The sequence below is a fragment of the Rhopalosiphum maidis genome, chromosome 3 (genome assembly GCF_003676215.2).
Source record: "Rhopalosiphum maidis isolate BTI-1 chromosome 3, ASM367621v3, whole genome shotgun sequence".
NCBI classification, from domain to species: Eukaryota; Metazoa; Arthropoda; class Insecta; order Hemiptera; family Aphididae; genus Rhopalosiphum; species Rhopalosiphum maidis.
The window spans coordinates 76,657,034-76,717,981 of record NC_040879.1 but is presented as its reverse complement, the minus strand read 5'-3'; the positions used below and the strand labels follow the sequence as shown (position 1 = coordinate 76,717,981).

Here is a 60,948-nt window from a genome sequence, read left to right as displayed (position 1 = left end):
TAATATTCGTCGAAAATTAAAATATAAAATCATGTTTCAATATGTATATAAAACCCAAGCTTTAATGATATACTTGAAAGTAAGCAATGAGTAATTAGAATGATTACCTTAACCTAGTAGTCTAGGTTTCAAGAGATTAACTTGAGAATTGAATGTTCTATAAGCATTTAAAAATATGAACTTTTAATATTCGTCAAAAATTAAAATATAAAAACATGGTTCATAGTATATATAAAACCTAAGCTTTAATGAAATACTTGAAAGTTAACAATAAGTAATAAGAATGGTTACCTTAATCTAATAGTTTAAGTTTCAAGAGACTAACTTTAGAATTGAGTGTTGTATAAGCATTTAAAAATCGGAATTTTTATATGCGTTGAAAATTAAGATATAAAATCATGTTTTGTACTAATTTTGAAGTGTTGACATTAACGAAATACATGAAAGTTAACAATGGAATATTAGAATTGTTTTCTGAATCTAATGGTCAGGGTATCTTGACAGAAATATTGTTATACCATTGCTATTAATTGACTATAAAATAGATTTAATAAACATTACACTTACAGCACATATAACCATAATTAAAATCAGAATCTGCTTGTATAGTTTCAACGTAGGATTTTGATACTTTCTCAAGTAGTAAATATGTTAATTCCTGCTACATAATACTTTAAGTGATTCGCTTTTCTGCCATCTGAAAAAATATAGTCATTTTATATGTATAATGGTTAAATAATATCTTGAAAATTAAGTATTATATAAGCAGTTAAATGTTAAAAATTTTAATATTAACATAAAATGAACAAATAGTATTATGTTTCAATGTGTTTGTGAAGTGTTAGCTTCAATGAAATATTTGAAAGTATGCAATTAGTAATTAGAAAGACTACCTTAACCTAGTAGTCTTGGTTTCAAGAAATTAACTTGAGAATTGAGTGTTCTATAAGCATTTAAAAATATGAACTTTTAATATTCGTCAATAATTTACATATAAAAACATGGTTCATAGTATAAATAAAACCTAAGCTTTAATGAAATACTTGAAAGTTAACAATGAGTAATATGAATGATTACCTTAACCTAATAGTCTTGGTTTCAAGAGAATAACTTGATAATTGAGTGTTCTATAATTATTTAAAAATATGAATATTTAATATTCGTCGAAAATTAAAATATAAAATCATGTTTCAATATGTATATAAAACCCAAGCATTAATGATATACTTGAAAGTATGCAATTAGTAATTAGAATGATTACCTTAACCTAGTAGTCTTGGTTTCAAGAAATTAACTTGAGAATTGAGTGTTCTATAAGCATTTAAAAATATGAACTTTTAATATTTGTCGAAAATTAAAATATAAAATCATGTTTCAATATGTATAAAAAACCGAAGCTTTAATGATATACTTGAAAGTAAGCAATGAGTAATTAGAATGATTACCTTAACCTAGTAGTCTATGTTTCAAGAGACAAACTTGAGAATTGAGAATTATATAATCAGTTAAAAATATGAACTTTTAATATTCGTCAATAATTAAAATATAAAATCATGTTTCAATATGTATATAAAACCCAAGCTTTAATGATATACTTGAAAGTAAGCAATGAGTAATTAGAATGATTACCTTAACCTAGTAGTCTAGGTTTCAAGAGATTAACTTGAGAATTGAGTGTTGTATAAGCATATAAAAATCGGAATTTTTAATATGCGTTGAAAATTAAGATATAAAATCATGTTTTGTACTATTTTTGAAGTGTTGATTTTAATGAAATACATGAAAGTTAACAATGGAATATTAGAATTGTTTTCTGAATCTATTGGTCAGGGTATCTTGACAGAAACATTGTTATACCATTGGTATTAATTGACTATTAAATAGATTCAATAAACATTACACTTACAGCACATATAATAATAATAAAAATCAGAATCTGCTTGTATAGTTTTAACGTAGGATGTTGATACTTTCTCAAGTAGTAAATATGTTAATTCCTGTCACATCATACTTTAAGTGATTCGCTATTCTGCCATCTGAAAAAATATAGTAATTTTATATGTATAATGGTTAAATAATATCTTGAAAATTAAGTATTATATAAGCAGTTAAATGTTAAAAATTTTAATATTAACATAAAATGAACAAATAGTATTATGTTTCAATGTGTTTGTGAAGTGTTAGCTTCAATGAAATATTTGAAAGTATGCAATGAGTAATAAGAATGATTACCTTAAACTAGTAGTCTTGGTTTCAAGAGACTAACTTTAGAATTGAGTGTTATATAAGCATTGAAAAATATGAATTTTTAATATTCGTCAAAAATTAAGATATAAAAACATGGTTCATAGTATATATAAAACCAAAGCTTTAATGAAATACTTAAAAGTTAACAACGAGTAATAAGAATGATTACCTTAACCTAATAGTCTAGGTTTCAAGAGATTCACTTGAGAATTGAGTGTTGTATAAGCATTTAAAAATATGAACTTTTAATATTCATCAATAATTAACATATAAAAACATGGTTCATAGTATAAATAAAACCTAAGCTTTAATGATATAATTGAAAGTATGCAATTAGTAATTAGAATGACTACCTTAACCTAGTAGTCTTGGTTTCAAGAAATTAACTTGATAATTGAGTGTTCTATAAGCATTTAAAAATATGAACTTTTAATATTCGTCAATAATTTACATATAAAAACATGGTTCATAGTATAAATAAACCCTAAGCTTTAATGAAATACTTGAAAGTTAACAATGAGTAATATGAATGATTACCTTAACCTAATAGTCTTGGTTTCAAGAAACTAACTTGAGAATTGAGTGTTATATAATTATTTAAAAATATGAATATTTAATATTCGTCGAAAATTAAAATATAAAATCATGTTTCAATATGTATATAAAACCCAAGCATTAATGATATACTTGAAAGTATGCAATTAGTAATTAGAATGATTACCTTAACCTAATAGTCTTGGTTTCAAGAGATTCACTTGAGAATTGAGTGTTGTATAAGCATTTAAAAATATGAACTTTTAATATTCATCAATAATTAACATATAAAAACATGGTTCATAGTATAAATAAACCCTAAGCTTTAATGAAATACTTGAAAGTTAACAATGAGTAATATGAATGATTACCTTAACCTAATAGTCTTGGTTTCAAGAAACTAACTTGAGAATTGAGTGTTCTATAATTATTTAAAAATATGAATATTTAATATTCGTCGAAAATTAAAATATAAAATCATGTTTCAATATGTATATAAAACCCAAGCTTTAATGAAATACTTGAAAGTTAACAATGAGTAATATGAATGATTACCTTAACCTAATAGTCTTGGTTTCAAGAGAATAACTTGATAATTGAGTGTTCTATAATTATTTAAAAATATGAATTTTTAATATTCGTCGAAAATTAAAATATAAAATCATGTTTCAATATGTATATAAAACCCAAGCTTTAATGATATACTTGAAAGTAAGCAATGAGTAATTAGAATGATTACCTTAACCTAGTAGTCTAGGTTTCAAGAGATTAACTTGAGAATTGAATGTTCTATAAGCATTTAAAAATATGAACTTTTAATATTCGTCAAAAATTAAAATATAAAAACATGGTTCATAGTATATATAAAACCTAAGCTTTAATGAAATACTTGAAAGTTAACAATAAGTAATAAGAATGGTTACCTTAATCTAATAGTTTAAGTTTCAAGAGACTAACTTTAGAATTGAGTGTTGTATAAGCATTTAAAAATCGGAATTTTTATATGCGTTGAAAATTAAGATATAAAATCATGTTTTGTACTAATTTTGAAGTGTTGACATTAACGAAATACATGAAAGTTAACAATGGAATATTAGAATTGTTTTCTGAATCTAATGGTCAGGGTATCTTGACAGAAATATTGTTATACCATTGCTATTAATTGACTATAAAATAGATTTAATAAACATTACACTTACAGCACATATAACCATAATTAAAATCAGAATCTGCTTGTATAGTTTCAACGTAGGATTTTGATACTTTCTCAAGTAGTAAATATGTTAATTCCTGCTACATAATACTTTAAGTGATTCGCTTTTCTGCCATCTGAAAAAATATAGTCATTTTATATGTATAATGGTTAAATAATATCTTGAAAATTAAGTATTATATAAGCAGTTAAATGTTAAAAATTTTAATATTAACATAAAATGAACAAATAGTATTATGTTTCAATGTGTTTGTGAAGTGTTAGCTTCAATGAAATATTTGAAAGTATGCAATTAGTAATTAGAAAGACTACCTTAACCTAGTAGTCTTGGTTTCAAGAAATTAACTTGAGAATTGAGTGTTCTATAAGCATTTAAAAATATGAACTTTTAATATTCGTCAATAATTTACATATAAAAACATGGTTCATAGTATAAATAAAACCTAAGCTTTAATGAAATACTTGAAAGTTAACAATGAGTAATATGAATGATTACCTTAACCTAATAGTCTTGGTTTCAAGAGAATAACTTGATAATTGAGTGTTCTATAATTATTTAAAAATATGAATATTTAATATTCGTCGAAAATTAAAATATAAAATCATGTTTCAATATGTATATAAAACCCAAGCATTAATGATATACTTGAAAGTATGCAATTAGTAATTAGAATGATTACCTTAACCTAGTAGTCTTGGTTTCAAGAAATTAACTTGAGAATTGAGTGTTCTATAAGCATTTAAAAATATGAACTTTTAATATTTGTCGAAAATTAAAATATAAAATCATGTTTCAATATGTATAAAAAACCGAAGCTTTAATGATATACTTGAAAGTAAGCAATGAGTAATTAGAATGATTACCTTAACCTAGTAGTCTATGTTTCAAGAGACATAACTTGAGAATTGAGAATTATATAATCAGTTAAAAATATGAACTTTTAATATTCGTCAATAATTAAAATATAAAATCATGTTTCAATATGTATATAAAACCCAAGCTTTAATGATATACTTGAAAGTAAGCAATGAGTAATTAGAATGATTACCTTAACCTAGTAGTCTAGGTTTCAAGAGATTAACTTGAGAATTGAGTGTTGTATAAGCATATAAAAATCGGAATTTTTAATATGCGTTGAAAATTAAGATATAAAATCATGTTTTGTACTATTTTGAAGTGTTGATTTAATGAAATACATGAAAGTTAACAATGGAATATTAGAATTGTTTTCTGAATCTATTGGTCAGGGTATCTTGACAGAAACATTGTTATACCATTGGTATTAATTGACTATTAAATAGATTCAATAAACATTACACTTACAGCACATATAATAATAATAAAATCAGAATCTGCTTGTATAGTTTAACGTAGGATGTTGATACTTTCTCAAGTAGTAAATATGTTAATTCATGCTACCTAATACTTTAAGTGATTCGCATATTGCTGCCATCTGAAAAAATTAGTAATTTATATGTATCATGGTTAATCATATCTTGAAAATTAAGTATTATATACGCAGTTAAATGTTAAAATTTTAATCATTACATAAAATAGAACAAATAGTATTATGTTTTCAATGTGGTTTGTGAAGTGGTTTGCTTCATGAAATATTTGACGTAATGCATAGTAATTAGAAAACTAACCTTACCTATGCGTCTTGGTTCACGAAATTAACTTTAGAATTGATTGTTCGATAGCATTAAAAATCTGAACTTTTAATATTCGTCAATAATTTCATATAAAAACAGGTTCTAGTTAAATAAAACCTAATTTATGAAATACTTGAAGTTAAACAATGAGTATATGAATGTCCCTTAACCTAATAGTCTTGGTTTCAAGAGATTAACTTGAGAATTGAGTGTTCTATAAGCATTTAAAAATATGAACTTTTAATATTCGTCAAAATTAACATATAAAAACATGGTTCATAGTATAAATAAAACCTAAGCTTTAATGATATACTTGAAAGTATGCAATTAGTAATTAGAATGACTACCTTAACCTAGTAGTCTTGGTTTCAAGAAATTAACTTGAGAATTGAGTGTTCTATAAGCATTTAAAAATATGAACTTTTAATATTCGTCAATAATTTACATATAAAAACATGGTTCATAGTATAAATAACCCTAAGCTTTAATGAAATACTTGAAAGTTAACAATGAGTAATATGAATGATTACCTTAACCTAATAGTCTTGGTTTCAAGAAACTAACTTGAGAATTGAGTGTTATATAATTATTTAAAAATATGAATATTTAATATTCGTCGAAAATTAAAATATAAAATCATGTTTCAATATGTATATAAAACCCAAGCTTTAATGATATACTTGAAAGTATGCAATTAGTAATTAGAATGATTACCTTAACCTAATAGTCTTGGTTTCAAGAGATTCACTTGAGAATTGAGTGTTGTATAAGCATTTAAAAATATGAACTTTTAATATTCATCAATAATTAACATATAAAAACATGGTTCATAGTATAAATAAACCTAAGCTTTAATGAAATACTTGAAAGTTAACAATGAGTAATATGAATGATTACCTTAACCTAATAGTCTTGGTTTCAAGAAACTAACTTGAGAATTGAGTGTTCTATAATTATTTAAAAATATGAATTTTAATATTCGTCGAAAATTAAAATATAAAATCATGTTTCAATATGTATATAAAACCCAAGCTTTAATGAAATACTTGAAAGTTAACAATGAGTAATATGAATGATTACCTTAACCTAATAGTCTTGGTTTCAAGAGAATAACTTGATAATTGAGTGTTCTATAATTATTTAAAAATATGAATTTTAATATTCGTCGAAAATTAAAATATAAAATCATGTTTCAATATGTATATAAAACCCAAGCTTTAATCATATACTTGAAAGTAAGCAATGAGTAATTAGAATGATTACCTTAACCTAGTAGTCTAGGTTTCAAGAGATTAACTTGAGAATAGAGTATTGTATAAGCATATAAAAATCGGAATTTTAATATGCGTTGAAATTAAGATATAAAATCATGTTTTGTACTATTTTTGAAGTGTTGACTTTAATGATATACATGAAAGTAACAATGGAATATTAGAATTGTTTTCTGAATCTATTGGTCAGGGTATCTTGACAGAAACATTGTTATACCATTGCTATTAATTGACTATAAAATAGATTTAATAAACATTACACTTACAGCACATATAACCATAATTAAAATCAGAATCTGCTTGTATAGTTTCAACGTAGGATTTTGATACTTTCTCAAGTAGTAAATATGTTAATTCCTGCTACATAATACTTTAAGTGATTCGCTTTTCTGCCATCTGAAAAAATATAGTCATTTTATATGTATAATGGTTAAATAATATCTTGAAAATTAAGTATTATATAAGCAGTTAAATGTTAAAAATTTTAATATTAACATAAAATGAACAAATAGTATTATGTTTCAATGTGTTTGTGAAGTGTTAGCTTCAATGAAATATTTGAAAGTATGCAATTAGTAATAGAAATGACTACCTTAACCTAGTAGTCTTGGTTTCAAGAAATTAACTTGAGAATTGAGTGTTCTATAAGCATTTAAAAATATGAACTTTTAATATTCGTCAAAATTTAAATATAAAAACATGGTTCATAGTATAAATAAAACCTAAGCTTTAATGAAATACTTGAAAGTTAACAATGAGTAATATGAATGATTACCTTAACCTAATAGTCTTGGTTTCAAGAGAATAACTTGATAATTGAGTGTTCTATAATTATTTAAAAATATGAATTTTAATATTCGTCGAAAATTAAAATATAAAATCATGTTTCAATATGTATATAAAACCCAAGCTTTAATGATATACTTGAAAGTATGCAATGAGTAATTAGAATGATTACCTTAACCTAGTAGTCTTGGTTTCAAGAAATTAACTTGAGAATTGAGTGTTCTATAAGCATTTAAAAATATGAACTTTTAATATTCGTCGAAAATTAAAATATAAAATCATGTTTCAATATGTATATAAAACCCAAGCTTTAATGATATACTTGAAAGTAAGCAATGAGTAATTAGAATGATTACCTTAACCTAGTAGTCTTGGTTTCAAGAATTAACTTGAGAATTGAGTGTTCTATAAGCATTTAAAAATATGAACTTTTAATATTCGTCAAAATTAAAATATAAAATCATGTTTCAATATGTATATAAAACCCAAGCTTTAATGCATATACTTGAAAGTAAGCAATGAGTAATTAGAATGATTACCTTAACCTAGTAGTCTAGGTTTCAAGAGATTAACTTGAGAATAGAGTATTGTATAAGCATATAAAAATCGGAATTTTTATATGCGTTGAAAATTAAGATATAAAATCATGTTTTGTACTAATTTTGAAGTGTTGACATTAACGAAATACATGAAAGTTAACAATGGAATATTAGAATTGTTTTCTGAATCTAATGGTCAGGGTATCTTGACAGAAATATTGTTATACCATTGCTATTAATTGACTATAAAATAGATTTAATAAACATTACACTTACAGCACATATAACCATAATTAAAATCAGAATCTGCTTGTATAGTTTCAACGTAGGATTTTGATACTTTCTCAAGTAGTAAATATGTTAATTCCTGCTACATAATACTTTAAGTGATTCGCTTTTCTGCCATCTGAAAAAATATAGTCATTTTATATGTATAATGGTTAAATTATATCTTGAAAATTAAGTATTATATAAGCAGTTAAATGTTAAAAATTTTAATATTTACATAAAATGAACAAATAATATTATGTTTCAATGTGTTTGTGAAGTCTTAGCTTCGATGAAATATTTGAAAGTTAACAATGAGTAATAAGAATGATTACCTTAAACTAGTAGTCTTGGTTTCAAGAGACTAACTTTAGAATTGAGTGTTATATAAGCATTGAAAAATATGAATTTTTAATATTCGTCAAAAATTAAGATATAAAAACATGGTTCATAGTATAAATAAAACCTAAGCTTTAATGAAATACTTGAAAGTTAACAATGAGTAATATGAATGATTACCTTAACCTAATAGTCTTGGTTTCAAGAGAATAACTTGATAATTGAGTGTTCTATAATTATTTAAAAATATGAATTTTAATATTCGTCGAAAATTAAAATATAAAATCATGTTTCAATATGTATATAAAACCCAAGCTTTAATGATATACTTGAAAGTATGCAATTAGTAATTAGAATGACTACCTTAACCTAGTAGTCTTGGTTTCAAGAAATTAACTTGAGAATTGAATGTACTATAAGCATTTAAAAATATGAACTTTTAATATTCGTCAATAATTAAAATATAAAATCATGTTTCAATATGTATATAAAACCCAAGCATTAATGATATACTTGAAAGTATGCAATTAGTAATTAGAATGATTACCTTAACCTAGTAGTCTTGGTTTCAAGAAATTAACTTGAGAATTGAGTGTTCTATAAGCATTTAAAAATATGAACTTTTAATATTTGTCGAAAATTAAAATATAAAATCATGTTTCAATATGTATAAAAAACCGAAGCTTTAATGATATACTTGAAAGTAAGCAATGAGTAATTAGAATGATTACCTTAACCTAGTAGTCTATGTTTCAAGAGACAAACTTGAGAATTGAGAATTATATAATCAGTTAAAAATATGAACTTTTAATATTCGTCAATAATTAAAATATAAAATCATGTTTCAATATGTATATAAAACCCAAGCTTTAATGATATACTTGAAAGTAAGCAATGAGTAATTAGAATGATTACCTTAACCTAGTAGTCTAGGTTTCAAGAGATTAACTTGAGAATTGAGTGTTGTATAAGCATATAAAAATCGGAATTTTTAATATGCGTTGAAAATTAAGATATAAAATCATGTTTTGTACTATTTTTGAAGTGTTGATTTAATGAAATACATGAAAGTTAACAATGGAATATTAGAATTGTTTTCTGAATCTATTGGTCAGGGTATCTTGACAGAAACATTGTTATACCATTGGTATTAATTGACTATTAAATAGATTCAATAAACATTACACTTACAGCACATATAATAATAATAAAAATCAGAATCTGCTTGTATAGTTTTAACGTAGGATGTTGATACTTTCTCAAGTAGTAAATATGTTAATTCCTGTCACATCATACTTTAAGTGATTCGCTATTCTGCCATCTGAAAAAATATAGTAATTTTATATGTATAATGGTTAAATAATATCTTGAAAATTAAGTATTATATAAGCAGTTAAATGTTAAAAATTTTAATATTAACATAAAATGAACAAAAAGTATTATGTTTCAATGTGTTTGTGAAGTGTTAGCTTCAATGAAATATTTGAAAGTATGCAATGAGTAATAAGAATGATTACCTTAAACTAGTAGTCTTGGTTTCAAGAGACTAACTTTAGAATTGAGTGTTATATAAGCATTGAAAAATATGAATTTTTAATATTCGTCAAAAATTAAGATATAAAAACATGGTTCATAGTATATATAAAACCAAAGCTTTAATGAAATACTTGAAAGTTAACAACGAGTAATAAGAATGATTACCTTAACCTAATAGTCTAGGTTTCAAGAGATTCACTTGAGAATTGAGTGTTGTATAAGCATTTAAAAATATGAACTTTTAATATTCATCAATAATTAACATATAAAAACATGGTTCATAGTATAAATAAAACCTAAGCTTTAATGATATAATTGAAAGTATGCAATTAGTAATTAGAATGACTACCTTAACCTAGTAGTCTTGGTTTCAAGAAATTAACTTGATAATTGAGTGTTCTATAAGCATTTAAAAATATGAACTTTTAATATTCGTCAATAATTTACATATAAAAACATGGTTCATAGTATAAATAAACCCTAAGCTTTAATGAAATACTTGAAAGTTAACAATGAGTAATATGAATGATTACCTTAACCTAATAGTCTTGGTTTCAAGAAACTAACTTGAGAATTGAGTGTTATATAATTATTTAAAAATATGAATATTTAATATTCGTCGAAAATTAAAATATAAAATCATGTTTCAATATGTATATAAAACCCAAGCATTAATGATATACTTGAAAGTATGCAATTAGTAATTAGAATGATTACCTTAACCTAATAGTCTTGGTTTCAAGAGATTCACTTGAGAATTGAGTGTTGTATAAGCATTTAAAAATATGAACTTTTAATATTCATCAATAATTAACATATAAAAACATGGTTCATAGTATAAATAAACCCTAAGCTTTAATGAAATACTTGAAAGTTAACAATGAGTAATATGAATGATTACCTTAACCTAATAGTCTTGGTTTCAAGAAACTAACTTGAGAATTGAGTGTTCTATAATTATTTAAAAATATGAATATTTAATATTCGTCGAAAATTAAAATATAAAATCATGTTTCAATATGTATATAAAACCCAAGCTTTAATGAAATACTTGAAAGTTAACAATGAGTAATATGAATGATTACCTTAACCTAATAGTCTTGGTTTCAAGAGAATAACTTGATAATTGAGTGTTCTATAATTATTTAAAAATATGAATTTTTAATATTCGTCGAAAATTAAAATATAAAATCATGTTTCAATATGTATATAAAACCCAAGCTTTAATGATATACTTGAAAGTAAGCAATGAGTAATTAGAATGATTACCTTAACCTAGTAGTCTAGGTTTCAAGAGATTAACTTGAGAATTGAATGTTCTATAAGCATTTAAAAATATGAACTTTTAATATTCGTCAAAAATTAAAATATAAAAACATGGTTCATAGTATATATAAAACCTAAGCTTTAATGAAATACTTGAAAGTTAACAATAAGTAATAAGAATGGTTACCTTAATCTAATAGTTTAAGTTTCAAGAGACTAACTTTAGAATTGAGTGTTGTATAAGCATTTAAAAATCGGAATTTTTATATGCGTTGAAAATTAAGATATAAAATCATGTTTTGTACTAATTTTGAAGTGTTGACATTAACGAAATACATGAAAGTTAACAATGGAATATTAGAATTGTTTTCTGAATCTAATGGTCAGGGTATCTTGACAGAAATATTGATATACCATTGCTATTAATTGACTATAAAATAGATTTAATAAACATTACACTTACAGCACATATAACCATAATTAAAATCAGAATCTGCTTGTATAGTTTCAACGTAGGATTTTGATACTTTCTTAAGTAGTAAATATGTTAATTCCTGCTACATAATACTTTAAGTGATTCGCTTTTCTGCCATCTGAAAAAATATAGTCATTTTATATGTATAATGGTTAAATAATATCTTGAAAATTAAGTATTATATAAGCAGTTAAATGTTAAAAATTTTAATATTAACATAAAATGAACAAATAGTATTATGTTTCAATGTGTTTGTGAAGTGTTAGCTTCAATGAAATATTTGAAAGTATGCAATTAGTAATTAGAAAGACTACCTTAACCTAGTAGTCTTGGTTTCAAGAAATTAACTTGAGAATTGAGTGTTCTATAAGCATTTAAAAATATGAACTTTTAATATTCGTCAATAATTTACATATAAAAACATGGTTCATAGTATAAATAAAATCTAAGCTTTAATGAAATACTTGAAAGTTAACAATGAGTAATATGAATGATTACCTTAACCTAATAGTCTTGGTTTCAAGAGAATAACTTGATAATTGAGTGTTCTATAATTATTTAAAAATATGAATTTTTAATATTCGTCGAAAATTAAAATATAAAATCATGTTTCAATATGTATATAAAACCCAAGCTTTAATGATATACTTGAAAGTAAGCAATGAGTAATTAGAATGATTACCTTAACCTAGTAGTCTAGGTTTCAAGAGATTAACTTGAGAATTGAATGTACTATAAGCATTTAAAAATATGAACTTTTAATATTCGTCAATAATTAAAATATAAAATCATGTTTCAATATGTATATAAAACCCAAGCTTTAATCATATACTTCAAAGTAAGCAATGAGTAATTAGAATGATTACCTTAACCTAGTAGTCTAGGTTTCAAGAGATTAACTTGAGAATTGAGTGTTGTATAAGCATATAAAAATCGGAATTTTTAATATGCGTTGAAAATTAAGATATAAAATCATGTTTTGTACTATTTTTGAAGTGTTGACTTTAATGAAATACATGAAAGTTAACAATGGAATATTAGAATTGTTTTCTGAATCTATTGGTCAGGGTATCTTGACAGAAACATTGTTATACCATTGGTATTAATTGACTATTAAATAGATTCAATAAACATTACACTTACAGCACATATAATAATAATAAAAATAAGAATCTGCTTGTATAGTTTTAACGTAGGATGTTGATACTTTCTCAAGTAGTAAATATGTTAATTCCTGTCACATCATACTTTAAGTGATTCGCTATTCTGCCATCTGAAAAAATATAGTAATTTTATATGTATAATGGTTAAATAATATCTTGAAAATTAAGTATTATATAAGCAGTTAAATGTTAAAAATTTTAATATTTACATAAAATGAACAAATAATATCATGTTTCAATGTTTTTGTGAAGTCTTAGCTTCAATGAAATACTTGAAAGTTAACAACGAGTAATAATAATGATTACCTTAACCTAATAGTCTAGGTTTCAAGAGATTCACTTGAGAATTGAGTGTAGTATAAGCATTTAAAAATATGAACTTTTAATATTCATCAATAATTAACATATAAAAACATGGTTCATAGTATAAATAAACCCTAAGCTTTAATGAAATACTTGAAAGTTAACAATGAGTAATATGAATGATTACCTTAACCTAATAGTCTTGGTTTCAAGAAACTAACTTGAGAATTGAGTGTTCTATAATTATTTAAAAATATGAATATTTAATATTCATCAATAATTAACATATAAAATCATGTTTCAATATGTATATAAAACCCAAGCATTAATGATATACTTGAAAGTATGCAATTAGTAATTAGAATGACTACCTTAACCTAGTAGTCTTGGTTTCAAGAAATTAACTTGAGGATTGAGTGTTCTATAAGCATTTAAAAATATGAACTTTTAATATCCGTCGAAAATTAAAATATAAAATCATGTTTCAATATGTATATAAAACCCAAGCTTTAATCATGTACTTGAAAGTATGCAATTAGTAATTAGAATGACCACCTTAACCTAGTAGTCTTGGTTTCAAGAAATTAACTTGAGAATTGAGTGTTCTATAAGCATTTAAAAATATGAACTTTTAATATCCGTCGAAAATTAAAATATAAAATCATGTTTCAATATGTATATAAAACCCAAGCTTTAATCATATACTTGAAAGTAAGCAATGAGTAATTAGAATGATTACCTTAACCTAGTAGTCTAGGTTTCAAGAGATTAACTTGAGAATAGAGTATTGTATAAGCATATAAAAATCGGAATTTTTAATATGCGTTGAAAATTAAGATATAAAATCATGTTTTGTACTATTTTTGAAGTGTTGACTTTAATGATATACATGAAAGTTAACAATGGAATATTAGAATTGTTTTCTGAATCTATTGGTCAGGGTATCTTGACAGAAACATTGTTATACCATTGGTATTAATTGACTATTAAATAGATTCAATAAACATTACACTTACAGCACATATAATAATAATAAAAATCAGAATCTGCTTGTATAGTTTTAACGTAGGATGTTGATACTTTCTCAAGTAGTAAATATGTTAATTCCTGTCACATCATACTTTAAGTGATTCGCTATTCTGCCATCTGAAAAAATATAGTAATTTTATATGTATAATGGTTAAATAATATCTTGAAAATTAAGTATTATATAAGCAGTTAAATGTTAAAAATTTTAATATTTACATAAAATGAACAAATAATATTATGTTTCAATGTGTTTGTGAAGTCTTAGCTTCGATGAAATATTTGAAAGTTAACAATGAGTAATAAGAATGATTACCTTAAACTAGTAGTCTTGGTTTCAAGAGACTAACTTTAGAATTGAGTGTTATATAAGCATTGAAAAATATGAATTTTTAATATTCGTCAAAAATTAAGATATAAAAACATGGTTCATAGTATATATAAAACCAAAGCTTTAATGAAATACTTGAAAGTTAACAATGAGTAATATGAATGATTACCTTAACCTAATAGTCTTGGTTTCAAGAGAATAACTTGATAATTGAGTGTTCTATAATTATTTAAAAATATGAATTTTTAATATTCGTCGAAAATTAAAATATAAAATCATGTTTCAATATGTATATAAAACCCAAGCTTTAATGATATACTTGATAGTAAGCAATGAGTAATTAGAATGATTACCTTAACCTAGTAGTCTAGGTTTCAAGAGATTAACTTGAGAATTGAATGTTCTATAAGCATTTAAAAATATGAACTTTTAATATTCGTCAAAAATTAAAATATAAAAACATGGTTCATAGTATATATAAAACCTAAGCTTTAATGCAATACTTGAAAGTTAACAATAAGTAATAAGAATGGTTACCTTAATCTAATAGTTTAAGTTTCAAGAGACTAACTTTAGAATTGAGTGTTGTATAAGCATTTAAAAATCGGAATTTTTATATGCGTTGAAAATTAAGATATAAAATCATGTTTTGTACTAATTTTGAAGTGTTGACATTAACGAAATACATGAAAGTTAACAATGGAATATTAGAATTGTTTTCTGAATCTAATGGTCAGGGTATCTTGACAGAAATATTGTTATACCATTGCTATTAATTGACTATAAAATAGATTTAATAAACATTACACTTACAGCACATATAACCATAATTAAAATCAGAATCTGCTTGTATAGTTTCAACGTAGGATTTTGATACTTTCTCAAGTAGTAAATATGTTAATTCCTGCTACATAATACTTTAAGTGATTCGCTTTTCTGCCATCTGAAAAAATATAGTCATTTTATATGTATAATGGTTAAATTATATCTTGAAAATTAAGTATTATATAAGCAGTTAAATGTTAAAAATTTTAATATTTACATAAAATGAACAAATAATATTATGTTTCAATGTGTTTGTGAAGTCTTAGCTTCGATGAAATATTTGAAAGTTAACAATGAGTAATAAGAATGATTACCTTAAACTAGTAGTCTTGGTTTCAAGAGACTAACTTTAGAATTGAGTGTTATATAAGCATTGAAAAATATGAATTTTTAATATTCGTCAAAAATTAAGATATAAAAACATGGTTCATAATATAAATAAAACCTAAGCTTTAATGAAATACTTGAAAGTTAACAATGAGTAATATGAATGATTACCTTAACCTAATAGTCTTGGTTTCAAGAGAATAACTTGATAATTGAGTGTTCTATAATTATTTAAAAATATGAATATTTAATATTCGTCGAAAATTAAAATATAAAATCATGTTTCAATATGTATATAAAACCCAAGCATTAATGATATACTTGAAAGTATGCAATTAGTAATTAGAATGACTACCTTAACCTAGTAGTCTTGGTTTCAAGAAATTAACTTGAGGATTGAGTGTTCTATAAGCATTTAAAAATATGAACTTTTAATATTCGTCAATAATTTACATATAAAAACATGGTTCATAGTATAAATAAACCCTAAGCTTTAATGAAATATTTGAAAGTTAACAATGAGTAATATGAATGATTACCTTAACCTAATAGTCTTGGTTTCAAGAAACTAACTTGAGAATTGAGTGTTCTATAATTATTTAAAAATATGAATATTTAATATTCGTCGAAAATTAAAATATAAAATCATGTTTCAATATGTATATAAAACCCAAGCTTTAATGAAATACTTGAAAGTTAACAATAAGTAATAAGAATGGTTACCTTAATCTAATAGTTTAAGTTTCAAGAGACTAACTTTAGAATTGAGTGTTGTATAAGCATTTAAAAATCGGAATTTTTATATGCGTTGAAAATTAAGATATAAAATCATGTTTTGTACTAATTTTGAAGTGTTGACATTAACGAAATACATGAAAGTTAACAATGGAATATTAGAATTGTTTTCTGAATCTAATGGTCAGGGTATCTTGACAGAAATATTGTTATACCATTGCTATTAATTGACTATAAAATAGATTTAATAAACATTACACTTACAGCACATATAACCATAATTAAAATCAGAATCTGCTTGTATAGTTTCAACGTAGGATTTTGATACTTTCTCAAGTAGTAAATATGTTAATTCCTGCTACATAATACTTTAAGTGATTCGCTTTTCTGCCATCTGAAAAAATATAGTCATTTTATATGTATAATGGTTAAATAATATCTTGAAAATTAAGTATTATATAAGCAGTTAAATGTTAAAAATTTTAATATTAACATAAAATGAACAAATAGTATTATGTTTCAATGTGTTTGTGAAGTGTTAGCTTCAATGAAATATTTGAAAGTATGCAATTAGTAATTAGAAAGACTACCTTAACCTAGTAGTCTTGGTTTCAAGAAATTAACTTGAGAATTGAGTGTTCTATAAGCATTTAAAAATATGAACTTTTAATATTCGTCAATAATTTACATATAAAAACATGGTTCATAGTATAAATAAAACCTAAGCTTTAATGAAATACTTGAAAGTTAACAATGAGTAATATGAATGATTACCTTAACCTAATAGTCTTGGTTTCAAGAGAATAACTTGATAATTGAGTGTTCTATAATTATTTAAAAATATGAATATTTAATATTCGTCGAAAATTAAAATATAAAATCATGTTTCAATATGTATATAAAACCCAAGCATTAATGATATACTTGAAAGTATGTAATTAGTAATTAGAATGACTACCTTAACCTAGTAGTCTTGGTTTCAAGAAATTAACTTGAGGATTGAGTGTTCTATAAGCATTTAAAAATATGAACTTTTAATATCCGTCGAAAATTAAAATATAAAATCATGTTTCAATATGTATATAAAACCCAAGCTTTAATCATGTACTTGAAAGTATGCAATTAGTAATTAGAATGACCACCTTAACCTAGTAGTCTTGGTTTCAAGAAATTAACTTGAGAATTGAGTGTTCTATAAGCATTTAAAAATATGAACTTTTAATATCCGTCGAAAATTAAAATATAAAATCATGTTTCAATATGTATATAAAACCCAAGCTTTAATCATATACTTGAAAGTAAGCAATGAGTAATTAGAATGATTACCTTAACCTAGTAGTCTAGGTTTCAAGAGATTAACTTGAGAATTGAATGTTCTATAAGCATTTAAAAATATGAACTTTTAATATTCGTCAAAAATTAAAATATAAAAACATGGTTCATAGTATATATAAAACCTAAGCTTTAATGAAATACTTGAAAGTTAACAATAAGTAATAAGAATGGTTACCTTAATCTAATAGTTTAAGTTTCAAGAGACTAACTTTAGAATTGAGTGTTGTATAAGCATTTAAAAATCGGAATTTTTATATGCGTTGAAAATTAAGATATAAAATCATGTTTTGTACTAATTTTGAAGTGTTGACATTAACGAAATACATGAAAGTTAACAATGGAATATTAGAATTGTTTTCTGAATCTAATGGTCAGGGTATCTTGACAGAAATATTGATATACCATTGCTATTAATTGACTATAAAATAGATTTAATAAACATTACACTTACAGCACATATAACCATAATTAAAATCAGAATCTGCTTGTATAGTTTCAACGTAGGATTTTGATACTTTCTTAAGTAGTAAATATGTTAATTCCTGCTACATAATACTTTAAGTGATTCGCTTTTCTGCCATCTGAAAAAATATAGTCATTTTATATGTATAATGGTTAAATAATATCTTGAAAATTAAGTATTATATAAGCAGTTAAATGTTAAAAATTTTAATATTAACATAAAATGAACAAATAGTATTATGTTTCAATGTGTTTGTGAAGTGTTAGCTTCAATGAAATATTTGAAAGTATGCAATTAGTAATTAGAAAGACTACCTTAACCTAGTAGTCTTGGTTTCAAGAAATTAACTTGAGAATTGAGTGTTCTATAAGCATTTAAAAATATGAACTTTTAATATTCGTCAATAATTTACATATAAAAACATGGTTCATAGTATAAATAAAATCTAAGCTTTAATGAAATACTTGAAAGTTAACAATGAGTAATATGAATGATTACCTTAACCTAATAGTCTTGGTTTCAAGAGAATAACTTGATAATTGAGTGTTCTATAATTATTTAAAAATATGAATTTTTAATATTCGTCGAAAATTAAAATATAAAATCATGTTTCAATATGTATATAAAACCCAAGCTTTAATGATATACTTGAAAGTAAGCAATGAGTAATTAGAATGATTACCTTAACCTAGTAGTCTAGGTTTCAAGAGATTAACTTGAGAATTGAATGTACTATAAGCATTTAAAAATATGAACTTTTAATATTCGTCAATAATTAAAATATAAAATCATGTTTCAATATGTATATAAAACCCAAGCTTTAATCATATACTTCAAAGTAAGCAATGAGTAATTAGAATGATTACCTTAACCTAGTAGTCTAGGTTTCAAGAGATTAACTTGAGAATTGAGTGTTGTATAAGCATATAAAAATCGGAATTTTTAATATGCGTTGAAAATTAAGATATAAAATCATGTTTTGTACTATTTTTGAAGTGTTGACTTTAATGAAATACATGAAAGTTAACAATGGAATATTAGAATTGTTTTCTGAATCTATTGGTCAGGGTATCTTGACAGAAACATTGTTATACCATTGGTATTAATTGACTATTAAATAGATTCAATAAACATTACACTTACAGCACATATAATAATAATAAAAATAAGAATCTGCTTGTATAGTTTTAACGTAGGATGTTGATACTTTCTCAAGTAGTAAATATGTTAATTCCTGTCACATCATACTTTAAGTGATTCGCTATTCTGCCATCTGAAAAAATATAGTAATTTTATATGTATAATGGTTAAATAATATCTTGAAAATTAAGTATTATATAAGCAGTTAAATGTTAAAAATTTTAATATTTACATAAAATGAACAAATAATATCATGTTTCAATGTTTTTGTGAAGTCTTAGCTTCAATGAAATACTTGAAAGTTAACAACGAGTAATAATAATGATTACCTTAACCTAATAGTCTAGGTTTCAAGAGATTCACTTGAGAATTGAGTGTAGTATAAGCATTTAAAAATATGAACTTTTAATATTCATCAATAATTAACATATAAAAACATGGTTCATAGTATAAATAAACCCTAAGCTTTAATGAAATACTTGAAAGTTAACAATGAGTAATATGAATGATTACCTTAACCTAATAGTCTTGGTTTCAAGAAACTAACTTGAGAATTGAGTGTTCTATAATTATTTAAAAATATGAATATTTAATATTCATCAATAATTAACATATAAAATCATGTTTCAATATGTATATAAAACCCAAGCATTAATGATATACTTGAAAGTATGCAATTAGTAATTAGAATGACTACCTTAACCTAGTAGTCTTGGTTTCAAGAAATTAACTTGAGGATTGAGTGTTCTATAAGCATTTAAAAATATGAACTTTTAATATCCGTCGAAAATTAAAATATAAAATCATGTTTCAATATGTATATAAAACCCAAGCTTTAATCATGTACTTGAAAGTATGCAATTAGTAATTAGAATGACCACCTTAACCTAGTAGTCTTGGTTTCAAGAAATTAACTTGAGAATTGAGTGTTCTATAAGCATTTAAAAATATGAACTTTTAATATCCGTCGAAAATTAAAATATAAAATCATGTTTCAATATGTATATAAAACCCAAGCTTTAATCATATACTTGAAAGTAAGCAATGAGTAATTAGAATGATTACCTTAACCTAGTAGTCTAGGTTTCAAGAGATTAACTTGAGAATAGAGTATTGTATAAGCATATAAAAATCGGAATTTTTAATATGCGTTGAAAATTAAGATATAAAATCATGTTTTGTACTATTTTTGAAGTGTTGACTTTAATGATATACATGAAAGTTAACAATGGAATATTAGAATTGTTTTCTGAATCTATTGGTCAGGGTATCTTGACAGAAACATTGTTATACCATTGGTATTAATTGACTATTAAATAGATTCAATAAACATTACACTTACAGCACATATAATAATAATAAAAATCAGAATCTGCTTGTATAGTTTTAACGTAGGATGTTGATACTTTCTCAAGTAGTAAATATGTTAATTCCTGTCACATCATACTTTAAGTGATTCGCTATTCTGCCATCTGAAAAAATATAGTAATTTTATATGTATAATGGTTAAATAATATCTTGAAAATTAAGTATTATATAAGCAGTTAAATGTTAAAAATTTTAATATTTACATAAAATGAACAAATAATATTATGTTTCAATGTGTTTGTGAAGTCTTAGCTTCGATGAAATATTTGAAAGTTAACAATGAGTAATAAGAATGATTACCTTAAACTAGTAGTCTTGGTTTCAAGAGACTAACTTTAGAATTGAGTGTTATATAAGCATTGAAAAATATGAATTTTTAATATTCGTCAAAAATTAAGATATAAAAACATGGTTCATAGTATATATAAAACCAAAGCTTTAATGAAATACTTGAAAGTTAACAATGAGTAATATGAATGATTACCTTAACCTAATAGTCTTGGTTTCAAGAGAATAACTTGATAATTGAGTGTTCTATAATTATTTAAAAATATGAATTTTTAATATTCGTCGAAAATTAAAATATAAAATCATGTTTCAATATGTATATAAAACCCAAGCTTTAATGATATACTTGATAGTAAGCAATGAGTAATTAGAATGATTACCTTAACCTAGTAGTCTAGGTTTCAAGAGATTAACTTGAGAATTGAATGTTCTATAAGCATTTAAAAATATGAACTTTTAATATTCGTCAAAAATTAAAATATAAAAACATGGTTCATAGTATATATAAAACCTAAGCTTTAATGCAATACTTGAAAGTTAACAATAAGTAATAAGAATGGTTACCTTAATCTAATAGTTTAAGTTTCAAGAGACTAACTTTAGAATTGAGTGTTGTATAAGCATTTAAAAATCGGAATTTTTATATGCGTTGAAAATTAAGATATAAAATCATGTTTTGTACTAATTTTGAAGTGTTGACATTAACGAAATACATGAAAGTTAACAATGGAATATTAGAATTGTTTTCTGAATCTAATGGTCAGGGTATCTTGACAGAAATATTGTTATACCATTGCTATTAATTGACTATAAAATAGATTTAATAAACATTACACTTACAGCACATATAACCATAATTAAAATCAGAATCTGCTTGTATAGTTTCAACGTAGGATTTTGATACTTTCTCAAGTAGTAAATATGTTAATTCCTGCTACATAATACTTTAAGTGATTCGCTTTTCTGCCATCTGAAAAAATATAGTCATTTTATATGTATAATGGTTAAATTATATCTTGAAAATTAAGTATTATATAAGCAGTTAAATGTTAAAAATTTTAATATTTACATAAAATGAACAAATAATATTATGTTTCAATGTGTTTGTGAAGTCTTAGCTTCGATGAAATATTTGAAAGTTAACAATGAGTAATAAGAATGATTACCTTAAACTAGTAGTCTTGGTTTCAAGAGACTAACTTTAGAATTGAGTGTTATATAAGCATTGAAAAATATGAATTTTTAATATTCGTCAAAAATTAAGATATAAAAACATGGTTCATAATATAAATAAAACCTAAGCTTTAATGAAATACTTGAAAGTTAACAATGAGTAATATGAATGATTACCTTAACCTAATAGTCTTGGTTTCAAGAGAATAACTTGATAATTGAGTGTTCTATAATTATTTAAAAATATGAATATTTAATATTCGTCGAAAATTAAAATATAAAATCATGTTTCAATATGTATATAAAACCCAAGCATTAATGATATACTTGAAAGTATGCAATTAGTAATTAGAATGACTACCTTAACCTAGTAGTCTTGGTTTCAAGAAATTAACTTGAGGATTGAGTGTTCTATAAGCATTTAAAAATATGAACTTTTAATATTCGTCAATAATTTACATATAAAAACATGGTTCATAGTATAAATAAACCCTAAGCTTTAATGAAATATTTGAAAGTTAACAATGAGTAATATGAATGATTACCTTAACCTAATAGTCTTGGTTTCAAGAAACTAACTTGAGAATTGAGTGTTCTATAATTATTTAAAAATATGAATATTTAATATTCGTCGAAAATTAAAATATAAAATCATGTTTCAATATGTATATAAAACCCAAGCTTTAATGAAATACTTGAAAGTTAACAATAAGTAATAAGAATGGTTACCTTAATCTAATAGTTTAAGTTTCAAGAGACTAACTTTAGAATTGAGTGTTGTATAAGCATTTAAAAATCGGAATTTTTATATGCGTTGAAAATTAAGATATAAAATCATGTTTTGTACTAATTTTGAAGTGTTGACATTAACGAAATACATGAAAGTTAACAATGGAATATTAGAATTGTTTTCTGAATCTAATGGTCAGGGTATCTTGACAGAAATATTGTTATACCATTGCTATTAATTGACTATAAAATAGATTTAATAAACATTACACTTACAGCACATATAACCATAATTAAAATCAGAATCTGCTTGTATAGTTTCAACGTAGGATTTTGATACTTTCTCAAGTAGTAAATATGTTAATTCCTGCTACATAATACTTTAAGTGATTCGCTTTTCTGCCATCTGAAAAAATATAGTCATTTTATATGTATAATGGTTAAATAATATCTTGAAAATTAAGTATTATATAAGCAGTTAAATGTTAAAAATTTTAATATTAACATAAAATGAACAAATAGTATTATGTTTCAATGTGTTTGTGAAGTGTTAGCTTCAATGAAATATTTGAAAGTATGCAATTAGTAATTAGAAAGACTACCTTAACCTAGTAGTCTTGGTTTCAAGAAATTAACTTGAGAATTGAGTGTTCTATAAGCATTTAAAAATATGAACTTTTAATATTCGTCAATAATTTACATATAAAAACATGGTTCATAGTATAAATAAAACCTAAGCTTTAATGAAATACTTGAAAGTTAACAATGAGTAATATGAATGATTACCTTAACCTAATAGTCTTGGTTTCAAGAGAATAACTTGATAATTGAGTGTTCTATAATTATTTAAAAATATGAATATTTAATATTCGTCGAAAATTAAAATATAAAATCATGTTTCAATATGTATATAAAACCCAAGCATTAATGATATACTTGAAAGTATGTAATTAGTAATTAGAATGACTACCTTAACCTAGTAGTCTTGGTTTCAAGAAATTAACTTGAGGATTGAGTGTTCTATAAGCATTTAAAAATATGAACTTTTAATATCCGTCGAAAATTAAAATATAAAATCATGTTTCAATATGTATATAAAACCCAAGCTTTAATCATGTACTTGAAAGTATGCAATTAGTAATTAGAATGACCACCTTAACCTAGTAGTCTTGGTTTCAAGAAATTAACTTGAGAATTGAGTGTTCTATAAGCATTTAAAAATATGAACTTTTAATATCCGTCGAAAATTAAAATATAAAATCATGTTTCAATATGTATATAAAACCCAAGCTTTAATCATATACTTGAAAGTAAGCAATGAGTAATTAGAATGATTACCTTAACCTAGTAGTCTAGGTTTCAAGAGATTAACTTGAGAATAGAGTATTGTATAAGCATATAAAAATCGGAATTTTTAATATGCGTTGAAAATTAAGATATAAAATCATGTTTTGTACTATTTTTGAAGTGTTGACTTTAATGATATACATGAAAGTTAACAATGGAATATTAGAATTGTTTTCTGAATCTATTGGTCAGGGTATCTTGACAGAAACATTGTTATACCATTGGTATTAATTGACTATTAAATAGATTCAATAAACATTACACTTACAGCACATATAATAATAATAAAAATCAGAATCTGCTTGTATAGTTTTAACGTAGGATGTTGATACTTTCTCAAGTAGTAAATATGTTAATTCCTGTCACATCATACTTTAAGTGATTCGCTATTCTGCCATCTGAAAAAATATAGTAATTTTATATGTATAATGGTTAAATAATATCTTGAAAATTAAGTATTATATAAGCAGTTAAATGTTAAAAATTTTAATATTTACATAAAATGAACAAATAATATTATGTTTCAATGTGTTTGTGAAGTCTTAGCTTCGATGAAATATTTGAAAGTTAACAATGAGTAATAAGAATGATTACCTTAAACTAGTAGTCTTGGTTTCAAGAGACTAACTTTAGAATTGAGTGTTATATAAGCATTGAAAAATATGAATTTTTAATATTCGTCAAAAATTAAGATATAAAAACATGGTTCATAGTATATATAAAACCAAAGCTTTAATGAAATACTTGAAAGTTAACAATGAGTAATATGAATGATTACCTTAACCTAATAGTCTTGGTTTCAAGAGAATAACTTGATAATTGAGTGTTCTATAATTATTTAAAAATATGAATTTTTAATATTCGTCGAAAATTAAAATATAAAATCATGTTTCAATATGTATATAAAACCCAAGCTTTAATGATATACTTGAAAGTATGCAATTAGTAATTAGAATGACTACCTTAACCTAGTAGTCTTGGTTTCAAGAAATTAACTTGAGAATTGAATGTACTATAAGCATTTAAAAATATGAACTTTTAATATTCGTCAATAATTAAAATATAAAATCATGTTTCAATATGTATATAAAACCCAAGCATTAATGATATACTTGAAAGTATGCAATTAGTAATTAGAATGATTACCTTAACCTAGTAGTCTTGGTTTCAAGAAATTAACTTGAGAATTGAGTGTTCTATAAGCATTTAAAAATATGAACTTTTAATATTTGTCGAAAATTAAAATATAAAATCATGTTTCAATATGTATAAAAAACCGAAGCTTTAATGATATACTTGAAAGTAAGCAATGAGTAATTAGAATGATTACCTTAACCTAGTAGTCTATGTTTCAAGAGACAAACTTGAGAATTGAGAATTATATAATCAGTTAAAAATATGAACTTTTAATATTCGTCAATAATTAAAATATAAAATCATGTTTCAATATGTATATAAAACCCAAGCTTTAATGATATACTTGAAAGTAAGCAATGAGTAATTAGAATGATTACCTTAACCTAGTAGTCTAGGTTTCAAGAGATTAACTTGAGAATTGAGTGTTGTATAAGCATATAAAAATCGGAATTTTTAATATGCGTTGAAAATTAAGATATAAAATCATGTTTTGTACTATTTTTGAAGTGTTGATTTTAATGAAATACATGAAAGTTAACAATGGAATATTAGAATTGTTTTCTGAATCTATTGGTCAGGGTATCTTGACAGAAACATTGTTATACCATTGGTATTAATTGACTATTAAATAGATTCAATAAACATTACACTTACAGCACATATAATAATAATAAAAATCAGAATCTGCTTGTATAGTTTTAACGTAGGATGTTGATACTTTCTCAAGTAGTAAATATGTTAATTCCTGTCACATCATACTTTAAGTGATTCGCTATTCTGCCATCTGAAAAAATATAGTAATTTTATATGTATAATGGTTAAATAATATCTTGAAAATTAAGTATTATATAAGCAGTTAAATGTTAAAAATTTTAATATTAACATAAAATGAACAAAAAGTATTATGTTTCAATGTGTTTGTGAAGTGTTAGCTTCAATGAAATATTTGAAAGTATGCAATGAGTAATAAGAATGATTACCTTAAACTAGTAGTCTTGGTTTCAAGAGACTAACTTTAGAATTGAGTGTTATATAAGCATTGAAAAATATGAATTTTTAATATTCGTCAAAAATTAAGATATAAAAACATGGTTCATAGTATATATAAAACCAAAGCTTTAATGAAATACTTGAAAGTTAACAACGAGTAATAAGAATGATTACCTTAACCTAATAGTCTAGGTTTCAAGAGATTCACTTGAGAATTGAGTGTTGTATAAGCATTTAAAAATATGAACTTTTAATATTCATCAATAATTAACATATAAAAACATGGTTCATAGTATAAATAAAACCTAAGCTTTAATGATATAATTGAAAGTATGCAATTAGTAATTAGAATGACTACCTTAACCTAGTAGTCTTGGTTTCAAGAAATTAACTTGATAATTGAGTGTTCTATAAGCATTTAAAAATATGAACTTTTAATATTCGTCAATAATTTACATATAAAAACATGGTTCATAGTATAAATAAACCCTAAGCTTTAATGAAATACTTGAAAGTTAACAATGAGTAATATGAATGATTACCTTAACCTAATAGTCTTGGTTTCAAGAAACTAACTTGAGAATTGAGTGTTATATAATTATTTAAAAATATGAATATTTAATATTCGTCGAAAATTAAAATATAAAATCATGTTTCAATATGTATATAAAACCCAAGCATTAATGATATACTTGAAAGTATGCAATTAGTAATTAGAATGATTACCTTAACCTAATAGTCTTGGTTTCAAGAGATTCACTTGAGAATTGAGTGTTGTATAAGCATTTAAAAATATGAACTTTTAATATTCATCAATAATTAACATATAAAAACATGGTTCATAGTATAAATAAACCCTAAGCTTTAATGAAATACTTGAAAGTTAACAATGAGTAATATGAATGATTACCTTAACCTAATAGTCTTGGTTTCAAGAAACTAACTTGAGAATTGAGTGTTCTATAATTATTTAAAAATATGAATATTTAATATTCGTCGAAAATTAAAATATAAAATCATGTTTCAATATGTATATAAAACCCAAGCTTTAATGAAATACTTGAAAGTTAACAATGAGTAATATGAATGATTACCTTAACCTAATAGTCTTGGTTTCAAGAGAATAACTTGATAATTGAGTGTTCTATAATTATTTAAAAATATGAATTTTTAATATTCGTCGAAAATTAAAATATAAAATCATGTTTCAATATGTATATAAAACCCAAGCTTTAATGATATACTTGAAAGTAAGCAATGAGTAATTAGAATGATTACCTTAACCTAGTAGTCTAGGTTTCAAGAGATTAACTTGAGAATTGAATGTTCTATAAGCATTTAAAAATATGAACTTTTAATATTCGTCAAAAATTAAAATATAAAAACATGGTTCATAGTATATATAAAACCTAAGCTTTAATGAAATACTTGAAAGTTAACAATAAGTAATAAGAATGGTTACCTTAATCTAATAGTTTAAGTTTCAAGAGACTAACTTTAGAATTGAGTGTTGTATAAGCATTTAAAAATCGGAATTTTTATATGCGTTGAAAATTAAGATATAAAATCATGTTTTGTACTAATTTTGAAGTGTTGACATTAACGAAATACATGAAAGTTAACAATGGAATATTAGAATTGTTTTCTGAATCTAATGGTCAGGGTATCTTGACAGAAATATTGATATACCATTGCTATTAATTGACTATAAAATAGATTTAATAAACATTACACTTACAGCACATATAACCATAATTAAAATCAGAATCTGCTTGTATAGTTTCAACGTAGGATTTTGATACTTTCTTAAGTAGTAAATATGTTAATTCCTGCTACATAATACTTTAAGTGATTCGCTTTTCTGCCATCTGAAAAAATATAGTCATTTTATATGTATAATGGTTAAATAATATCTTGAAAATTAAGTATTATATAAGCAGTTAAATGTTAAAAATTTTAATATTAACATAAAATGAACAAATAGTATTATGTTTCAATGTGTTTGTGAAGTGTTAGCTTCAATGAAATATTTGAAAGTATGCAATTAGTAATTAGAAAGACTACCTTAACCTAGTAGTCTTGGTTTCAAGAAATTAACTTGAGAATTGAGTGTTCTATAAGCATTTAAAAATATGAACTTTTAATATTCGTCAATAATTTACATATAAAAACATGGTTCATAGTATAAATAAAATCTAAGCTTTAATGAAATACTTGAAAGTTAACAATGAGTAATATGAATGATTACCTTAACCTAATAGTCTTGGTTTCAAGAGAATAACTTGATAATTGAGTGTTCTATAATTATTTAAAAATATGAATTTTTAATATTCGTCGAAAATTAAAATATAAAATCATGTTTCAATATGTATATAAAACCCAAGCTTTAATGATATACTTGAAAGTAAGCAATGAGTAATTAGAATGATTACCTTAACCTAGTAGTCTAGGTTTCAAGAGATTAACTTGAGAATTGAATGTACTATAAGCATTTAAAAATATGAACTTTTAATATTCGTCAATAATTAAAATATAAAATCATGTTTCAATATGTATATAAAACCCAAGCTTTAATCATATACTTCAAAGTAAGCAATGAGTAATTAGAATGATTACCTTAACCTAGTAGTCTAGGTTTCAAGAGATTAACTTGAGAATTGAGTGTTGTATAAGCATATAAAAATCGGAATTTTTAATATGCGTTGAAAATTAAGATATAAAATCATGTTTTGTACTATTTTTGAAGTGTTGACTTTAATGAAATACATGAAAGTTAACAATGGAATATTAGAATTGTTTTCTGAATCTATTGGTCAGGGTATCTTGACAGAAACATTGTTATACCATTGGTATTAATTGACTATTAAATAGATTCAATAAACATTACACTTACAGCACATATAATAATAATAAAAATAAGAATCTGCTTGTATAGTTTTAACGTAGGATGTTGATACTTTCTCAAGTAGTAAATATGTTAATTCCTGTCACATCATACTTTAAGTGATTCGCTATTCTGCCATCTGAAAAAATATAGTAATTTTATATGTATAATGGTTAAATAATATCTTGAAAATTAAGTATTATATAAGCAGTTAAATGTTAAAAATTTTAATATTTACATAAAATGAACAAATAATATCATGTTTCAATGTTTTTGTGAAGTCTTAGCTTCAATGAAATACTTGAAAGTTAACAACGAGTAATAATAATGATTACCTTAACCTAATAGTCTAGGTTTCAAGAGATTCACTTGAGAATTGAGTGTAGTATAAGCATTTAAAAATATGAACTTTTAATATTCATCAATAATTAACATATAAAAACATGGTTCATAGTATAAATAAACCCTAAGCTTTAATGAAATACTTGAAAGTTAACAATGAGTAATATGAATGATTACCTTAACCTAATAGTCTTGGTTTCAAGAAACTAACTTGAGAATTGAGTGTTCTATAATTATTTAAAAATATGAATATTTAATATTCATCAATAATTAACATATAAAATCATGTTTCAATATGTATATAAAACCCAAGCATTAATGATATACTTGAAAGTATGCAATTAGTAATTAGAATGACTACCTTAACCTAGTAGTCTTGGTTTCAAGAAATTAACTTGAGGATTGAGTGTTCTATAAGCATTTAAAAATATGAACTTTTAATATCCGTCGAAAATTAAAATATAAAATCATGTTTCAATATGTATATAAAACCCAAGCTTTAATCATGTACTTGAAAGTATGCAATTAGTAATTAGAATGACCACCTTAACCTAGTAGTCTTGGTTTCAAGAAATTAACTTGAGAATTGAGTGTTCTATAAGCATTTAAAAATATGAACTTTTAATATCCGTCGAAAATTAAAATATAAAATCATGTTTCAATATGTATATAAAACCCAAGCTTTAATCATATACTTGAAAGTAAGCAATGAGTAATTAGAATGATTACCTTAACCTAGTAGTCTAGGTTTCAAGAGATTAACTTGAGAATAGAGTATTGTATAAGCATATAAAAATCGGAATTTTTAATATGCGTTGAAAATTAAGATATAAAATCATGTTTTGTACTATTTTTGAAGTGTTGACTTTAATGATATACATGAAAGTTAACAATGGAATATTAGAATTGTTTTCTGAATCTATTGGTCAGGGTATCTTGACAGAAACATTGTTATACCATTGGTATTAATTGACTATTAAATAGATTCAATAAACATTACACTTACAGCACATATAATAATAATAAAAATCAGAATCTGCTTGTATAGTTTTAACGTAGGATGTTGATACTTTCTCAAGTAGTAAATATGTTAATTCCTGTCACATCATACTTTAAGTGATTCGCTATTCTGCCATCTGAAAAAATATAGTAATTTTATATGTATAATGGTTAAATAATATCTTGAAAATTAAGTATTATATAAGCAGTTAAATGTTAAAAATTTTAATATTTACATAAAATGAACAAATAATATTATGTTTCAATGTGTTTGTGAAGTCTTAGCTTCGATGAAATATTTGAAAGTTAACAATGAGTAATAAGAATGATTACCTTAAACTAGTAGTCTTGGTTTCAAGAGACTAACTTTAGAATTGAGTGTTATATAAGCATTGAAAAATATGAATTTTTAATATTCGTCAAAAATTAAGATATAAAAACATGGTTCATAGTATATATAAAACCAAAGCTTTAATGAAATACTTGAAAGTTAACAATGAGTAATATGAATGATTACCTTAACCTAATAGTCTTGGTTTCAAGAGAATAACTTGATAATTGAGTGTTCTATAATTATTTAAAAATATGAATTTTTAATATTCGTCGAAAATTAAAATATAAAATCATGTTTCAATATGTATATAAAACCCAAGCTTTAATGATATACTTGATAGTAAGCAATGAGTAATTAGAATGATTACCTTAACCTAGTAGTCTAGGTTTCAAGAGATTAACTTGAGAATTGAATGTTCTATAAGCATTTAAAAATATGAACTTTTAATATTCGTCAAAAATTAAAATATAAAAACATGGTTCATAGTATATATAAAACCTAAGCTTTAATGCAATACTTGAAAGTTAACAATAAGTAATAAGAATGGTTACCTTAATCTAATAGTTTAAGTTTCAAGAGACTAACTTTAGAATTGAGTGTTGTATAAGCATTTAAAAATCGGAATTTTTATATGCGTTGAAAATTAAGATATAAAATCATGTTTTGTACTAATTTTGAAGTGTTGACATTAACGAAATACATGAAAGTTAACAATGGAATATTAGAATTGTTTTCTGAATCTAATGGTCAGGGTATCTTGACAGAAATATTGTTATACCATTGCTATTAATTGACTATAAAATAGATTTAATAAACATTACACTTACAGCACATATAACCATAATTAAAATCAGAATCTGCTTGTATAGTTTCAACGTAGGATTTTGATACTTTCTCAAGTAGTAAATATGTTAATTCCTGCTACATAATACTTTAAGTGATTCGCTTTTCTGCCATCTGAAAAAATATAGTCATTTTATATGTATAATGGTTAAATTATATCTTGAAAATTAAGTATTATATAAGCAGTTAAATGTTAAAAATTTTAATATTTACATAAAATGAACAAATAATATTATGTTTCAATGTGTTTGTGAAGTCTTAGCTTCGATGAAATATTTGAAAGTTAACAATGAGTAATAAGAATGATTACCTTAAACTAGTAGTCTTGGTTTCAAGAGACTAACTTTAGAATTGAGTGTTATATAAGCATTGAAAAATATGAATTTTTAATATTCGTCAAAAATTAAGATATAAAAACATGGTTCATAATATAAATAAAACCTAAGCTTTAATGAAATACTTGAAAGTTAACAATGAGTAATATGAATGATTACCTTAACCTAATAGTCTTGGTTTCAAGAGAATAACTTGATAATTGAGTGTTCTATAATTATTTAAAAATATGAATATTTAATATTCGTCGAAAATTAAAATATAAAATCATGTTTCAATATGTATATAAAACCCAAGCATTAATGATATACTTGAAAGTATGCAATTAGTAATTAGAATGACTACCTTAACCTAGTAGTCTTGGTTTCAAGAAATTAACTTGAGGATTGAGTGTTCTATAAGCATTTAAAAATATGAACTTTTAATATTCGTCAATAATTTACATATAAAAACATGGTTCATAGTATAAATAAACCCTAAGCTTTAATGAAATATTTGAAAGTTAACAATGAGTAATATGAATGATTACCTTAACCTAATAGTCTTGGTTTCAAGAAACTAACTTGAGAATTGAGTGTTCTATAATTATTTAAAAATATGAATATTTAATATTCGTCGAAAATTAAAATATAAAATCATGTTTCAATATGTATATAAAACCCAAGCTTTAATGAAATACTTGAAAGTTAACAATAAGTAATAAGAATGGTTACCTTAATCTAATAGTTTAAGTTTCAAGAGACTAACTTTAGAATTGAGTGTTGTATAAGCATTTAAAAATCGGAATTTTTATATGCGTTGAAAATTAAGATATAAAATCATGTTTTGTACTAATTTTGAAGTGTTGACATTAACGAAATACATGAAAGTTAACAATGGAATATTAGAATTGTTTTCTGAATCTAATGGTCAGGGTATCTTGACAGAAATATTGTTATACCATTGCTATTAATTGACTATAAAATAGATTTAATAAACATTACACTTACAGCACATATAACCATAATTAAAATCAGAATCTGCTTGTATAGTTTCAACGTAGGATTTTGATACTTTCTCAAGTAGTAAATATGTTAATTCCTGCTACATAATACTTTAAGTGATTCGCTTTTCTGCCATCTGAAAAAATATAGTCATTTTATATGTATAATGGTTAAATAATATCTTGAAAATTAAGTATTATATAAGCAGTTAAATGTTAAAAATTTTAATATTAACATAAAATGAACAAATAGTATTATGTTTCAATGTGTTTGTGAAGTGTTAGCTTCAATGAAATATTTGAAAGTATGCAATTAGTAATTAGAAAGACTACCTTAACCTAGTAGTCTTGGTTTCAAGAAATTAACTTGAGAATTGAGTGTTCTATAAGCATTTAAAAATATGAACTTTTAATATTCGTCAATAATTTACATATAAAAACATGGTTCATAGTATAAATAAAACCTAAGCTTTAATGAAATACTTGAAAGTTAACAATGAGTAATATGAATGATTACCTTAACCTAATAGTCTTGGTTTCAAGAGAATAACTTGATAATTGAGTGTTCTATAATTATTTAAAAATATGAATATTTAATATTCGTCGAAAATTAAAATATAAAATCATGTTTCAATATGTATATAAAACCCAAGCATTAATGATATACTTGAAAGTATGTAATTAGTAATTAGAATGACTACCTTAACCTAGTAGTCTTGGTTTCAAGAAATTAACTTGAGGATTGAGTGTTCTATAAGCATTTAAAAATATGAACTTTTAATATCCGTCGAAAATTAAAATATAAAATCATGTTTCAATATGTATATAAAACCCAAGCTTTAATCATGTACTTGAAAGTATGCAATTAGTAATTAGAATGACCACCTTAACCTAGTAGTCTTGGTTTCAAGAAATTAACTTGAGAATTGAGTGTTCTATAAGCATTTAAAAATATGAACTTTTAATATCCGTCGAAAATTAAAATATAAAATCATGTTTCAATATGTATATAAAACCCAAGCTTTAATCATATACTTGAAAGTAAGCAATGAGTAATTAGAATGATTACCTTAACCTAGTAGTCTAGGTTTCAAGAGATTAACTTGAGAATAGAGTATTGTATAAGCATATAAAAATCGGAATTTTTAATATGCGTTGAAAATTAAGATATAAAATCATGTTTTGTACTATTTTTGAAGTGTTGACTTTAATGATATACATGAAAGTTAACAATGGAATATTAGAATTGTTTTCTGAATCTATTGGTCAGGGTATCTTGACAGAAACATTGTTATACCATTGGTATTAATTGACTATTAAATAGATTCAATAAACATTACACTTACAGCACATATAATAATAATAAAAATCAGAATCTGCTTGTATAGTTTTAACGTAGGATGTTGATACTTTCTCAAGTAGTAAATATGTTAATTCCTGTCACATCATACTTTAAGTGATTCGCTATTCTGCCATCTGAAAAAATATAGTAATTTTATATGTATAATGGTTAAATAATATCTTGAAAATTAAGTATTATATAAGCAGTTAAATGTTAAAAATTTTAATATTTACATAAAATGAACAAATAATATTATGTTTCAATGTGTTTGTGAAGTCTTAGCTTCGATGAAATATTTGAAAGTTAACAATGAGTAATAAGAATGATTACCTTAAACTAGTAGTCTTGGTTTCAAGAGACTAACTTTAGAATTGAGTGTTATATAAGCATTGAAAAATATGAATTTTTAATATTCGTCAAAAATTAAGATATAAAAACATGGTTCATAGTATATATAAAACCAAAGCTTTAATGAAATACTTGAAAGTTAACAATGAGTAATATGAATGATTACCTTAACCTAATAGTCTTGGTTTCAAGAGAATAACTTGATAATTGAGTGTTCTATAATTATTTAAAAATATGAATTTTTAATATTCGTCGAAAATTAAAATATAAAATCATGTTTCAATATGTATATAAAACCCAAGCTTTAATGATATACTTGATAGTAAGCAATGAGTAATTAGAATGATTACCTTAACCTAGTAGTCTAGGTTTCAAGAGATTAACTTGAGAATTGAATGTTCTATAAGCATTTAAAAATATGAACTTTTAATATTCGTCAAAAATTAAAATATAAAAACATGGTTCATAGTATATATAAAACCTAAGCTTTAATGCAATACTTGAAAGTTAACAATAAGTAATAAGAATGGTTACCTTAATCTAATAGTTTAAGTTTCAAGAGACTAACTTTAGAATTGAGTGTTGTATAAGCATTTAAAAATCGGAATTTTTATATGCGTTGAAAATTAAGATATAAAATCATGTTTTGTACTAATTTTGAAGTGTTGACATTAACGAAATACATGAAAGTTAACAATGGAATATTAGAATTGTTTTCTGAATCTAATGGTCAGGGTATCTTGACAGAAATATTGTTATACCATTGCTATTAATTGACTATAAAATAGATTTAATAAACATTACACTTACAGCACATATAACCATAATTAAAATCAGAATCTGCTTGTATAGTTTCAACGTAGGATTTTGATACTTTCTCAAGTAGTAAATATGTTAATTCCTGCTACATAATACTTTAAGTGATTCGCTTTTCTGCCATCTGAAAAAATATAGTCATTTTATATGTATAATGGTTAAATTATATCTTGAAAATTAAGTATTATATAAGCAGTTAAATGTTAAAAATTTTAATATTTACATAAAATGAACAAATAATATTATGTTTCAATGTGTTTGTGAAGTCTTAGCTTCGATGAAATATTTGAAAGTTAACAATGAGTAATAAGAATGATTACCTTAAACTAGTAGTCTTGGTTTCAAGAGACTAACTTTAGAATTGAGTGTTATATAAGCATTGAAAAATATGAATTTTTAATATTCGTCAAAAATTAAGATATAAAAACATGGTTCATAATATAAATAAAACCTAAGCTTTAATGAAATACTTGAAAGTTAACAATGAGTAATATGAATGATTACCTTAACCTAATAGTCTTGGTTTCAAGAGAATAACTTGATAATTGAGTGTTCTATAATTATTTAAAAATATGAATTTTTAATATTCGTCGAAAATTAAAATATAAAATCATGTTTCAATATGTATATAAAACCCAAGCTTTAATGATATACTTGAAAGTATGCAATTAGTAATTAGAATGACTACCTTAACCTAGTAGTCTTGGTTTCAAGAAATTAACTTGAGAATTGAATGTACTATAAGCATTTAAAAATATGAACTTTTAATATTCGTCAATAATTAAAATATAAAATCATGTTTCAATATGTATATAAAACCCAAGCATTAATGATATACTTGAAAGTATGCAATTAGTAATTAGAATGATTACCTTAACCTAGTAGTCTTGGTTTCAAGAAATTAACTTGAGAATTGAGTGTTCTATAAGCATTTAAAAATATGAACTTTTAATATTTGTCGAAAATTAAAATATAAAATCATGTTTCAATATGTATAAAAAACCGAAGCTTTAATGATATACTTGAAAGTAAGCAATGAGTAATTAGAATGATTACCTTAACCTAGTAGTCTATGTTTCAAGAGACAAACTTGAGAATTGAGAATTATATAATCAGTTAAAAATATGAACTTTTAATATTCGTCAATAATTAAAATATAAAATCATGTTTCAATATGTATATAAAACCCAAGCTTTAATGATATACTTGAAAGTAAGCAATGAGTAATTAGAATGATTACCTTAACCTAGTAGTCTAGGTTTCAAGAGATTAACTTGAGAATTGAGTGTTGTATAAGCATATAAAAATCGGAATTTTTAATATGCGTTGAAAATTAAGATATAAAATCATGTTTTGTACTATTTTTGAAGTGTTGATTTTAATGAAATACATGAAAGTTAACAATGGAATATTAGAATTGTTTTCTGAATCTATTGGTCAGGGTATCTTGACAGAAACATTGTTATACCATTGGTATTAATTGACTATTAAATAGATTCAATAAACATTACACTTACAGCACATATAATAATAATAAAAATCAGAATCTGCTTGTATAGTTTTAACGTAGGATGTTGATACTTTCTCAAGTAGTAAATATGTTAATTCCTGTCACATCATACTTTAAGTGATTCGCTATTCTGCCATCTGAAAAAATATAGTAATTTTATATGTATAATGGTTAAATAATATCTTGAAAATTAAGTATTATATAAGCAGTTAAATGTTAAAAATTTTAATATTAACATAAAATGAACAAAAAGTATTATGTTTCAATGTGTTTGTGAAGTGTTAGCTTCAATGAAATATTTGAAAGTATGCAATGAGTAATAAGAATGATTACCTTAAACTAGTAGTCTTGGTTTCAAGAGACTAACTTTAGAATTGAGTGTTATATAAGCATTGAAAAATATGAATTTTTAATATTCGTCAAAAATTAAGATATAAAAACATGGTTCATAGTATATATAAAACCAAAGCTTTAATGAAATACTTGAAAGTTAACAACGAGTAATAAGAATGATTACCTTAACCTAATAGTCTAGGTTTCAAGAGATTCACTTGAGAATTGAGTGTTGTATAAGCATTTAAAAATATGAACTTTTAATATTCATCAATAATTAACATATAAAAACATGGTTCATAGTATAAATAAAACCTAAGCTTTAATGATATAATTGAAAGTATGCAATTAGTAATTAGAATGACTACCTTAACCTAGTAGTCTTGGTTTCAAGAAATTAACTTGATAATTGAGTGTTCTATAAGCATTTAAAAATATGAACTTTTAATATTCGTCAATAATTTACATATAAAAACATGGTTCATAGTATAAATAAACCCTAAGCTTTAATGAAATACTTGAAAGTTAACAATGAGTAATATGAATGATTACCTTAACCTAATAGTCTTGGTTTCAAGAAACTAACTTGAGAATTGAGTGTTATATAATTATTTAAAAATATGAATATTTAATATTCGTCGAAAATTAAAATATAAAATCATGTTTCAATATGTATATAAAACCCAAGCATTAATGATATACTTGAAAGTATGCAATTAGTAATTAGAATGATTACCTTAACCTAATAGTCTTGGTTTCAAGAGATTCACTTGAGAATTGAGTGTTGTATAAGCATTTAAAAATATGAACTTTTAATATTCATCAATAATTAACATATAAAAACATGGTTCATAGTATAAATAAACCCTAAGCTTTAATGAAATACTTGAAAGTTAACAATGAGTAATATGAATGATTACCTTAACCTAATAGTCTTGGTTTCAAGAAACTAACTTGAGAATTGAGTGTTCTATAATTATTTAAAAATATGAATATTTAATATTCGTCGAAAATTAAAATATAAAATCATGTTTCAATATGTATATAAAACCCAAGCTTTAATGAAATACTTGAAAGTTAACAATGAGTAATATGAATGATTACCTTAACCTAATAGTCTTGGTTTCAAGAGAATAACTTGATAATTGAGTGTTCTATAATTATTTAAAAATATGAATTTTTAATATTCGTCGAAAATTAAAATATAAAATCATGTTTCAATATGTATATAAAACCCAAGCTTTAATGATATACTTGAAAGTAAGCAATGAGTAATTAGAATGATTACCTTAACCTAGTAGTCTAGGTTTCAAGAGATTAACTTGAGAATTGAATGTTCTATAAGCATTTAAAAATATGAACTTTTAATATTCGTCAAAAATTAAAATATAAAAACATGGTTCATAGTATATATAAAACCTAAGCTTTAATGAAATACTTGAAAGTTAACAATAAGTAATAAGAATGGTTACCTTAATCTAATAGTTTAAGTTTCAAGAGACTAACTTTAGAATTGAGTGTTGTATAAGCATTTAAAAATCGGAATTTTTATATGCGTTGAAAATTAAGATATAAAATCATGTTTTGTACTAATTTTGAAGTGTTGACATTAACGAAATACATGAAAGTTAACAATGGAATATTAGAATTGTTTTCTGAATCTAATGGTCAGGGTATCTTGACAGAAATATTGATATACCATTGCTATTAATTGACTATAAAATAGATTTAATAAACATTACACTTACAGCACATATAACCATAATTAAAATCAGAATCTGCTTGTATAGTTTCAACGTAGGATTTTGATACTTTCTTAAGTAGTAAATATGTTAATTCCTGCTACATAATACTTTAAGTGATTCGCTTTTCTGCCATCTGAAAAAATATAGTCATTTTATATGTATAATGGTTAAATAATATCTTGAAAATTAAGTATTATATAAGCAGTTAAATGTTAAAAATTTTAATATTAACATAAAATGAACAAATAGTATTATGTTTCAATGTGTTTGTGAAGTGTTAGCTTCAATGAAATATTTGAAAGTATGCAATTAGTAATTAGAAAGACTACCTTAACCTAGTAGTCTTGGTTTCAAGAAATTAACTTGAGAATTGAGTGTTCTATAAGCATTTAAAAATATGAACTTTTAATATTCGTCAATAATTTACATATAAAAACATGGTTCATAGTATAAATAAAATCTAAGCTTTAATGAAATACTTGAAAGTTAACAATGAGTAATATGAATGATTACCTTAACCTAATAGTCTTGGTTTCAAGAGAATAACTTGATAATTGAGTGTTCTATAATTATTTAAAAATATGAATTTTTAATATTCGTCGAAAATTAAAATATAAAATCATGTTTCAATATGTATATAAAACCCAAGCTTTAATGATATACTTGAAAGTAAGCAATGAGTAATTAGAATGATTACCTTAACCTAGTAGTCTAGGTTTCAAGAGATTAACTTGAGAATTGAATGTACTATAAGCATTTAAAAATATGAACTTTTAATATTCGTCAATAATTAAAATATAAAATCATGTTTCAATATGTATATAAAACCCAAGCTTTAATCATATACTTCAAAGTAAGCAATGAGTAATTAGAATGATTACCTTAACCTAGTAGTCTAGGTTTCAAGAGATTAACTTGAGAATTGAGTGTTGTATAAGCATATAAAAATCGGAATTTTTAATATGCGTTGAAAATTAAGATATAAAATCATGTTTTGTACTATTTTTGAAGTGTTGACTTTAATGAAATACATGAAAGTTAACAATGGAATATTAGAATTGTTTTCTGAATCTATTGGTCAGGGTATCTTGACAGAAACATTGTTATACCATTGGTATTAATTGACTATTAAATAGATTCAATAAACATTACACTTACAGCACATATAATAATAATAAAAATAAGAATCTGCTTGTATAGTTTTAACGTAGGATGTTGATACTTTCTCAAGTAGTAAATATGTTAATTCCTGTCACATCATACTTTAAGTGATTCGCTATTCTGCCATCTGAAAAAATATAGTAATTTTATATGTATAATGGTTAAATAATATCTTGAAAATTAAGTATTATATAAGCAGTTAAATGTTAAAAATTTTAATATTTACATAAAATGAACAAATAATATCATGTTTCAATGTTTTTGTGAAGTCTTAGCTTCAATGAAATACTTGAAAGTTAACAACGAGTAATAATAATGATTACCTTAACCTAATAGTCTAGGTTTCAAGAGATTCACTTGAGAATTGAGTGTAGTATAAGCATTTAAAAATATGAACTTTTAATATTCATCAATAATTAACATATAAAAACATGGTTCATAGTATAAATAAACCCTAAGCTTTAATGAAATACTTGAAAGTTAACAATGAGTAATATGAATGATTACCTTAACCTAATAGTCTTGGTTTCAAGAAACTAACTTGAGAATTGAGTGTTCTATAATTATTTAAAAATATGAATATTTAATATTCATCAATAATTAACATATAAAATCATGTTTCAATATGTATATAAAACCCAAGCATTAATGATGTACTTGAAAGTATGCAATTAGTAATTAGAATGACCACCTTAACCTAGTAGTCTTGGTTTCAAGAAATTAACTTGAGAATTGAGTGTTCTATAAGCATTTAAAAATATGAACTTTTAATATCCGTCGAAAATTAAAATATAAAATCATGTTTCAATATGTATATAAAACCCAAGCTTTAATCATATACTTGAAAGTAAGCAATGAGTAATTAGAATGATTACCTTAACCTAGTAGTCTAGGTTTCAAGAGATTAACTTGAGAATTGAGTATTGTATAAGCATATAAAAATCGGAATTTTTAATATGCGTTGAAAATTAAGATATAAAATCATGTTTTGTACTATTTTTGAAGTGTTGACTTTAATGAAATACATGAAAGTTAACAATGGAATATTAGAATTGTTTTCTGAATCTATTGGTCAGGGTATCTTGACAGAAACATTGTTATACCATTGGTATTAATTGACTATTAAATAGATTCAATAAACATTACACTTACAGCACATATAATAATAATAAAAATCAGAATCTGCTTGTATAGTTTTAACGTAGGATGTTGATACTTTCTCAAGTAGTAAATATGTTAATTCCTGTCACATCATACTTTAAGTGATTCGCTATTCTGCCATCTGAAAAAATATAGTAATTTTATATGTATAATGGTTAAATAATATCTTGAAAATTAAGTATTATATAAGCAGTTAAATGTTAAAAATTTTAATATTTACATAAAATGAACAAATAATATTATGTTTCAATGTGTTTGTGAAATCTTAGCTTCAATGAAATATTTGAAAGTTAACAATGAGTAATATGAATGATTACCTTAAACTAGTAGTCTTGGTTTCAAGAGACTAACTTTAGAATTGAGTGTTATATAAGCATTGAAAAATATGAATTTTTAATATTCGTCAAAAATTAAGATATAAAAACATGGTTCATAGTATATATAAAACCAAAGCTTTAATGAAATACTTGAAAGTTAACAACGAGTAATTAGAATGACTACCTTAACCTAGTAGTCTTGGTTTCAAGAAATTAACTTGATAATTGAGTGTTCTATAAGCATTTAAAAATATGAACTTTTAATATTCGTCAATAATTTACATATAAAAACATGGTTCATAGTATAAATAAACCCTAAGCTTTAATGAAATACTTGAAAGTTAACAATGAGTAATATGAATGATTACCTTAACCTAATAGTCTTGGTTTCAAGAAACTAACTTGAGAATTGAGTGTTATATAATTATTTAAAAATATGAATATTTAATATTCGTCGAAAATTAAAATATAAAATCATGTTTCAATATGTATATAAAACCCAAGCTTTAATGAAATACTTGAAAGTTAACAATGAGTAATATGAATGATTACCTTAACCTAATAGTCTTGGTTTCAAGACACTAACTTGAGAATTGAGTGTTCTATAATTATTTAAAAATATGAATATTTAATATTCGTCGAAAATTAAAATATAAAATCATGTTTCAATATGTATATAAAACCCAAGCTTTAATGAAATACTTGAAAGTTAACAATGAGTAATATGAATGATTACCTTAACCTAATAGTCTTGGTTTCAAGAGAATAACTTGATAATTGAGTGTTCTATAATTATTTAAAAATATGAATTTTTAATATTCATCGAAAATTAAAATATAAAATCACGTTTCAATATGTATATAAAACCCAAGCTTTAATGATATACTTGAAAGTAAGCAATGAGTAATTAGAATGATTACCTTAACCTAGTAGTCTAGGTTTCAAGAGATTAACTTGAGAATTGAATGTTCTATAAGCATTTAAAAATATGAACTTTTAATATTCGTCAAAAATTAAAATATAAAAACATGGTTCATAGTATATATAAAACCTAAGCTTTAATGAAATACTTGAAAGTTAACAATAAGTAATAAGAATGGTTACCTTAATCTAATAGTTTAAGTTTCAAGAGACTAACTTTAGAATTGAGTGTTGTATAAGAATTTAAAAATCGGAATTTTTATATGCGTTGAAAATTAAGATATAAAATCATGTTTTGTACTAATTTTGAAGTGTTGACATTAACGAAATATATGAAAGTTAACAATGGAATATTAGAATTGTTTTCTGAATCTAATGGTCAGGGTATCTTGACAGAAATATTGTTATACCATTGCTATTAATTGACTATAAAATAGATTTAATAAACATTACACTTACAGCACATATAACCATAATTAAAATCAGAATCTGCTTGTATAGTTTCAACGTAGGATTTTGATACTTTCTCAAGTAGTAAATATGTTAATTCCTGCTACATAATACTTTAAGTGATTCGCTTTTCTGCCATCTGAAAAAATATAGTCATTTTATATGTATAATGGTTAAATAATATCTTGAAAATTAAGTATTATATAAGCAGTTAAATGTTAAAAATTTTAATATTAACATAAAATGAACAAATAGTATTATGTTTCAATGTGTTTGTGAAGTGTTAGCTTCAATGAAATATTTGAAAGTATGCAATTAGTAATTAGAATGACTACCTTAACCTAGTAGTCTTGGTTTCAAGAAATTAACTTGAGAATTGAGTGTTCTATAAGCATTTAAAAATATGAACTTTTAATATTCGTCAATAATTTACATATAAAAACATGGTTCATAGTATAAATAAAACCTAAGCTTTAATGAAATACTTGAAAGTTAACAATGAGTAATATGAATGATTACCTTAACCTAATAGTCTTGGTTTCAAGAGAATAACTTGATAATTGAGTGTTCTATAATTATTTAAAAATATGAATTTTTAATATTCGTCGAAAATTAAAATATAAAATCATGTTTCAATATGTATATAAAACCCAAGCTTTAATGATATACTTGAAAGTAAGCAATGAGTAATTAGAATGATTACCTTAACCTAGTAGTCTAGGTTTCAAGAGATTAACTTGAGAATTGAATGTACTATAAGCATTTAAAAATACGAACTTTTAATATTCGTCAATAATTAAAATATAAAATCATGTTTCAATATGTATATAAAACCCAAGCATTAATGATATACTTGAAAGTATGCAATTAGTAATTAGAATGATTACCTTAACCTAGTAGTCTTGGTTTCAAGAAATTAACTTGAGAATTGAGTGTTCTATAAGCATTTAAAAATATGAACTTTTAATATTTGTCGAAAATTAAAATATAAAATCATGTTTCAATATGTATAAAAAACCGAAGCTTTAATGATATACTTGAAAGTAAGCAATGAGTAATTAGAATGATTACCTTAACCTAGTAGTCTATGTTTCAAGAGACAAACTTGAGAATTGAGAATTATATAATCAGTTAAAAATATGAACTTTTAATATTCATCGAAAATTAAAATATAAAATCACGTTTCAATATGTATATAAAACCCAAGCTTTAATGATATACTTGAAAGTAAGCAATGAGTAATTAGAATGATTACCTTAACCTAGTAGTCTAGGTTTCAAGAGATTAACTTGAGAATTGAGTGTTGTATAAGCATATAAAAATCGGAATTTTTAATATGCGTTGAAAATTAAGATATAAAATCATGTTTCAATATGTATATAAAACCCAAGCTTTAATCATATACTTCAAAGTAAGCAATGAGTAATTAGAATGATTACCTTAACTTAGTAGTCTAGGTTTCAAGAGATTAACTTGAGAATTGAGTGTTGTATAAGCATATAAAAATCGGAATTTTTAATATGCGTTGAAAATTAAGATATAAAATCATGTTTTGTACTATTTTTGAAGTGTTGACTTTAATGAAATACATGAAAGTTAACAATGGAATATTAGAATTGTTTTCTGAATCTATTGGTCAGGGTATCTTGACAGAAACATTGTTATACCATTGGTATTAATTGACTATTAAATAGATTCAATAAACATTACACTTACAGCACATATAATAATAATAAAAATAAGAATCTGCTTGTATAGTTTTAACGTAGGATGTTGATACTTTCTCAAGTAGTAAATATGTTAATTCCTGTCACATCATACTTTAAGTGATTCGCTATTCTGCCATCTGAAAAAATATAGTAATTTTATATGTATAATGGTTAAGTAATATCTTGAAAATTAAGTATTATATAAGCAGTTAAATGTTAAAAATTTTAATATTAACATAAAATGAACAAATAGTATTATGTTTCAATGTGTTTGTGAAGTGTTAGCTTCAATGAAATATTTGAAAGTATGCAATTAGTAATTAGAAAGACTACCTTAACCTAGTAGTCTTGGTTTCAAGAAATTAACTTGAGAATTGAGTGTTCTATAAGCATTTAAAAATATGAACTTTTAATATTCGTCAATAATTTACATATAAAAACATGGTTCATAGTATAAATAAAATCTAAGCTTTAATGAAATACTTGAAAGTTAACAATGAGTAATATGAATGATTACCTTAACCTAATAGTCTTGGTTTCAAGAGAATAACTTGATAATTGAGTGTTCTATAATTATTTAAAAATATGAATTTTTAATATTCGTCGAAAATTAAAATATAAAATCATGTTTCAATATGTATATAAAACCCAAGCTTTAATGATATACTTGAAAGTAAGCAATGAGTAATTAGAATGATTACCTTAACCTAGTAGTCTAGGTTTCAAGAGATTAACTTGAGAATTGAATGTACTATAAGCATTTAAAAATATGAACTTTTAATATTCGTCAATAATTAAAATATAAAATCATGTTTCAATATGTATATAAAACCCAAGCTTTAATCATATACTTCAAAGTAAGCAATGAGTAATTAGAATGATTACCTTAACCTAGTAGTCTAGGTTTCAAGAGATTAACTTGAGAATTGAGTGTTGTATAAGCATATAAAAATCGGAATTTTAATATGCGTTGAAAATTAAGATATAAAATCATGTTTCAATATGTATATAAAACCCAAGCTTTAATCATATACTTCAAAGTAAGCAATGAGTAATTAGAATGATTACCTTAACTTAGTAGTCTAGGTTTCAAGAGATTAACTTGAGAATTGAGTGTTGTATAAGCATATAAAAATCAGAATTTTTAATATGCGTTGAAAATTAAGATATAAAATCATGTTTTGTACTATTTTTGAAGTGTTGACTTTAATGAAATACATGAAAGTTAACAATGGAATATTAGAATTGTTTTCTGAATCTATTGGTCAGGGTATCTTGACAGAAACATTGTTATACCATTGGTATTAATTGACTATTAAATAGATTCAATAAACATTACACTTACAGCACATATAATAATAATAAAAATAAGAATCTGCTTGTATAGTTTTAACGTAGGATGTTGATACTTTCTCAAGTAGTAAATATGTTAATTCCTGTCACATCATACTTTAAGTGATTCGCTATTCTGCCATCTGAAAAAATATAGTAATTTTATATGTATAATGGTTAAATAATATCTTGAAAATTAAGTATTATATAAGCAGTTAAATGTTAAAAATTTTAATATTTACATAAAATGAACAAATAATATCATGTTTCAATGTTTTTGTGAAGTCTTAGCTTCAATGAAATACTTGAAAGTTAACAACGAGTAATAATAATGATTACCTTAACCTAATAGTCTAGGTTTCAAGAGATTCACTTGAGAATTGAGTGTAGTATAAGCATTTAAAAATATGAACTTTTAATATTCATCAATAATTAACATATAAAAACATGGTTCATAGTATAAATAAACCCTAAGCTTTAATGAAATACTTGAAAGTTAACAATGAGTAATATGAATGATTACCTTAACCAAATAGTCTTGGTTTCAAGAAACTAACTTGAGAATTGAGTGTTCTATAATTATTTAAAAATATGAATATTTAATATTCATCAATAATTAACATATAAAATCATGTTTCAATATGTATATAAAACCCAAGCATTAATGATATACTTGAAAGTATGCAATTAGTAATTAGAATGACTACCTTAACCTAGTAGTCTTGGTTTCAAGAAATTAACTTGAGGATTGAGTGTTCTATAAGCATTTAAAAATATGAACTTTTAATATCCGTCGAAAATTAAAATATAAAATCATGTTTCAATATGTATATAAAACCCAAGCTTTAATCATGTACTTGAAAGTATGCAATTAGTAATTAGAATGACCACCTTAACCTAGTAGTCTTGGTTTCAAGAAATTAACTTGAGAATTGAGTGTTCTATAAGCATTTAAAAATATGAACTTTTAATATCCGTCGAAAATTAAAATATAAAATCATGTTTCAATATGTATATAAAACCCAAGCTTTAATCATATACTTGAAAGTAAGCAATGAGTAATTAGAATGATTACCTTAACCTAGTAGTCTAGGTTTCAAGAGATTAACTTGAGAATTGAGTATTGTATAAGCATATAAAAATCGGAATTTTTAATATGCGTTGAAAATTAAGATATAAAATCATGTTTTGTACTATTTTTGAAGTGTTGACTTTAATGAAATACATGAAAGTTAACAATGGAATATTAGAATTGTTTTCTGAATCTATTGGTCAGGGTATCTTGACAGAAACATTGTTATACCATTGGTATTAATTGACTATTAAATAGATTCAATAAACATTACACTTACAGCACATATAATAATAATAAAAATCAGAATCTGCTTGTATAGTTTTAACGTAGGATGTTGATACTTTCTCAAGTAGTAAATATGTTAATTCCTGTCACATCATACTTTAAGTGATTCGCTATTCTGCCATCTGAAAAAATATAGTAATTTTATATGTATAATGGTTAAATAATATCTTGAAAATTAAGTATTATATAAGCAGTTAAATGTTAAAAATTTTAATATTTACATAAAATGAACAAATAATATTATGTTTCAATGTGTTTGTGAAATCTTAGCTTCAATGAAATATTTGAAAGTTAACAATGAGTAATATGAATGATTACCTTAAACTAGTAGTCTTGGTTTCAAGAGACTAACTTTAGAATTGAGTGTTATATAATTATTTAAAAATATGAATATTTAATATTCGTCGAAAATTAAAATATAAAATCATGTTTCAATATGTATATAAAACCCAAGCTTTAATGAAATACTTGAAAGTTAACAATGAGTAATATGAATGATTACCTTAACCTAATAGTCTTGGTTTCAAGAGAATTAACTTGAGAATTGAGTGTTCTATAATCATTTAAAAATATGAATTTTAATATCCGTCGAAAATTAAAATATAAAATCATGTTTCAATATGTATATAAAACCCAAGCTTTAATAATGTACTTGAAAGTATGCAATGAGTAATTAGAATGACTACCTTAACCTAGTAGTCTAGGTTTCAAGAAATTAACTTGAGAATTGAATGTTATATAAGCATTTAAAATATGAACTTTTAATATTCCGTCAAAAATTAAAATATAAAATCATGTTTCAATATGTATATAAAACCCAAGCTTTAATCATATACTTGAAAGTAAGCAATGAGTAATTAGAATGATTACCTTAACCTAGTAGTCTAGTTTCAAGAGATTAACTTGAGAATTGAGTATTGTATAAGAATATAAAAATCGGAATTTTTAATATGCGTTGAAAATTAAGATATAAAATCATGTTTTGTACTATTTTGAAGTGTTGACTTTAATGAAATACATGAAAGTTAACAATGGAATATTAGAATTGTTTTCTGAATCTATTGGTCAGGGTATCTTGACAGAAACATTGTTATACCATTGGTATTAATTGACTATTAAATAGATTCAATATAAACATTACACTTACAGCACATATAATAATAATAAAATCAGAATCTGCGTGTATAGTTTTAACGTAGGATGTTGATACTTTCTCAAGTAGTAAATATGTTAATTCCTGTCACATCATACTTTAAGTGATTCGCTATTCTGCCATCTGAAAAAATATAGTAATTTTATATGTATAATGGTAAATAATATCTTGAAAATTAAGTATTATATAAGCAGTTAAATGTTAAAAATTTTAATATTTACATAAAATGAACAAATAATATTATGTTTCAATGTGTTGTGAAATCTTAGCTTCAATGAAATATTTGAAAGTAACAATGAGTAATATGAATGATTACCTTAAACTAGTAGTCTTGGTTTTCAAGAGACTAACTTTAGAATTGAGTGTTATATAGCATTGAAAAATATGAATTTTTAATATTCGTCAAAAATTAAGATATAAAAACATGGTCATAGTATATATAAAACCCAAAGCTTTAATGAAATACTTGAAAGTTAACAACGAGTAATTAGAAGACTACCTTAACCTAGTAGTCTGGTTCAAGAAATTAACTTGATAATTGAGGGTTCTATAAGCATTTAAAAATATGAACTTTTAATATTCGTCAATAATTTACATATAAAAACATGGTTCATAGTATAAATAAAACCTAAGCTTTAATGAAATACTTGAAAGTTAACAATGAGTAATATGAATGATTACCTTAACCTAATAGTCTTGGTTTCAAGAGAATAACTTGATAATTGAGTGTTCTATAATTATTTAAAAATATGAATTTTTAATATTCGTCGAAAATTAAAATATAAAATCATGTTTCAATATGTATATAAAACCCAAGCTTTAATGATATACTTGAAAGTAAGCAATGAGTAATTAGAATGATTACCTTAACCTAGTAGTCTTGGTTTCAAGAGATTAACTTGAGAATTGAGTGTTCTATAAGCATTTAAAAATATGAACTTTTAATATTCGTCAAAATTAAAATATAAAATCATGTTTCAATATGTATATAAAACCCAAGCTTTAATGATATACTTGAAAGTATGCAATTAGTAATTAGAATGATTACCTTAACCTAGTAGTCTTGGTTTCAAGAAATTAACTGAGAATTGAGTGTTCTATAAGCATTTAAAAATATGAACTTTTAATATTTGTCGAAAATTAAAATATAAAATCATGTTTCAATATGTATAAAAAACCGAAGCTTTAATGATATACTTGAAAGTAAGCAATGAGTAATTAGAATGATTACCTTAACCTAGTAGTCTATGTTTCAAGAGACAAACTTGAGAATTGAGAATTATATAATCAGTTAAAAATATGAACTTTTAATATTCGTCAATAATTAAAATATAAAATCATGTTTCAATATGTATATAAAACCCAAGCTTTAATGATATACTTTAAAGTAAGCAATGAGTAATTAGAATGATTACCTTAACCTAGTAGTCTAGGTTTTCAAGAGATTAACTTGAGAATTGAGTGTTGTATAAGCATATAAAAATCGGAATTTTTAATATGCGTTGAAAATTAAGATATAAAATCATGTTTCAATATGTATATAAAACCCAAGCTTTAATCATATACTTCAAAGTAAGCAATGAGTAATTAGAATGATTACCTTAACTTAGTAGTCTAGGTTTCAAGAGATTAACTTGAGAATTGAGTGTTGTATAAGCATATAAAAATCGGAATTTTTAATATGCGTTGAAAATTAAGATATAAAATCATGTTTTGTACTATTTTTGAAGTGTTGACTTTAATGAAATACATGAAAGTTAACAATGGAATATTAGAATTGTTTTCTGAATCTATTGGTCAGGGTATCTTGACAGAAATATTGTTATACCATTGGCTATTAATTGACTATAAATAGATTTAATAAACATTACACTTACAGCACATATAATCATAATTAAAATCAGAATCTGCTTGTATAGTTTTAACGTAGGATGTTGATACTTTCTCAAGTAGTAAATATGTTAATTCCTGTCTACATAATACTTTAAGTGATTCGCTATTCTGCCATCTGAAAAAATATAGTCATTTTATATGTATAATGGTTAAGTAATATCTTGAAAATTAAGTATTATATAAGCAGTTAAATGTTAAAAATTTTAATATTAACATAAAATGAACAAATAGTATTATGTTTCAATGTGTTTGTGAAGTGTTAGCTTCAATGAAATATTTGAAAGTATGCAATTAGTAATTAGAAGACTACCTTAACCTAGTAGTCTTGGTTTCAAGAAATTAACTTGAGAATTGAGTGTTCTATAAGCATTTAAAAATATGAACTTTTAATATTCGTCAATAATTTACATATAAAAACATGGTTCATAGTATAAATAAAATCTAAGCTTTAATGAAATACTTGAAAGTTAACAATGAGTAATATGAATGATTACCTTAACCTAATAGTCTTGGTTTCAAGAGAATAACTTGATAATTGAGTGTTCTATAATTATTTAAAAATATGAATTTTTAATATTCGTCGAAAATTAAAATATAAAATCATGTTTCAATATGTATATAAAACCCAAGCTTTAATGATATACTTGAAAGTAAGCAATGAGTAATTAGAATGATTACCTTAACCTAGTAGTCTAGGTTTCAAGAGATTAACTTGAGAATTGAATGTACTATAAGCATTTAAAAATATGAACTTTTAATATTCGTCAATAATTAAAATATAAAATCATGTTTCAATATGTATATAAAACCCAAGCTTTAATCATATACTTCAAAGTAAGCAATGAGTAATTAGAATGATTACCTTAACCTAGTAGTCTAGGTTTCAAGAGATTAACTTGAGAATTGAGTGTTGTATAAGCATATAAAAATCGGAATTTTTAATATGCGTTGAAAATTAAGATATAAAATCATGTTTTGTACTATTTTTGAAGTGTTGACTTTAATGAAATACATGAAAGTTAACAATGGAATATTAGAATTGTTTTCTGAATCTATTGGTCAGGGTATCTTGACAGAAACATTGTTATACCATTGGTATTAATTGACTATTAAATAGATTCAATAAACATTACACTTACAGCACATATAACTAATAATAAAATCAGAATCTGCTTGTATAGTTTTAACGTAGGATGTTGATACTTTCTCAAGTAGTAAATATGTTAATTCCTGCTACATAATACTTTAAGTGATTCGCTTTTCTGCCATCTGAAAAAATATAGTCATTTTATATGTATAATGGTTAAATAATATCTTGAAAATTAAGTATTATATAAGCAGTTAAATGTTAAAAATTTTAATATTTACATAAAATGAACAAATAATATTATGTTTCAATGTGTTTGTGAAGTCTTAGCTTCAATGAAATACTTGAAAGTTAACAATGAGTAATAGAATGATTACCTTAACCTAGTAGTCTTGGTTTCAAGAGATTAACTTGAGAATTGAGTGTTCTATAAGCATTTAAAAATATGAACTTTTAATATTCGTCAAAAATTAACATATAAAAACATGGTTCATAGTATAAATAAAACCTAAGCTTTAATGAAATACTTGAAAGTTAACAATGAGTAATATGAATGATTACCTTAACCTAATAGTCTTGGTTTCAAGAAATAACTTGAGAATTGAGTGTTCTATAATTATTTAAAAATATGAATTTTAATATTCGTCAAAATTAACATATAAAATCATGTTTCAATATGTATAAATAAACCCAAGCTTTAATGAAATACTTGAAAGTAACAATGAGTAATTAGAATGACTACCTTAACCTAGTAGTCTTGGTTTCAAGACACTAACTTGAGAATTGAGTGTTCTATAATTATTTAAAAATATGAATATTTAATATTCGTCGAAAATTAAAATATAAAATCATGTTTCAATATGTATATAAAACCCAAGCTTTAATGAAATACTTGAAAGTTAACAATGAGTAATATGAATGATTACCTAACCTAATAGTCTTGGTTTCAAGAGAATAACTTGATAATTGAGTGTTCTATAATTATTTAAAAATATGAATTTTTAATATTCATCGAAAATTAAAATATAAAATCATGTTTCAATATGTATATAAAACCCAAGCTTTAATGATATACTTGAAAGTAAGCAATGAGTAATTAGAATGATTACCTTAACCTAGTAGTCTAGGTTCAAGAGATTAACTTGAGAATTGAATTTCTATAAGCATTTAAAAATATGAACTTTTAATATTCGTCAAAAATAAAATATAAAACATGGTTCATAGTATATATAAAACCTAAGCTTTAATGAAATACTTGAAAGTTAACAATAAGTAATAAGAATGGTTACCTTAATCTAATAGTTTAAGTTTCAAGAGACTAACTTTAGAATTGAGTGTTGTATAAGAATTAAAAATCGGAATTTTATATGCGTTGAAAATTAAGATATAAAATCATGTTTTGTACTAATTTTGAAGTGTTGACATTAACGAAATATATGAAAGTTAACAATGGAATATTAGAATTGTTTTCTGAATCTAATGGTCAGGGTATCTTGACAGAAATATTGTTATACCATTGCTATTAATTGACTATAAATAGATTTAATAAACATTACACTTACAGCACATATAACCATAATTAAAATCAGAATCTGCTTGTATAGTTTCAACGTAGGATTTTGATACTTTCTCAAGTAGTAAATATGTTAATTCCTGCTACATAATACTTTAAGTGATTCGCTTTTCTGCCATCTGAAAAAATATAGTCATTTTATATGTATAATGGTTAAATAATATCTTGAAAATTAAGTATTATATAAGCAGTTAAATGTTAAAAATTTTAATATTAACATAAAATGAACAAATAGTATTATGTTTCAATGTGTTTGTGAAGTGTTAGCTTCAATGAAATATTTGAAAGTATGCAATTAGTAATTAGAATGACTACCTTAACCTAGTAGTCTTGGTTTCAAGAAATTAACTTGAGAATTGAGTGTTCTATAAGCATTTAAAAATATGAACTTTTAATATTCGTCAATAATTTACATATAAAAACATGGTTCATAGTATAAATAAAACCTAAGCTTTAATGAAATACTTGAAAGTTAACAATGAGTAATATGAATGATTACCTTAACCTAATAGTCTTGGTTTCAAGAGAATAACTTGATAATTGAGTGTTCTATAATTATTTAAAAATATGAATTTTTAATATTCGTCGAAAATTAAAATATAAAATCATGTTTCAATATGTATATAAAACCCAAGCTTTAATGATATACTTGAAAGTAAGCAATGAGTAATTAGAATGATTACCTTAACCTAGTAGTCTAGGTTTCAAGAGATTAACTTGAGAATTGAATGTACTATAAGCATTTAAAAATACGAACTTTTAATATTCGTCAATAATTAAAATATAAAATCATGTTTCAATATGTATATAAAACCCAAGCATTAATGATATACTTGAAAGTATGCAATTAGTAATTAGAATGATTACCTTAACATAGTAGTCTTGGTTTCAAGAAATTAACTTGAGAATTGAGTGTTCTATAAGCATTTAAAAATATGAACTTTTAATATTTGTCGAAAATTAAAATATAAAATCATGTTTCAATATGTATAAAAAACCGAAGCTTTAATGATATACTTGAAAGTAAGCAATGAGTAATTAGAATGATTACCTTAACCTAGTAGTCTATGTTTCAAGAGACAAACTTGAGAATTGAGAATTATATAATCAGTTAAAAATATGAACTTTTAATATTCGTCAATAATTAAAATATAAAATCATGTTTCAATATGTATATAAAACCCAAGCTTTAATGATATACTTTAAAGTAAGCAATGAGTAATTAGAATGATTACCTTAACCTAGTAGTCTAGGTTTCAAGAGATTAACTTGAGAATTGAGTGTTGTATAAGCATATAAAAATCGGAATTTTTAATATGCGTTGAAAATTAAGATATAAAATCATGTTTCAATATGTATATAAAACCCAAGCTTTAATCATATACTTCAAAGTAAGCAATGAGTAATTAGAATGATTACCTTAACTTAGTAGTCTAGGTTTCAAGAGATTAACTTGAGAATTGAGTGTTGTATAAGCATATAAAAATCGGAATTTTTAATATGCGTTGAAAATTAAGATATAAAATCATGTTTTGTACTATTTTTGAAGTGTTGACTTTAATGAAATACATGAAAGTTAACAATGGAATATTAGAATTGTTTTCTGAATCTATTGGTCAGGGTATCTTGACAGAAACATTGTTATACCATTGGTATTAATTGACTATTAAATAGATTCAATAAACATTACACTTACAGCACATATAATAATAATAAAAATAAGAATCTGCTTGTATAGTTTTAACGTAGGATGTTGATACTTTCTCAAGTAGTAAATATGTTAATTCCTGTCACATCATACTTTAAGTGATTCGCTATTCTGCCATCTGAAAAAATATAGTAATTTTATATGTATAATGGTTAAGTAATATCTTGAAAATTAAGTATTATATAAGCAGTTAAATGTTAAAAATTTTAATATTAACATAAAATGAACAAATAGTATTATGTTTCAATGTGTTTGTGAAGTGTTAGCTTCAATGAAATATTTGAAAGTATGCAATTAGTAATTAGAAAGACTACCTTAACCTAGTAGTCTTGGTTTCAAGAAATTAACTTGAGAATTGAGTGTTCTATAAGCATTTAAAAATATGAACTTTTAATATTCGTCAATAATTTACATATAAAAACATGGTTCATAGTATAAATAAAATCTAAGCTTTAATGAAATACTTGAAAGTTAACAATGAGTAATATGAATGATTACCTTAACCTAATAGTCTTGGTTTCAAGAGAATAACTTGATAATTGAGTGTTCTATAATTATTTAAAAATATGAATTTTTAATATTCGTCGAAAATTAAAATATAAAATCATGTTTCAATATGTATATAAAACCCAAGCTTTAATGATATACTTGAAAGTAAGCAATGAGTAATTAGAATGATTACCTTAACCTAGTAGTCTAGGTTTCAAGAGATTAACTTGAGAATTGAATGTACTATAAGCATTTAAAAATATGAACTTTTAATATTCGTCAATAATTAAAATATAAAATCATGTTTCAATATGTATATAAAACCCAAGCTTTAATCATATACTTCAAAGTAAGCAATGAGTAATTAGAATGATTACCTTAACCTAGTAGTCTAGGTTTCAAGAGATTAACTTGAGAATTGAGTGTTGTATAAGCATATAAAAATCGGAATTTTTAATATGCGTTGAAAATTAAGATATAAAATCATGTTTTGTACTATTTTTGAAGTGTTGACTTTAATGAAATACATGAAAGTTAACAATGGAATATTAGAATTGTTTTCTGAATCTATTGGTCAGGGTATCTTGACAGAAACATTGTTATACCATTGGTATTAATTGACTATTAAATAGATTCAATAAACATTACACTTACAGCACATATAATAATAATAAAAATAAGAATCTGCTTGTATAGTTTTAACGTAGGATGTTGATACTTTCTCAAGTAGTAAATATGTTAATTCCTGTCACATCATACTTTAAGTGATTCGCTATTCTGCCATCTGAAAAAATATAGTAATTTTATATGTATAATGGTTAAATAATATCTTGAAAATTAAGTATTATATAAGCAGTTAAATGTTAAAAATTTTAATATTTACATAAAATGAACAAATAATATCATGTTTCAATGTTTTTGTGTAGTCTTAGCTTCAATGAAATACTTGAAAGTTAACAACGAGTAATAATAATGATTACCTTAACCTAATAGTCTAGGTTTCAAGAGATTCACTTGAGAATTGAGTGTAGTATAAGCATTCAAAAATATGAACTTTTAATATTCGTCAATAATTTACATATAAAAACATGGTTCATAGTATAAATAAAATCTAAGCTTTAATGAAATACTTGAAAGTTAACAATGAGTAATATGAATGATTACCTTAACCTAATAGTCTTGGTTTCAAGAGAATAACTTGATAATTGAGTGTTCTATAATTATTTAAAAATATGAATTTTTAATATTCGTCGAAAATTAAAATATAAAATCATGTTTCAATATGTATATAAAACCCAAGCTTTAATGATATACTTGAAAGTAAGCAATGAGTAATTAGAATGATTACCTTAACCTAGTAGTCTAGGTTTCAAGAGATTAACTTGAGAATTGAATGTACTATAAGCATTTAAAAATATGAACTTTTAATATTCGTCAATAATTAAAATATAAAATCATGTTTCAATATGTATATAAAACCCAAGCTTTAATCATATACTTCAAAGTAAGCAATGAGTAATTAGAATGATTACCTTAACCTAGTAGTCTAGGTTTCAAGAGATTAACTTGAGAATTGAGTGTTGTATAAGCATATAAAAATCGGAATTTTTAATATGCGTTGAAAATTAAGATATAAAATCATGTTTTGTACTATTTTTGAAGTGTTGACTTTAATGAAATACATGAAAGTTAACAATGGAATATTAGAATTGTTTTCTGAATCTATTGGTCAGGGTATCTTGACAGAAACATTGTTATACCATTGGTATTAATTGACTATTAAATAGATTCAATAAACATTACACTTACAGCACATATAATAATAATAAAAATAAGAATCTGCTTGTATAGTTTTAACGTAGGATGTTGATACTTTCTCAAGTAGTAAATATGTTAATTCCTGTCACATCATACTTTAAGTGATTCGCTATTCTGCCATCTGAAAAAATATAGTAATTTTATATGTATAATGGTTAAATAATATCTTGAAAATTAAGTATTATATAAGCAGTTAAATGTTAAAAATTTTAATATTTACATAAAATGAACAAATAATATCATGTTTCAATGTTTTTGTGAAGTCTTAGCTTCAATGAAATACTTGAAAGTTAACAACGAGTAATAATAATGATTACCTTAACCTAATAGTCTAGGTTTCAAGAGATTCACTTGAGAATTGAGTGTAGTATAAGCATTCAAAAATATGAACTTTTAATATTCATCAATAATTAACATATAAAAACATGGTTCATAGTATAAATAAACCCTAAGCTTTAATGAAATACTTGAAAGTTAACAATGAGTAATATGAATGATTACCTTAACCTAATAGTCTTGGTTTCAAGAAACTAACTTGAGAATTGAGTGTTCTATAATTATTTAAAAATATGAATATTTAATATTCATCAATAATTAACATATAAAATCATGTTTCAATATGTATATAAAACCCAAGCATTAATGATATACTTGAAAGTATGCAATTAGTAATTAGAATGACTACCTTAACCTAGTAGTCTTGGTTTCAAGAAATTAACTTGAGGATTGAGTGTTCTATAAGCATTTAAAAATATGAACTTTTAATATCCGTCGAAAATTAAAATATAAAATCATGTTTCAATATGTATATAAAACCCAAGCTTTAATCATGTACTTGAAAGTATGCAATTAGTAATTAGAATGACCACCTTAACCTAGTAGTCTTGGTTTCAAGAAATTAACTTGAGAATTGAGTGTTCTATAAGCATTTAAAAATATGAACTTTTAATATCCGTCGAAAATTAAAATATAAAATCATGTTTCAATATGTATATAAAACCCAAGCTTTAATCATATACTTGAAAGTAAGCAATGAGTAATTAGAATGATTACCTTAACCTAGTAGTCTAGGTTTCAAGAGATTAACTTGAGAATTGAGTGTTGTATAAGCATATAAAAATCGGAATTTTTAATATGCGTTGAAAATTAAGATATAAAATCATGTTTTGTACTATTTTTGAAGTGTTGACTTTAATGAAATACATGAAAGTTAACAATGGAATATTAGAATTGTTTTCTGAATCTATTGGTCAGGGTATCTTGACAGAAACATTGTTATACCATTGGTATTAATTGACTATTAAATAGATTCAATAAACATTACACTTACAGCACATATAATAATAATAAAAATAAGAATCTGCTTGTATAGTTTTAACGTAGGATGTTGATACTTTCTCAAGTAGTAAATATGTTAATTCCTGTCACATCATACTTTAAGTGATTCGCTATTCTGCCATCTGAAAAAATATAGTAATTTTATATGTATAATGGTTAAGTAATATCTTGAAAATTAAGTATTATATAAGCAGTTAAATGTTAAAAATTTTAATATTTACATAAAATGAACAAATAATATCATGTTGCAATGTTTTTGTGAAGTCTTACCTTCAATGAAATACTTGAAAGTTAATAACGAGTAATAAGAATGATTACCTTAACCTAATAGTCTAGGTTTCAAGAGATTCACTTGAGAATTGAGTGTTGTATAAGCATTTAAAAATATGAACTTTTAATATTCATCAATAATTAACATATAAAAACATGGTTCTTAGTATAAATAAAACCTAAGCTTTAATGAAATACTTGAAAGTATGCAATTAGTAATTAGAATGACTACCTTAACCTAGTAGTCTTGGTTTCAAGAAATTAACTTGAGAATTGAGTGTTCTATAAGCATTTAAAAATATGAACTTTTAATATTCGTCGAAAATTAACATATAAAAACATGGTTCATAATATATATAAAACGTAAGCTTCAATGAAATACTTAAAAGTTAACAATGAGTAATAAGAATGATTACCTTAACCTAATAGTCTTGGTTTCAAGAGACTAACTTGAGAATTGAGTGTTCTATAATTATTTAAAAATATGAATTATTAATATTTGTCGAAAATTAAAATATAAAATCATGTTTCAATATGTATATAAAACCCAAGCTTTAATGATATACTTGAAAGTAAGCAATGAGTAATTAGAATGATAACCTTAACCTGGTAGTCTAGGTTTCAAGAGATTAACTTGAGAATTGAGTGTTCTAAAAGCATATAAAAATCGGAATTTTTAATATGCGTTGAAAATTAAGATATAAAATCATGTTTCAATATGTATATAAAACCCAAGCTTTAATCATATACTTCAAAGTAAGCAATGAGTAATTAGAATGATTACCTTAACCTAGTAGTCTAGGTTTCAAGAGATTAACTTGAGAATTGAGTGTTGTATAAGCATATAAAAATCGGAATTTTTAATATGCGTTGAAAATTAAGATATAAAATCATGTTTTGTACTATTTTTGAAGCGTTGACTTTAATGAAATACATGAAAGTTAACAATGGAATATTAGAATTGTTTTCTGAATCTATTGGTCAGGGTATCTTGACAGAAACATTGTTATACCATTGGTATTAATTGACTATTAAATAGATTCAATAAACATTACACTTACAGCACATATAATAATAATAAAAATAAGAATCTGCTTGTATAGTTTTAACGTAGGATGTTGATACTTTCTCAAGTAGTAAATATGTTAATTCCTGTCAAATCATACTTTAAGTGATTCGCTATTCTGCCATCTGAAAAAATATAGTAATTTTATATGTATATTGGTTAAATAATATCTTGAAAATTAAGTATTTTATAAGCAGTTAAATGTTAAAAATTTTAATATTAACATAAAATGAACAAATAGTATTATGTTTCAATGTGTTTGTGAAGTGTTAGCTTCAATGAAATATTTGAAAGTATGCAATTAGTAATTAGAATGACTACCTTAACCTAGTAGTCTTGGTTTCAAGAAATTAACTTGAGAATTGAGTGTTCTATAAGCATTTAAAAATATGAACTTTTAATATTCGTCAATAATTTACATATAAAAACATGGTTCATAGTATAAATAAAACCTAAGCTTTAATGAAATACTTGAAAGTTAACAATGAGTAATATGAATGATTACCTTAACCTAATAGTCTTGGT

General features: G+C 23.9%; 4 long non-coding RNA genes across 8 annotated transcripts; all 4 read right to left on the bottom strand.

Moving 5' to 3' along the window:
- Positions 1–8,603: 8,603 nt before the first annotated feature.
- On the bottom strand, positions 8,604–14,661 carry LOC113559116. Of its 2 annotated transcripts, none has more exons than XR_003405874.1 (3): positions 14,609–14,661; positions 12,115–12,244; positions 8,604–8,649 (listed from the first exon to the last, which is right to left on the bottom strand). It is a non-coding gene; the product is annotated as an uncharacterized LOC113559116 (long non-coding RNA). The 2 variants fall into 2 exon arrangements; XR_003405873.1 differs by lacking the exon at positions 8,604–8,649 and adding an exon at positions 10,114–10,170.
- A 20-nt stretch (positions 14,662–14,681) lies between these two features.
- Positions 14,682–21,169, bottom strand: LOC113559115. Of its 2 annotated transcripts, none has more exons than XR_003405871.1 (3): positions 21,117–21,169; positions 18,623–18,752; positions 14,682–14,738 (listed from the first exon to the last, which is right to left on the bottom strand). It is a non-coding gene; the product is annotated as an uncharacterized LOC113559115 (long non-coding RNA). The 2 variants fall into 2 exon arrangements; XR_003405872.1 differs by lacking the exon at positions 14,682–14,738 and adding an exon at positions 17,185–17,230.
- Positions 21,170–23,692: 2,523 nt separating this feature from the next.
- Positions 23,693–31,091, bottom strand: LOC113559253. 2 transcript variants are annotated; one of them, XR_003405923.1, is made up of 3 exons: positions 31,039–31,091; positions 28,545–28,674; positions 23,693–23,738 (listed from the first exon to the last, which is right to left on the bottom strand). It is a non-coding gene; the product is annotated as an uncharacterized LOC113559253 (long non-coding RNA). The 2 variants fall into 2 exon arrangements; XR_003405922.1 differs by lacking the exon at positions 23,693–23,738 and adding an exon at positions 26,544–26,600.
- A 5,016-nt stretch (positions 31,092–36,107) lies between these two features.
- Positions 36,108–41,983, bottom strand: LOC113559207. 2 transcript variants are annotated; one of them, XR_003405894.1, is made up of 3 exons: positions 41,931–41,983; positions 39,621–39,750; positions 36,108–36,153 (listed from the first exon to the last, which is right to left on the bottom strand). It is a non-coding gene; the product is annotated as an uncharacterized LOC113559207 (long non-coding RNA). The 2 variants fall into 2 exon arrangements; XR_003405893.1 differs by lacking the exon at positions 36,108–36,153 and adding an exon at positions 37,620–37,676.
- Between the last annotated feature and the right edge of the window lie 18,965 nt (positions 41,984–60,948).